This window comes from Stenella coeruleoalba, assembly GCF_951394435.1.
Source record: "Stenella coeruleoalba genome assembly, chromosome: 2".
NCBI classification, from domain to species: Eukaryota; Metazoa; Chordata; class Mammalia; order Artiodactyla; family Delphinidae; genus Stenella; species Stenella coeruleoalba.
In genome coordinates this window covers 58,394,758-58,466,846 of record NC_137147.1, presented here as the reverse complement: position 1 = coordinate 58,466,846, position 72,089 = coordinate 58,394,758, and positions in this window count along the sequence as shown.

Here is a 72,089-nt window from a genome sequence, read left to right as displayed (position 1 = left end):
ATTATTTACCAAACATATGTTAAACACAGGGTAGGACATTAGAGTTTCAGAAGTGATAGACATGATCCAGAATTAAGAAAGCTCACTCTCTAGGGAGTAGATCTGCAAAGAGAGATTTACCTTATAAACATGTAATAAATGTTATGATAGAAATAAGTAGAAAGTATACTGAGAGCTTAAAGTAGTACCTCGTCTAGACAGGGAGTGGCACATAGGGCGATATCCTGGAAAGCTTTTATTTGGTAAGATAACATTAACTGAGTTTTGGAGGCTGAATAAAGATTAACTAGAAGAATAAAAAAAGATCTCTCCTACTGTCTTGCTCTCTATCTTAACTGGAAAGTCATTAACCCTGAATTAGTCTTTTTTGTTGTTTTTTTAAAAAGTATTTTCTAGGCTTACATGCATAATACAGGATAAATTAAAGGTTGAAAAAGCAAGTGGTGTAAAAGATAAAAAGCTTTCAGATTCCTTTTGAATGCCCAACTATGTGTGGATTTTTGTAATTATGGGTTCAATTACTCATGTACATTTCTACCAGTCCCACAAATGACAGTTAAAGGAGAAGAGCATAGTAAACTCAGCCAGAAACTATTTAAAGTGGTTCAGCATTCATTAACTACAAAAACTGTAAATGAAAAAAGCGAGGTACGTTAGGAACTTGGATTCAAGACACAGGGATGGATGTGCAATACCATATCTACTTGGGGTTCTTATACTTTATTGGATCCATAATAATGTACCAAGGAATTATAGAAACTCCAGGATGAAATTTGTATATCTACCTAGAGAATCAATTTTACTGAAAGATTTAGGAAAACACAGTTAGTAGTAAAACACAGAAATACAAAGCAATCCATGATGGGTTGAGATAATAGATGTAAGATATCTGTATATCTCTATATATGTACATGTATCTCCTTTACTTCTTTGGTTTATTTAGGAAAACTGTAAAAGACTAAAAGACAGAGAAAAACAGCAAAACTATCAGGTATTTGATAGTCTTTATTGAACCTCCTTTTTCTTCATTGTTTATAAATATGTTCAAAATGTTATTAGATTCAGAGCACAATCCTGACATAACTCATCCCTCACTACTTGTAAGTGCTGTGCTTTAAAGGTCTTTTAGAAAAGAACATTTCACTTAACTCTCTTTTGGCTGACGTTCGCTTTCACTCTCTCTCTCATCATTTTCAGTCATCACAAAGGCTTATGGAAAAGGTATGAAAAGATAAATACAAAGGAAGACGGTTCAGTTGGTGTCACTCATAGGACTCACTTGTGGCCTAATTTCTTCAGTTTTCAGTGGATTATGGCATGTAGAACTTTGACATGACCCTGAATACATATGGGGAATTTTAAGGAACAGAATAACAAAGTTGTTTTGTCACTCCAGAGTCCCTCAAATTTTAACTGACACTAAAATTCATATAGGAATGTAAGAGGCTCAGAATAGCCAGATAATCTTGAAAAAGAAGAACAGTTGGAGTAAAAAATGTTGGATGATTCAAACTTCCAAATTTTAAAACTTACTATAATGGTCTATAACTCTTAGAAGAAAATGTAAGTAAATTTTCATGACTTTGAGTTAGACTGTGGTGTTTTAGATATGATACCAGAAACATGAGCAATGAAATCAACAGACAAATTGGGTTTTATCAAAATCATATTTATATATTTTTTATTAAAATCATATATATGTATATATGCTTCTAGTGATGCCACCCATAAAGTGAAAATACACACAGAATGGAAGAAAATATCTGGAAATCATTTTCAGAGGTCTAGTATCCAGAACATATAAAGAACTCTTACAACTCAACAGTAAAAACAAGCAAACAAAAAACCCAATTAAAAAATGGGCAAAGAACTTTTATAGATACTACTTTGAAGAAAATATACAAATGACTCACAAGCATTTGAAAAGATGCTCAACATCATTAGTTATTAGGGAAAAACAAATTTAAACTGCAAAGAAATACTATTTCAAACCTACTAGGATTACTAAAACAAAGACTGGTAATGATAAATGTTGACAAGGATGTGGAGAAATTAGAACCCTCATACATTGTTGCTAGGATTGTAAAATGGCTACTGCCACTTTGGAAAAGAGTTTGGAAGTTCCTGAAAATATTAAATGTAGACTTATCATCAATCCAGCAATTCTACTCCTTGGTATATATTCGAGAGTAATAAAACATATCTCCATTCAAAAACTTGAATGAGTGTTCACAGAAGCATTATTCATAATAGCCAAAAAGTAGAAACAACCTAAATGTCCACCGACTGATGAGTGGATTAATAAAATCTGGTACATCCGTACAACGGTATATTATTAGATAATAAAAAGCAATCACATACTGGTGTATGCCACAACATGGATGAACCTTGAAAACATTATACTAAGTGAAAGAAGACAGTCACGAAAGGACACAGATTGTATGATTCCATTGATATGAAATGTCCAGGGAAGGTAATTCATAGAAACTAAAGGTACATTAGTGTTGTCAGGGGCTGGGGGAGGTGAGAATCGGAGTGGCTGTTAATAGGTAAATGGGTTGTTTTGCAGGTGACAAAAATATTCTAAAATTAATTTTAATTATTACAAAACCCTGTGAATCTGCTAAAAACCATTGAATTATACACATCAAAAGTGTGAATTTTGTGTAATAGGAATTATATCTCAATAAATCTGTTGTAAAACATACAACAAAAAACAAAGGTTATCAAACAAAACAGAATAAAATTACATATTATGCCTTTTTTGGAAGAGTTTACAAAATGTATTTATATTTCTTTTTCATTTTGATATTGGTCCTCCTAGTGGGACTATGAGTTAGGGGAGCATGTTTTCTGAAAAAAAAAAAAACAAAAAAACCACGCACAAGATGGTTTACCTATCATAATGCAAAATTTACTTAGTGCTGTAGGCAAAGCCATGTTTTGCAAATCACTAGGCTCCATTTAGAACACAGAATTTCATATTTCATCAATCTCTCCTTTTTGTGATTCTGTCTAATCATAGACTTAAATGTACATTCTGCCTAATTCTAAAAGACTGTAATGGAGCTTAATGATCACTTAATTCAATTTTTAAATTTTATTTATAAGGACACTGAAGCCTAGAAAAGTTAAACTCCAGCATATAAGCACATGAGCAACAAATGGTTATGGATTTAGATGCTGGCTAATGCCTCAAGTCCAGTGATATAGATCCAAATTTGAATCTCAGACTGTCACTTTTTAGCTTCCCCGTTTGTAACTCTGACCTAGACAGTTATGAAAGTGTTTTTGTTAAAATAAGACAAAATGCAGATATTAGTGCCATTGCTGTTAAACAGGGAACTTTTAAATCTTTTTTAAGGAGAAGTGTAACATTAAATTGCCAAAATGATGTACACTACTCATCATACTGGTAAAACAGAGATATCAATTTCTCTTAATTTGTTTGAATCTTGGTACTATCACTTTTTAACTGAATCATCTTTTTTATTCTAAGTAATGACAGTTTGTCATTTCAAACCCTAGTATACTAGCTCTTCATTTTACCATTTTCTTTGAATTGCAGTAATGAGGTCATGTTATAGATAGCCCAAGTCATAGCACATATATCTACCCATAGCAGACAGTGTTATTTTGAATTCAAATATCATTGCACATCATAGATCCAACATACACAAATTCTTAGATCCTCACTGTGGAAAGGGTAATATATTGGCCTAAAGCCATTGACACAGTAACACTTAATCCATCAGTGTGTGCATTGCAAGCTTTATCAGTCTAGGAAGAAAACATGAACATTCATATGACCATGCCACAGATATAAATGGAAGCAAGCAGGTTGGTTTTCTCTGAAAATAAGTCAGGACAAATTTCGTTTGAAGTCTTGACATGGACTTTGCTAATAGAGCTACTTTATGATGAAGATGCATCTACATCCTATCCATAATTTACATACTTCTGAAAGAAGACAAAGTACCCAGTGACTGGAAGTGTTTTAGGTACTAGCATGTTGCTGTGATGACGTAGGAGGTATGAAGGCTAATCACTTTATTCTGTAGAGTTCCTTGGAGGGTTAGGCATGTTAGAGCTGTGGCATTTTCAAGTGATATGCATGTATGTGTGTGTGTGTGTGTGTGTGTGTGTGTGTGTGTGTGTATGTATGTATAATCTCAGCTGTTCAACAACAACAAAAAAATTGTGTATATACATTTCATTAAACATGAAACATGTTAATTAGGTACAGATCTTCCTCAACTTACGATGGGGTTACTTCCCAATAAACCCACTGTAAGTTGAAAATATCATAAGTAGAAAATGCATTTAATACACCTCACCTACTGAATGTCATAGCTTAGCCTAGCCTACCTTATACACGCTCAGAATCATTACATTGGTGTAGAGTGGGCAAAATCATCTAACACAAAGCCTATTTTATAATAAGGTGTTGAATATCTCATGTAATTTATTGAATGCTATACTATACAACAGAATGGTGGTAAGTGTATCAGTTGTTTACCCTTGTGACATGGTGTGGCTGACTGGGAGCCGTGGCTCACGGCTGCTGCCCAGAATCAGGGGACAGTATCCTACCACATATCTCTAGCCCAGGAAAAGATCAAAATTCAAAATTTGAAGTATAATTTCTACTGAATGAGTATTGCTTTCAAACATGTAAAGTCGAAAAATCTTACGTTGAACCGTTATGTCAGGGACTGTCTTATTGAAAATGTTAATATTAAATAATAACATTACACACATGAAAGCACAATAAAGCATCCTAATGAAATTATTATCATATTATAGAAGTATTCTCATACTTATGCATATCTTAGTATTTCATAAGCCTTCATAATTTTCATAAATGAATGATGATAGTGGATGCTTACTGAGCACACCAAAGAGTTCAGACATCAAACACTTTCAGTGTAAGGTTGCAACCTACTGTTCTGACTAATTTAAAGTTTTACAGCTGCCATTGATTTTTGGAATTGACTTCATTGGTCAATTTTCTTTATATTAGTGTTGCTATAAATAAACATTGATAAGCTCAAATATACAGATTTGTTTCCTTTCTTCATTTCTTTATTTTTCTTTAGTTTCAGTTGTTTATTTGTTGCTCTTGCTTTATTTTGCTTTCTTGTCTCATCCCTCTTTGTATTGTCATTCTGGTATTGTTTACAATGGCATTTCCTTTTGAAATATTTCACTAACAAGGTTCCCTAGGGCATATTTATTTCTTCTAGTTTCCTCTTTTTTCAAACATCATCTTGCTTACGTTCAATCAAATCAATATGGTTAGCTGATTCTTGTAATACTCTTCATTGTCATGGAACTAATGTTTCATTCTAGAGATTTTAACTTACACCTTTATTTTGCTTTCCTCTCACAAGCACAGAGATTTATACAGTTCCTTTGAAGCTTGCATGTTGAAGGAGTGTATACTGAAAGGGGGTTTCCTTGGAAACACTAAGTATGGAAAGCCTTTATATTTGCCTGCTCATCAACTAGTGAATTGACAACTGTTTCTCTGTAAAGTTTGTCAGTTTATTTCAGAATACTATGCACATTGTTAATAGGAAAATGTACAAAAAGTCAGAATTGCTTCACTGGGTACAGTACTAAGGGAGAGATAATTTAATGTGCTTCACAGATAGAATAAAACATTTCTTTTAAAGCTTTAAGAATTTTACATGGGAGTATGACCTCTTGGTCTCTTCATAAGGGATTTTCATTCATTTAGATGGAGTTGATCAAATAAAAATTATTTTTCATTTGTTTTTATCTCCTACCATTATTTTAAATTAAATATAAAATAATGTGATTTTTGCTAATGCTTTTTTTTGGTAATGTTTTTTAAAATTGGGTTCTTACTGGAATGAAGTACAATAATAATTCATGCTTATACAAAGATATATTATGCTTCTTAAGTACTTATGAATTTGTTGATAGGTTAAAAATCCGTGAGAAATTATTTTATCTTTTGCTTGTTTCATAGAAAAAATACATACGATATAAGCGACTTTTTAGCGAACTAGATAGACTTCCTTTGTTTGTAAAGTATTTGTATAGAATTCTTCAGGTTAATTCTTTAGATTTATTTGATTCTAGCTTTTCCCACCAACAGTATACAAGGGTTCCCTTCTCTCCACATCCTCACCAACACTTGTTCTTTCTTATCTTTTTGATAATAGCCATACAACAGGTGTTAGCTGATATCTCAGTGTGGTTTTGATTTGCACTTCCCTGAGGATTAGTGATGTTGAGCAGTTTTCATGTACCTGTTGGACATCTGTATGTCTTCTCTGGAAAAATGTCTTCTCAGATCTTCAGCCCATTTTTAAATCAGATTTTTGTTGTTGTTGTTATTGAGTTGTAGGAGTTCTTTATATATTTTGCATATTAACCCTTTATTAGATTTATGATTTGCAAATATTTTCTCCTATTTGGTGTATTGTCTTTTTATTTTGTTGATTAATTCCTTTGCTGTGCAGAATCTTTTTAGTTTGATGTAGTCCCACTTGTTTATTTTTGCTTCCGTTGCCTCTGCTTTGGTGTCAAATCCAAACAATCATCACTAAGACCAATGTAAAGGATCAAGGCACAGGGAGAGCACAAAGATAGCACCTGCCCTCTGAAGTCTGTGGAGAGGATTACAGTCAGCCCTTAGACGTGTGTTTAATTAGAAGCCTGTCCCTCAGGCTGCAGCTATGAAGATAATAGGCCTCTTCCACAGACACTGAGCATTTCAGTCTTCTGCCCTGGGAGGTGGCTGTTAAGAATTCTTTCTGTTTGTTACAGCTCTGTGGGACCTAAGAAATGTAGACCCCACTGGCTGTCAGAGCCAGGTGATCAAGAGGTGTCCCTTGGGTGGCACCTGCAAAAACTGGAGCACCAGAAGTTTGCACAAGCTCCTTTCTGGAAGATACTGGTGATCTGGAACAAGACAGAGGGAGAGTGCAAAGATGGCACCCACCAGCCTCCATCTTTGGAGAGCATTTCCATAGGCCCCTAGATTTGTGTTAAATTAGATGTGCCTGCCCCTCAAGTCCAAGCTTTAAGATAAGCAACTAGGCCTCTTTCACAGAAGACTGAGCCTACCTCTGCACAGGCTCTGGGCATGGAGTGGGGGGAAGGTAGTCAGGTGAGTCCACAAGAGCCCATTAAGAAGTGTTTCTTAGATCACTATCGTCTTATGGATGAAGGCCCTGTTGGCTTTTAGAGCTAGATGTTTTGAGGGTTCATCCCTCAGGTGCAGGCCTTAAAAGTTGGGGTACCAGATGGGGGGTTCAAACCCTTTGCTCTTCAGGGAGAAGCTCAGGGTTGTGAGTCCCTTTTGCATCTTTTCTTGCTGTGCCAGGGGTAGGGCTTATGGCTAGATTGTGTCTCAGCCTCTCCTACCCATTTTGATGTGGGTTTTTTCTTGTTTTCCTGATGTATAGGAGTTGCTCAGCTATTTTGGGGGTTTCTTTGAGAGGAAATTGTTTCTTATGTAGCTATAGTTTCAGTGTGTTTATGGGAAGAGGTGAGTTCAGTATCCTCCTACATTGCCATCTTGAATAGGAACTCACATTAGTTTGAATTACCAATTAGGTCCAACAGGAATGAGATATTACTTGAAACTGTGGCCCAAGGGTGACCCTGGAAGGGAGATTGCCACTGCTGCTGGGAACCCCCATCCGGAACCCTCCAAGAAGAGAAGCCAGAAAGTAAAAAGGATAGGCCTGGCCTCTGGGCTCCCAGGTCCATGGGCATTTGTATAAATCCCACCACAGCTGAAAAATTCTATGAGAAAGACCCAGCTCCAGACCCAGAATCCAGACTCTGGTTCCAAGCCTTAATAACCAGCTTGCTTAGGTTTGGATGTTTCACAATTACACATTCCTAAATTTCCCTCAAGAGGCCCATAACTTAGTAGCATTGGCATGATGGGTCATGGCTTAAGGAAGGGATTTGGCAGAGCTAGCAAATCTTCTGTCATTAAATAACCTGTATCTTTCCAGAAACTTTCCCTCAGGTTCCACAGATCAAGCGACCCTGATCCCACTGGTAGTAGGGTAGCCATATAGCCTGGTGATCTCATCCTTATTTCAGTCCTTTCTTGTTGTACTTACCAATCTGTTGACTCATCCAAGAGCAGGGCCAGATTAAATCATCAGTTTCGTGTTTGAGAAATGGTGACAACAAAATACAGGGCTTGGTTTATGTCACTGTTTGTTTGGCTTACTCTTGTATCTGGAAATAGGCAATGGAGAAAATACTCATAAAGTGTACTTCAGGAGCATAAGGTCTCAATATTTCTCCTTGCTCTTCTTGAAGACTGTACACCAGAGTTTGGTGGTCTCTGAAGCTTGTGAAAAGTGATGCATCTGCCACACCAGCTGAATTTGTTGCCTTTTATTGTATTTTGGGTCAGGGTGGAGTATGTACCACTTGTTTCCACCTGTTACCATCTAAGGGAATTTAAGTATATTGTTCCATGCTGCATTTACTAGTAATCATCCGGCCTACGCCAGGTTTAGTTTGATAGGCTTGACCGTGGCTTGCCACACATGATTATCCTGAACCAGTCTCTGGCAAGTGGGGGGTCAATGGAAATTCTTTGAAATAAATTAGGGCTACCTCTGAAACTGGGTGGGTAAGATTTACTGAGGCACCATACCTGGGCTATGCTAGAGATGAATGGATTCTTGATAAAATCAGGAAAGGAAGAATGCTGGAAGGCAACCAAGTGAGCACTGAGGAGCCCTCAGTGAGGATGAAGGATGCTGATGCATATTTTCAGGCTCAAGGTTTTCATGCAGGTTCTGGATATGATGTTCAGGTGCTGTTCCAAATTCCACTCATGCTTCTGATGCTTTCTTCTCCAGGGGAGGTAGGAAAACAGTGTCCACTCCTTTTAGTTCTATTATTTTAGTGGTTCCTAATGCCTTTAGGGTCACAGAGAAGGGAAGCATATATTCTAATTTTATAAATTCAGAAACTTGGGTCAGGATGGGTTTTTTGACAAGCATAATTTACGTTTTGCTGCCTTGGTTATACTTATAAAGCATCCAGTGCATTACTAATGCCTAATACTTATATTTGCTACATTACATGCCCATGTTCATTGTTATTTTCAACCATATACAATACATGTTTTCTTTCAATGAGCTATTTAAGATTATTTTACATCAACTTATGCTTTGAAGAATAAAATTAAAATATGATACAGATACACACATATACACATGTAACTACACATGCATGCAAGGAGTACCAAGACATAACAAGAATTAAGAAGGCACAGCAATCTTAAAAGCATTTACTATAACATGAAATGTAATATATTTATTTTCTTATAGTCTTGGATTAATGGGATTTTACATTTATGAAAACCTTTATATGTGTTATTTAATCATATATTTTTGTTTTCTTAACAAATGAAATGGTGGCCCTTAGAGGGTGGGAATGACTAGAAAGAAGTGAGCATAATTTAGTAAGAGAGGGGATAGAAAATACAGGCTTTCTTATAGCTGAGAGGATAAAAAGTATAGATAAGAAGTATTTTCAAACAGTTTTTCTCTTTTGTTATTTATCATCTACCTCTTTCTCAGCTATATGTATTTCTGATTTTTTATAATATATTTTTTCCCGTTGGTTGCTGGGATAAAAAATACCTGTTTTTGTAGTGTGGCATTAAAATGGATTATCAAATCCTTTTATTATAGGTGTCTATATGGAAGCAAATTGAAATAAAAGGATTTGATATTTATAAAAACCAAATACCTCAAATTACTAATAAGTTCTACGATTTGCAAACTTGAACTAAAGCTGAAACAAATCTGTTGTGCTTTCCCTCTTTTTTTTTTTTTTTTGGCCCAACAATTCCCTTTTTGTACTTGAAATATTTTGCATTCTGCTTTTATCAACTGGATTATTATAAAAAAATTCTTAATCCCTGAATTGGTACTCTTCCTGTGGTTTTGTGAAATCTCATTTCTCAGGTGCAGTCATACTTTGTGAGCTAGTTCACAGAAGCTAACACTGGAGCCCTGAAGAGAGCACAGAGAGAATGGATTTATTGTTATCATCATCTAAAACTCACTCAGGTTTCTTTGACATTTAACAATATGTAATACTTTCCTGCAGAGTAATTAGACATAAATAGTATATGGTTTAAGAATATGACTTGATTAACATTAGGTTTAAACATCTGAATCAATTTAGAATTCTATTTTTCTATGATCCAGGTCATTTACATCTAAAAACAATGCTATGTTAATTTTTTTTGCCTGGTTCAATGTAATGCTAATCAACTTCTCTTTCCATCTCTGTCTCTATTCTCTGTGTCTCTTTGGTACCATGTTTTTCCACTCTCATGTCTGGTTCTTCTCTCCTTTTGAGACTGTGTTCCTCCCTTACTGGCCTTCCTGTCTCTTCTGTCCTGTGAGGTTCCTGAGTACAGATCTACCTGCTTTCAACTCTAAATCCAATATATCAACTAGGCATAAAATGTGTTCTGTGAGTTGGGGTTAGGACAGTAGAAAAGCCAGCACTGGGGATGGTTGGCTGTGTACTGCCAGCCCAAAGGTGTTAGTACAACTGGTACAGTTTGTGATGGAAGAAGAAAGACTGGGCAAGATGGTAAAACCTGAGTTAGATCTGGAGATAGGACAGCCAAGTAGCAATTGTTCAGGGCACCATCTAGAAGAGAAGCTGAAATATCACTAAAATGAAAGAGCTGTTTAAGCCAAGTTTCCACACATAACTCCTTACATAACTGGAAAAAATGTAAATTGGCCACACTTCTGCCAAAGTAGACAGTGCCCTTGAATGAAAAGGAAGAGAATAAACTAAAGCATTCTCACAGTGCTGATGCATAGGCTAAATGCTTTTTTCCACAGTCAGATGCTATAGTCTGTGTAAAATCTGAGCTGGAATAATGCCTGGGTCTACTGCAGTTTACCTGGAATGAGTGATTTTCATAAAATTTAATTTAATCTAAATTTAATTCCTCTAATATGCTTCTCAGGAAGCAGTCTGGTTCATACCTCTGCAAAGGAAAACTGAAAAGACAGCAAGAGCAACAGGAAAGCTAAGAAACTCTTTGTAGCATTTTTTCATAACATGGATTCTACTTAATCAGGGGATAAGACCTAGGAAGCAAAGTTGTTTTTGTATACTGTTTTCGTCAATGCAAAAATCAGTCTTCTTTCACCCTCTAAAAATTTGAAACATATTTAAGGAATATAATTTTAAATCGATGATATAGTATTAGCTTTTCAAGGTGCCTGCATATATTTATGAAACTGTGGGTAAAAACATCAAATGTTAGTGAGAGCTGGGAGGGGAGTGTAGGCGTTGGTATCCTTGAGATCCAGGCATTCTTTGACATAGGCAGGGAATGAACAAGTGCAGGTGCACAATAGGAAAGGAATTATTTTTCCTTTTTTCTTGATTTCTATAACTTCCAGATGTTGGAAGTGGTGGGTGGTGTAGAGGCAAGGGGTGGGGGGTGGCATGTGGTTATGGCTGGAGCAAGACAAAGAAGTTGTATTTAGAGAAGGAGACCTGAAGGACCGATATCTATGTTCAACTGCCAAGCAAATAAATGACGGAGAAAGAGGGACCAAAAACTGCATAAACATTTTTAAGTGTGATAATATGTAAAGCAAGCATATTATAAATTTACCAACTTATAAACAATATTGGTCCATTATGGTAGATTTTGGGGCTATTGAAATAAAGCAAGCTGTATAAGACTTATGTGAGAAGATGAAAACATGAACGGGAATGAACAAAAGGTTTGGAATTGAGATTGCTTGTGAAAATAAAGATCTGGGGAAATATATATAAAGGCTACAGTTTTGAGATGTGGTTTCAATGATATTTTTGTTATACTTTGCAGAATGACAGATTTTTCCATTTTTGCCAGTCAAAAACTATTTAATGAGTATTTACTAGGTGGCAGGCACTGTTTTAAGCAGTGAATAATTCAGAGTTCCCACATGCAGGAGGTTATTCTGGCTTCGGTTTTCTGGTGTTGATAAGTGACATATAAAATAAGATAGGACAGACAAGGGGAGGGGAGAGCTTTAGCTAGCATGGTGAAGAAAGGTATCTCTGAGAACGTTGACTTGGGTAATGTGGAGTCAGTTGTGCAAAAATTCTGGAGAATAGCATCCATAACAAAAAATAGCAAGATCAAAGGCCTCAGTGATGGGAATGATCTTTGCCTCTTAAAGAAACAGAAATAAGGAGAGTGTGGCTAAAGTGTAGTGAATGTGAAGGGAGATTAGATCAGAGAGGTAGGCAAGGGCCAGATTTTATAGGATCTTAGAAGCTGTGGTAAAGTTTTATTCTGGTTACCATGGGATGCTATTGGTAAGTTTCTAGAAAGGGAGGAAGTAATGATATAAGCCCAGAAAAACACTGGGGAGGATGGATCACTGTGGATTAAGAGTGGGAGACAAGGAAGTCTCTTAGGAAGCTAATGTATTATTCCAGGTGAGAGATGATGATGGTTTGGACTAGGATGTAGCAATTAAAAAAGATGAGAAATGACCCAATTGGGGAGGTATATTTGAAGTAGAGACAGGAAGAATTAGTGATTGATTAGTTGATGAGTGTGAGAAAAAAATAGAGTACTCAAGGATCAAACCAAGTTTTTGCATTTGAGATACCAGATGAATGGTGTGCTATTTATTGAGAAATAGAAGGTCTGAAGCTAAGTGAATTTCCCAGGGTAGAATTTATGTTTTACTTGGGCTTTATTAAGTTGGAATGGTGATGACAAGTAAGTAGTTATTTATGAATTTGGAGCAAAGGTGAATTGACCAGTCTGGAGATGTAACTTAGGGGGTCATCAGCATAAGTGTAATTTATAACCATTTGGTAAAATCACCTAAAGAGAGAGAACACCAAGTAAAGGATCAAGGAGAGTCCTCAGGGAAAGTCCGACATTTGGAAGTTTGACGGGGGAGGAGGAGGCAATAAAGGCAGCTGAGAATGTGTAAGCCGGGAATTGATGGGAAAATCTGTTAAGTGTGATTATCCAGTAGTACATAAAAATTGTCAATAAAGAAACAAGAATCAAACAGGTCAAAAGTTGTTGAGAAGTAGAAGATAAAGATGGAGGACTAACCATTAGTAAAATACCTCTCTTTCTAATGTAATATAATCTTCCCAACTTGGGCCTCTCAACTTCCATCTGTTGGTGGAGCCCTGACTCAGTGTCGAGGAAACAATCCTATTCCTGGGTCAGTAATTCCTATTCTCAGGATCTTATTTAACCTTATTAACTTATTTCCTGATTGTTGATTTGCTCCTCAGTGACTAGGGTGACTATATGTCCCAGTTTGCTCAAGAAAGTCTCAGGTAATGCTTTTTAGTGCTCCATTTTATGACCCAAAATGTATAATAAATTATATGGTCACCCTATCATCAATCTTATGGGTTTGAAACAACAGGGGCAAGGACTCAGTTATAGGGAAGCTGTTCTGCTTATATAAAGTACAAGAGAGTATTTGCTGCTTCTGACTTGTGAAGCAGCTGAGTCCTGTGAAGGCTTTAGAGAGATCTGGTGAAGTTCCAAACATAAGCTGATAGTGACAGGTCTGGTCAGGTACAGTGAGATGGCCTGTTCCAAACTGCATTTCACTGTGTATGGCAGTGAGGGTTAGGAAGGGAAATAAACTTGGACTCATATTGCTGTCTGCAGGCTCAAGAGATACCTCACTAGGTGTTTGTAATTTGGTTCTGGATTGGTTTCAGAGCTTCCCAGCCTTTTTCATACCATTGCACATATTGAACATGATAATATATTTGCTGTTCATTGGAGTAAATGTACCAGGCTATGACTTGCCTGGAGGACACGAGTGCTCAGTAATGGGTAGCCCATTCATGACACAGCAGTGTGTTATGACACAGGGAGAGATGCGTGAAGAAGATACGCTCCTTAGAATGCAGGTGAGAGAGTCCTGAACAATTTTACAAGAGGCAGGGGAAATAGCTCTTGTGATACAGAACTGAAAATGCCTGCCTGGTAAGAGAGTGGACACAATGTTTCCATGTGGGTCCCCCACTTAATTCAGTACCAGAGGGAAATGTACTACTTGAGAAAGAAAGACATTTCAAATTATAATTAGTGAGTGCCACGTATCACCATTATAAATTTTCTGTAGATTGAGAAAAGACAGTAATTTTTCCAATGCAATTCTCTAGGAGAATAAATCATTTGTGTTGGTGGATTTCTACCCCTTCTAAGATAAGGTAAACAGACTAGCATAATTAAAATCTTTATGGGCTAAGTCTTCGTTTGAGTTTATATTCATAACTTTTGGATTCTAACTTTTGGATAAAAACAGTTGTAGGCTGACTTCAACTACATTCTCACTTACTTTTGAGGTTCTAAACCTTGGGCACTATGAACTGTAACCTATGATAATGGTGTTCTATGGGTGGGGAATTGCTTATTTTCTAAATTTGGAGGGTATAGGGCCAGAGCTGTGAAAATCTTGTGTCTTACTAACACTGAATTCTGCAAAGTAAGGCTCAGGAGAAACTTATTATTGAATAATTCAACAAATTAGTTCCTAGAAGACTACACTGATGCCAGTGAAAAGCCAAGGCTTCAGCTGCTAAAAGAAGCCTAACTATAACAGCTGAGACAGAGCAGAATTAGAGGGCTGGGAGGGGGACAATTATCGAATGTTAATTAATTCACAAAAGCAAGATATTTTGAGTTTGGCCTTTGTTCGAGACTTTAAATTTGGATTTTTAACTTGCGAAAAGATTTAATTTTTAGATTTAGTTTTTCACAGAAAATTTTACGGTGGAAGGGATTTTATATTCAAATGTGCGGCCTCTCTTATAATGGTGTTTTGTTTTGTTTTTACTGTTATTTTTCTTTTTTTGTGTGTTTTTAAAATAGATCTTTATTGGAGTATAATTGCTTCACAATACTGTGTTAGTTTCTGTTGCACAACAAAGTGAATCAGCCATATGCATACACATGTCCCCATATCCCCTCCCCCTTGCAGCTCCCTCCCGTCCTCCCTATGCCACCCCTCTAGGCCATCACAAAGCACGGAGCCAATCTCCTTGTGCTATGCTGCTGCTTCCCACCAGCCAACTATTTTACATTTGGTAGTGTATATATGTCGATGCTACTCTCACTTTGCCCCAGTTTCCCCCTCCCACCCCATGTCCTCAAGTCCATTCTCTATGTCTACCTCTTTATTCCTGCCCTGCAACTAGGTTCATCAGTACCATTTTTTTTTCCTTTAGATTCCATATATATGCATTAGCATATGGTATTTGTTTTTCTCTTTCTGACTTACTTCACTCTGTATGACAGACTCTAGGTCCATCCACCTCACTAAAAATAACTCAATTTCATTCCTATATATGTGCCACATCTTCTTTATCCATTCATCTCTCGATGGACACTTAGGTTGCTTCCATGTCCTGGCTATTGTAAATAGTGCTGCAACAAACATTGTGGCATGTGTCTCTTTTTGAATTATGGTTTTCTCAGGGTATATGCCCAGTAGTGGGATTGCTGGGTCATATGGTAGTTCTATTTTTAGTTTTTTAAGGAACCTCCATACTGTTTTCCATAGTTGTATCAATTTACGTTCCCTCTAACAGTGCAGGAGGGTTCCCATTTCACCACACCCTTTCCAGTATTTATTGTTTCTAGATTTTTTGATAATGACCATTCTGACCGGCGTGAGGTGATACCTCATTGTAGTTTTGATTTGCATTTCTCTACAATTAGTGATGTCAAGGATCTTTTCATGTACCTCTTGGCCATCTGTATGTCTTCCTTGGTAAAATGTCTATTTAGGTCTTCCACCCATTTTTTAAACTGGATTGTTTGTTTTTTTGATATTGAGCTCCATGAGCTGTTTGTATATTTTGGAAATTAATCCTTGATCTGTTGTTTCATTTGCAAATATTCTCTCCCATTCTGAAGGTTGTCTTTTTGTCTTGTTCATGGTTTCCTTTGCTGTACAAAAGCTTTTAAGTTTACTTAAGTGCTATTTATTTATTTTTGTTTTTTATTTCCGTTACTCTAGGAGGTGGGTCAAAAAAGGTCTTGCTGTGGTTTATGTCATAGAGTGTTTTTCCTATGTTTTTCTCTAAGAGTTTTACAGTGTCTGGTCTTACATTTAAGTCTTTAATCCATTTGGAGTTTATTTTTGTGTATGGTGTTAGAGAGTGTTCTAATTTCATTCTTTTATGTGTAGCTGTCCAGTTTTCCCAGCACCACTTATTGAAAAGGCTGTCTTTTCTCCATTGTATGCTCTTGCCTCCTTTGTCATAAATTAGATGCCCATGTGGGCATGAGTTTATCTCTGGGCATCTTATCCTATACCATTGATCTATATTTCTGTTTTTGTGCCAGTACCATACTGTCTTGATTACTGTAGCTTTGTGGTATAGTTTGAAGTTATGGAGCCTGTTTCCTCCAACTCTGTTTTTCTTTCTCAAGATTGCTTTGGCTATTCAGGGTCTTTTCTGTTTCCATACCAATTGTAAAATTTTTTGTTCTAATTCTGTGAAGAATGCCACTGGTAGCTTGATAGGGATTGTATTGAATCTGTAGATTGCTTTGGGAAGTATAATCATTTTCACAATGTTGATTCTTCTGATCCAAGGAAATGGTATATTTCTCCATCTGTTTATGTCGTCTTTGATTTCTTACATCAGTTTTTTATAGTTTTCTGAGTACAAGTCTTTCACCTCCTTAGGCAGGTTTATTCCTAGGTATTTTATTCTTTTTGTTGCAATGGTAAATGAGAGTGTTTCCTTAATTTCTCTTTCTGATTTTTGATTGTTGGTGTATAGAAATGCCATAGATTTCTGTGCATTAATTTGTATCCTGCAACCTTAATAATGGTGATATTTTATTATTGGAATCTCTTAATATTGTCATGTGATCTCTCTGCAGAACCCCTACTAGGCTCTATGACACAATGTGGTGGATGTAAAATTAAGGATGGGAAATATCATAGACAGTGAAATTTTAGCCCTTGAGTGTAAAGTGGATATGTTATAGAGGATTTCAGATTACCCTTTGCTCTAACAAAATTCCTTTGGTGAAATAATAACAGTCTTCTGCAGTGCCCATCTGCCTGCAGTCTTCATACTGCCTGTACTTGGACCCCTGCCAGCTGACTAATCTGTTGCTATTTTAAGATACATTCTGATTTTGGTTTCAGTATGAAATTACTGTTAATGGTCTTCCCACCCAAATATATGCAGTTCCTGGTATTCAACTTTCCTGAATGTGTTTATCTCCAAGTATGCAGCCTGGTATTAACCCATGGCTTTAATTATATGATGTAGCATTTTACTTAGTCTAGTTCTGGGCTAAGCTATTCTTTTTCTTTCTTGATATGTCCCATTACCATCCAAAGCCATTGATCACACAGTTGTTCTCCCATGACCTGAGCTTTTCAGTGTGACCCAAGCCATAGCTTAATGTGATGTGTTTATATCCAGTCTGAACTAGAAGAAAGCAGTTTGACCTTGTCTATAAAAAGAATGTTTGTTGTAAGAGTACATGGACTAAAAAGTTGAAAACAAAATACTACTCAGTGATAGGTAGTGAGAAAAAAAATTATGAAATTTAATATTTTTGAGATCAACTCATCTCGTTGCATTGTGGATGTAATAATAAAACATCAAAGCTGTCAAAGATTTCTTTCCTCCTGTTCCTTCCATTTCTCTTTCTGCAAAGCTGGGATGAAGACTCAGATACATCTTAGCTCCAGAGCCAGGGGACCAAACCTCTGTGATTCACTACCTCTCTGTACATTATGCTTTATTCCACATGACCTGACTCCTCCTTCCATACCTCTTATTAATTTATTCCCAAGGGTGGGAGGCTGGTTTCTTTGAACAAAGTGAGAATGATAAATACTGTGCAAGCAGCAAATGCCAGGTGTCATGGAACACAATTCAGAGCTTAACTGTGGAGCCAGGCAAACTGTAGTTATTTAAAATATATGTTTTTTGTTTTTTCCTTAGATCCCATATTAGTTAGACGCAGACTTTATTTTTATTTTTTTGCGGTATGCGGGCCTCTCACTGTTGTGGCCTCTCCCGTTGCGGAGCACAGGCTGTGGACACGCAGGCTCAGCGGCCATGGCTCACGGGCCCAGCTACTCCGCGGCATGTGGGATCTTCCCAGACCGGGGGACAGACCCTCGTCCCCTGCATCGGCAGGTGGACTCTCAACCACTGCGCCACCAGGGAAGCCCTAGAGGCTGACTTTAGAGTTAGCAAGATCTGCTCTAGCTTTCCTTCTCAGATCTAACACTCACTGTGTGACCTGTGGAAAGCTACTTAAACTCTTAGAACTTCAGTCTCTTCATATGTAAAATGAGGAGCTAAGTCTGCTTTCCATTGGGTTTTTGTGAGGATTGAAATGATGCTTAAGCACAAGGCTGGGTGCTGATAAGAGCTCAATAAATGGGAAACATTTATAAGAGTGACACTGCTCTATGTTCTGAGAAAACTCTTGGTATAAAATCCATTTTTAAAGAATTTCCTTCCCTTTCTTCATCCTGGGGTGTTTTTATTTGTAAGGAAAACCCTATCAGGTGGAGAATTTGTTTACTTAGGGGGAGAAGTTTGTGCTGGTGCAAATGCTTACTTCTTACTAAGGTTACTCACCTGCTGGGTTTTGTCAAGGGATTAGCACTGTGAAAGAGAGGCAAAGAAGTCTTCCCTCAGGTTGAGACTCAAACTAAAGTTTTGTAATGTATTTGGGGCAGCAGGTACTCATTTCATGCACTGATATTTTCTTTCTTTCCTTCCTTCCTTCCTTCTTTCCTTTCTTTCTTTCATTTTGAGATATGTTCTACATACAGAAATATCATAGTTTAATAATCCATTTCACTTTTTATTGGCTGTATTCATCAGGATTCTTTTAGGGGAACAGGACAACTATGATTATTATAAAAATAAAATATTTAGTATAGTAATAGACTTCATACAAATTTGAGAGTAGCTGGGAAAGTAAAGTTCTGGAAGGGAGAATTCAGGAGTCAGAGAGAGAGAGAGAGAGAGAGAGTCACTAACCAGGTTCCTCCTGAAAGAGCATCATAATGCAAGTCAAAACTTTCAGGTAGAACCAAAAAGCCAAATACATCCAACTACCAAAGTGGACGGGACCTGTGGAGAGGTATTTTCGTCAGTACAGACCAAGTGATTTGTGGTGGTCCAGGAGCCAACTTTGATCAACAAGGCCAGCAATTAGACAGTTGTTTTTTTTTGTTGTTGTCTATCTACTTGACCATAACAGTCTGAGAATAATGACAGCTGCTTTGTTTACTCCTTCCAAATCTCAGAGAAGTCCTTCTTTTAGCCAACTCTTCTTACATGGAACTATGCTGGGAAGAGAATTCTAGAAAACATAGTTTCCAATTTAACTAAATTGACATAACACAAACTACCACATTAATATGTGGGTTATTTCCAGTTGTGGTAAGCAGAATAATGGTCCCTCAAAGATGTCCCAGAACATGTGACTATGTTACCTTACATGACAGAGTGGATTTGGGGACTTTACAGATGTGATTAAGGTTAAGATCATGAGATGAGATTATCTGCATGGGCTCAACCTAATCTTATTCTTCCTTAAAAGGGAAGAACTTTTCCAGGCTATGGTCAGGCTGAGTGTGACTATGGAAGAATGATCAAAGGTATGCAATGTTGCTAGCTTTGAAGATGGTGGAAGGAGGCCATGAGCCAAGGAAAATGGGTGGCTTCTAGAAGCTGGAAAAAACATACAAAAATTATGATTCACCTCAAAATCGTATCTGTACAGTCTTTATACACATTTGCTCTATTATTTCCATTTACTAGAAGGGCCAAGTAAGGGCTACAGTTTCAGCTATTTGTGCAGATTTGGCTTCTGGGAGAGGGTTAGATTTGAGCAGGACTGAGTAGATTAGATTTATATCCAAGTTAAGAGCCTCTTTGTCTGGTTCCTAAATGCAAGGTCAATCTAGAAGGAAAATGGTGTGTGTTTTTAGTCAAGAGTAAGGTATGAGTAGCCTGAAGAATCATGAGATAAAATAGATATTCTAAAACTAAGTCAGCAGAGGTCCCAGTTAACTTTGCTGCTACCACTGCACATGAATGAGAGGACTAGCTTTTGCTCCCAGGTCAATGAGAGGCTGTGATAAGTAATAGGTTTCTCATATCCATTGTATGTGCACCTCAAACTTGACCTGATCTTCCAGGTTCAATTAGAAAAAAAGATTTGTAGTAATTGGGGAGTCTAAAGAAGGAAGCTTTCTATGTGAGTTATTTAAATTATTAAAGACAGCCTAGTGTCTATCCAAGGAAAAGGCTTATGTGTGTCAGCATTTATCATATCAGAAAAGTTAGGAATTTGATATGCACATAGCCTATGGGACCAAGAAATCCTTTTAGTAATTACCCAGGGAAAGTCATGAATAGTTTCCAGTATTTGAGAAGAAAGAGACTTTCCATTTTGTCTGATGTTATAGCCTAGATAATGCACTTAGGTCTGACAAAATGGGAGGTCATTGGTAGACACTTTATCTTTCTTTTATGATAATGCTATTCTTAAGTGAAGTGAATTAATTCTATAAGACTCTCAGAGAGCATAATAGAAGATAATCAACATATTGTATATGAGTGGATTCCTGGGAACAGAATGTCTCTAAGTTTATGATTAAGTATTAAGCAAGGAGTAAGAGGGTACTTCTGTAAACGCTGGGGCCTAACTATTCAAGTATATTATTGATTTTTCCCAAGTGAATGCAAATACTAGATACCGTAAGTCTGGGTATACGTGTATACTGAAAAATGTTGGGTGTAGATCTAACACCATTAAGTAAATAGCTATGTGAGTGATCAAGGAAAAGATGATATTCAGGTTGGGGAACACAGGGAAGCAGAGAAGCACAATCTTTTAATGACTTTTAAAACTTCTGCAAACCAGTAGCTGCATCTACTTGTCTTTTTGATGGGCAGAACAGGAGTTGTGCAAGGTCTAATACAAGGACTGATGAGTTGTTTCAGAAGGTACACAAATATAATGGGCCACAGCTCTTTTTAGAGCAGTCACTCATTAAGTGGGTCTTTGGCTAATTTCAAGGGCTCAGCCAGATCGATTGAGGCCATTCAGAGTTCAGCCTCATTTATGTGTCCTTCATCTGAAATGTTTCTAGCCTAGAAGCTCTTGGAGACAGATTCAGATCTTGAGGTATTAATAGAAGAGGTTTCAAGTAACAACTATGCTTTCATCAAACTACACACTGAGAATATTTGTCTAGAAAGTGGCTGTCTAATCCAAATATAATAGGGACATCCCATTTCTAAAGTAGGTTTTGTCCCAGCAGATTCACTGGAGTGAAATCCCTAAGCAGAAAAGCACGTTGATTATGTTGCCATGTCTCAGACAGACAGGAATTAGTTGAGACAGGAAGTAGTTGAGATGAAGACAGAAGTGTGAGGGGTATTTGAGATTCTTACCATGAAATATTTTTGTTGCTCCAAGGGAGGAATAATAAAAAGGTCATATGGTCAGCTAGTTTTGGAATATAGAGTTTTTGCCAGTTGCATGGAAATGTCTCCTTTTTGTGGTAAGGGCATTTTGGGGCAGAATAGAGATGCTACATTCTTGTAGGATGTTATTCTGTTAGACAAATTTGTCCTTTGTCTTTTGATATCTTCTGAGTAAAGACAGAGCTAATGTTCTTCCAGTGTCCCTTTTTCTTATAATATGAATATGTTTGTGTAGATTAGACATGAAAGCACCCTTGTTGCTTAATCTGAAGAGGTATTAATTGGGTCTGCATATTTTCTATTTTTATAGTCAAAATATCTTCAAAATATTTTCTGTTTTGCTTTGTTCTTTTTGCCAGCTCTTGTAATTCAGGCAGGAGGCAAATAGTACATCTTATATTTTTTTCTTACTACATCGGCCACCTCAGTTTTAAAATCATGAACAAAGAAGCTACATAGGGTAGATATAATATTCCCTCTGTTGAGATTGGTATAATGTCAAAAGGTAGTAGTGGTATGCCTTTAAAGTCTGGAGTAATTTTGATTTTTCCCTGTTTACAGGACTGAATTTTTGACTGAACAGCTTTCATAGAAAAGACATCAGAGATAGCAGTTAAGAGATCTTGCACTGTTTTATACCCATTTTGAATGCTGATCCATAGGTTTGATATAATTTTATAATCAATCTATTCTATTTAAAAAAAATAAAATCAGATTTTTGTATCTCTGGGTCTCATAAGAAGATATATTAATTGGTAAAGGTCAGGAAGTCTCATACTATATGACCTAAGGGCAATTCTCAGTTCTTCATTAAATTTTTGTTTTTCAGTCTGAGAATTAAGAAAGCTGATTATAGGTCTGAGTTTGAAAAATGTTTGAAGGTGTAATTCTACTGGAGTCTGTGTGTTCTTCCTCACTTACATTAGAAGACACTGTGAGGAGTTATTTTCCAGTGAGAGGACTATGCTTAGGAAGGGGTAGTAGAGGGAAGAGAAAAGGGTTCAGTGGAGGTGCAGCAAGAGGCACTGACCACAAAGGAGAAGATAATCAATGTACAGGGAGCCAGGAGGCAGGACAACCCTGAGATGGGTCAGAAGGAGGGGATACTTCAAGTTTGGATTTTAGATCCTCAATGTTCTTATTAGTCTTTTTAAAGGACTCCCTATGGGAAGAAATTTTAATTTTCCCTATCTTTTAAGATATGCTCCATACCATTTTTTAAAACATCTTTATTGGAGTATAATTGCTTTACAATGTTGTGTTAGTTTCTGCTGTATAACAAAGTGAATCAGCTATACATATACATATATCACCTTATCCCCTCCCTCTTGCATCTCTCTCCCTATCCCACCCCTCTAGGTGGTCACAAAGCACTGAGCTGATCTCCCTGTGCTATGTGGCTGCTTCCCACTAGCTATCTATTTTACATTTCATAGTGTATATATGTCTATGCCACTCTCGAACTTCGTCCCAGCTTACCGTTCCCCCTCCCCATATCCTCAAGTCCATTCTCTATGTATGCGTCTTTATTCCTGTCCTGCCCCTAGGTTCTTCAGAACCTTTTTTTTTTTATATATAAGTTACCATACGGTATTTATTTTTCTCTTTCTGACATACTTCACTCTGTATGACAGACTCTAGGTCCATCCACCTCACTACAAATAATTCAGTTTCATTTCTTTTTATGGCTGAGTAATATTCTATTGTATATATATGCCACATCTTCTATATCCATTCATCTGTCGATGGACACTTAGGTTGCTTCCATGTCCTGGCTATTGTAAATAGTGCTGCAGTGAACATTGTGGTACATGACTCTTTTTGAATTATGGTTTTCTCAGGGAATATGCCCAGTAGTGGGATTGCTGGGTCATATGGTAGTTCTATCTTTAGTTTTTTAAGGAAACCCCATACAGTTCTGCGTAGTGGCTGTATCAATTTACATTCCCACCAACAGTGAAAGAGGGTTCCTTTTTCTCCAAACCCTCTCCATCATTTATTGTTTGTACAATTTTTGATAATGGCCATTCTGACTGGTGTGAGGTGATACCTCATTGTAGTTTTGATTTGCATTTCTCTAATGATTAGTGATGTTGAGCATACTTTGATTTGTGTGTTGGCAATCTGTATATCTTCTTTGGAGAAATGTCTGTTTGGTCTTCTGCCCATTTTTGGATTTGCCCATTTTGATATTGAGCTGCATGAGATGCTTATATATTCTGGAGATTAATCCTTTGTCAGTTGCTTTGTTTGTAAATATTTTCTCAGATTCTGAGGGTTGTCTTTTCATCTTGTTTATGGTTTCCTTTGCTGTGCAAAAGCTTTTAAGTTTCATTAGGTTCCATTTGTTTATTTTTCTTTTTGTTTCCATTTCTCTAAGAGGTGGGTCAAAAAAGATCTTGCTGTGATATATGTCATAGAGTGTTCTGCCTATGTTTTCCTCTAAGAGTTTGATAGTGTCTGGCCTTACATTTAGGTCTTTAATCCATTTTGAGCTTATTTTTGTGTATGGTGTTAGGGAGTGTTCTAATTTCATTCTTTTACATGTAGCTGTCCAGTTTTCCCAGCACCACTTATTGAAGAGGCTGTCTTTTCTCCACTATATGTTCTTACCTTCTTTATCAAAGATAAGTTGACCATATGTGCGTGGGTTTATCTCTGGGCTTTCTATCCTGTTCTGTTGATCTATATTTCTGTTTTTGTGCCAGTACCTTACTGTCTTGATTACTGTAGTTTGGTAGTATAGTCTGAAGCCAGTGACCCTGATTCCTCTCCAGCTCTGTTTTTCTTTCTCAAAAATGCCTTGGCTATTCGGGGTCTTTTTTGTTTCCATACAAATTGTGAAACTGTTTGTTCTAGTTCTGTGAAAAATGCCATTGGTAGTTTGATAGGTATTGCATTGACTCTGTAGATTGCTTTGGGTAGTAGAGTCATTTTCACAATGTTGATTCTTCCAATCCAAGAACATGGTCTATCTCTCCATCTGTTTGTATCATCTTTACTTTCTTTCATCAATGTCTTATAAATTATTTGAATACAGGTCTTTGTCTCCTTAAGTAGCATTATTCCTAGGTATTTTATTCTTTTTGTTGCAATGGTAAATGGGAGTATTTCCTTAATTTCTCTTTCATATTTTTCATTATTAGTGTATAGGAATGCAAGAGATTTCTGTGCATTAATTTTGTATCCTGCTACTTTACCAAATTCATTGATTAGTTTGCTGGTAGATTCTCTATGATTCTCTGTGATTCTCTATGTATAGTATAATGTCATCTGCAAACAGTGACAGTTTTACTTCTTTTTTCCAATTTGGATTTCTTTTCTTTCTTTTTCATCTCTGATTTCTGTGGCTAAAGCTGCCAAAACTATGTTGAATAATAGTGGTGAGAGTGGGCAAACTTTTCTTGTTCATGATCTTAGTGGATATGGTTTCAGATTTTCCCCATTGAGAATGATGGCTGCGGGTTTGTCATATATGGCCTTTACTATGTTCAGGTAAGTTCCTTCTATGCCTGCATTCTGGAGGGTTTTTATCATAAATGGGTGTTGAATTTTGTTGAAAGATTTTTCTGCATCTATTGAGTTTATTATATGGTTTTTATCCTTCAACTTGTTAATATGGTGTATCACATTGATTGATTTGCGTATATTGAAGAATCCTTGCATTCTTGGGAGAAACCCCACTAGATCACGGTGTATGATCCTTTTTACGTGCTGTTGGATTCTGTTTGCTAATATTTTATTAAGGATTTTTGCATCTATGTTCATCATGATATTGGCCTGTAGTTTTCTTTTTTGGTGGCATCCTTGTCTGGTTTTGGTATCAGGGTGATGGTGGCCTTGGAGAATGAGTTTGGGTGTGTTCCTCCCTCTGATGTATTTTGGAAGAGTTTGAGAAGGATATGCATTACCTCTTCTCTAAATGTTTGATAGAATTTGCCTGTGAAGCCATCTGATCCTGGGCTTTTGTTTGTTGGAAGATTTTTAAGCACAGTCTCAATTTCAGTGCTTGTGATTGGTCTGTTTATATTTTCGATTTCTTCCTGGTTGAGCCTTGGAAGGTTGTGCATTTCTAAGAATTAGTCCATTTCTTCCAGGTTGTCCACTGTGTTGGCATATAGTTGCTTCTAGTAATCTCTCATGACCCTTTGTATTTCTGCAGTGTCAGTTACTTCTCCTTTTTCATTTCTAATTCTGTCGATATGAGTCTTCTCTATTTTTTTTGTTGATGAGTCTGGCTAATGGTTTATCAATTTTGTTTATCTTCTCAAAGAACCAGCTTTTATTTTTATTGATCTTTGCTATCATTTCCTTCATTTCTTTTTCATTTATTTCTGATCTGATCTTTATGATTTCTTTCCTTCTGCTAACTTTTGGTTTCTTTTGTTCTTCTTTCTCTTATTGCTTTAGGTTTAAGATTAGGTTCTATATTTGAGATGTTTCTTGTTTCTTGAGGTAGGATTGTATTGTTATAAACGTCCCTCTTAGAACTGCTTTTGCTGCATCCCATAGGTTTTGGGCTGTCGTGTTTTCATTTTTTTATTTCCTCTTTGGTTTCTTTAATGACCTCTTGGTTATTTCATAGCATATTGTTTAGCCTCCTTGTGTTTGTATTTTTTTACAGTTTTTTTCCCTTTAATTGAAATGTACTCTCATTGTGTTGTAGTTGGAAAACATAGGTGATACGATTTGAATTTTCTTAAATTTATCAGGGCTTGATTTGTCACCCAAGATGTGATCTATACTGGAGAATGTTCCATGATCACTTGAGAACAAAGTGTATACTGTTGTTTCTGGATGGAATGCCCTAGAAATATCAATTAAGTCCATCGTGTTTAATGCATCATTTAAAGCTTGTGTTTTCTTATTTATTTTCATTTTGGATGATATGTTCATTGGTGCAAGTGGAGTATTTAAGTCCCCTACTATTATTGTGTTACTGTCAATTTCCCCTTTTATGGCTGTTAGCATTTGCCTTATGTATTGAGGTGTTGGGTGCATAAATATTTATAATTGTTATGTTTTGGTATTGGATTGATCCCAGATCATTATGTAGTGTCTTTCTTTGTCTCTAATAATAGTCTTTGTTTTAAAATCTATTTTGTCTTATATGAGAATTGCTACTCCAGCTTTCTTTTGATTTCCATTTGCATGGAATATCTTTTTCCATCCCCTCACTTTCAGTCTGTATGTGTCCCTAGGTCTGAAATGGGTCTCTTGTAGACAGCACATATACAGGTCCTGTTTTTCTATCCATTCAGCCAGTCTTCGTCTTTTGGTTGGAGCGTTTAAACCATTTACATTTTTTTTTTTTTTTTTTTTTTTTGCGGTACGCGGGCCTCTCACTGTTGTGGCCTCTCCCGTTGCGGAGCACAGGCTCCGGACGCACAGGCTCAGCAGCCATGGCTCACCGGTCCAGCCGCTCCACGGCATGTGGGATCTTCCCGGACCGTGGCACGAACCCTGGTCCCCTGCATTGGCAGGTGGACTCTCAACCATTGCGCCACCAGGGAAGCCCCTAAACCATTTACATTTAAGGTAATTATCGATAGGTATGTTCCTATTACCATTTTCTTAATTGTATTGGGTTTGTTATTTTAGGTCTTTTCCTTCTCTTGTGTTTCCTGCCAGAGAAGTTCCTTGAGCATTTGTTGTAAACCTGGTTTGGTGGTGCTGAATTCTCTTAGCTTTTGCTTGTCTGTAAAGTTTTTAATTTCTCTGTTGAATCTGAATGAGCTCCTTGCTGGGTAGAGCAATCTTGGTTGTAGGTTTTTCCCTTTAATCACTTTAAATATGTCCTGCCACTCCCTTCTGGCTTGCAGAGTTTCTGCTAAAAGATCAGCTGTTAACCTTATGGAGATTCTCTTGCTTGTTATTTGTTGCTTTTCTCTTGCTGCTTTTAATATTTTTTTCTTTGTATTTAATTTTTGGTTGTTTGATTAATATGTGTCTTGGCATGTTTCTCCTTGGATTTATCCTGTATGTGACTTTCTTTGCTTCCTGGAAATGATTGACTATTTCCTTTCCCATATTAGGGAAGTTTTCAACTATAATCTCTTCAAATATTTTCTCAGTCCCTTTCTTTTTCCCTTCTTCTTTTGGGACCCTTATAATTCGAATGTTGATGCCTTTAATTTTGTGTCAGAGGTCTCTGAGACTGTTCTCAGTTCTTTTCATTTTTTTTTCTTTATTCTGGTCTTCAGTAGTTATTTCCAGTGTTTGATCTTCCAGCTCACTTGTCCATTCTTCTGCCCCAGTTATTCTGGTATTGATTCGTTCTAGAGAACTTTAAATTTCATTTATTGTGTTGCTCATCATTGTTGGTTTGCTCTTTAGTTCTTCTAGGTCCTTGTTAAATGTTTCCTATATTTTCTCCATTTTATTTCCAGGATTTGGATCATCATTCCTATCATTCCTCTGAATTCTTTTTCAGGTATACTGCCTATTTCCTCTTCATTGGTTTGGTCTGGTGGGTTTTTACTTAGTTCCTTCATCTGCTGCGTATTTCTCTGTCTTCTCATTTTGCTTAACTTACTGTGTCTGGGGTCTCCTTTTCCCAGGTTGAAAGTTCTTAGTTCCCATTGTTTTTGGTGTCTGCCCCCAGTTGGTGAGGTTGATTCAGTGGTTGTGTAGGCTTTGTGGTGGAGGGGAATGGTGCCTGTGTTCTGGTGGATGAGGCTGGATCTTGTCTTTCTGGTAGACCAGACTGCCTCTGGTTTTGTGTTTGGAGTGTCTGTGACCTTATGATTTTAGGCAGCCTCTCTGCTAATGAGTGGGGCTTTGTTCCTTTCTTGTTAGTTGTTTCTCATAGGATGTCCAGTACTGTAGCTTGCTGGTCATTGAGTGGAGCTTGGTCTTAGCTTTGAAATCGACCTCTGGGAGAGCTATCACTAATTGATATTATGTGGGGCTGAGAGGCCCCTGGTGGTCCAGTGTCCTGAACTTGGCTCTCCCACCTCTGAGGCTCAGGCCTGATACCCCGCTGGAGCACCATGACCCTGTCAGCCACATGGCTCAGAAGAAAGGGAGAAAAAAAAGAAAGTAAGAAAAAATAAAATGAAGTAAAGTTATTTAAATAAAAACATTTTTAAAGTATTAAAATAAAAAGTTTAAAAAATAATAAAAATAAAAAGAGAGCAGCCAAAGCAGTAAACAAATCCACCAATGATAGCAAGCACTAAAAACTATACTAAGATAAACATAAAAATCAGAAACTAGTCAGTCATGTACAGCAAACTCCAAGTCTACAGTTACTCCCAAAGTCCAGTGCCTTAATTTTGCGATGAGTCGTTGTGTATTCCTGTATTCCACAGATGCAAGGTACATCAAATTGATTTTTCAGATTTAATCTGCTGCTCCTGTGGCTGCATGGAGAAATTTCCCGTTCTCTTCCTTTTTTGCACAGCTCCTTGGGCCCAGCTTTGGATTTGGCTCCACCTCTGCATGTAGGTCAACTTCTGGCATGTGTTCTTTGCCCAGAGGGCGTTAAAGGTGCAGCTGATTAGAGGGCTCTGGCTCACTCCACCTGTGGGGAAGGATGGGTACGGAATGCAGAGAGAGCCTGCAGCAGCAGAGGCCAGAGTGATGTTGCAACAGCCTAAGGCATGCCCTGTGTTCTCCTGAGGAAGTTGTCCCTGGAACATGAGACCCTGGCAGTGACAGGCTGAACAGTCTCCCATGAGGGGTGTGGACAGTGACCTTTGCTTGCACACAGGCTTTTTGGTGGCTGCAGCAGCAGCCTTAGCATTTCATGCCTGTCTGTGGTGTCCGTGCTGATACCTGCATCTCGCACCCTCCTCTGAAGCTCGTTTAGGTGGTGTTCTGAATCTCCTCTTCTTGTACACCCCAAAACAATGGTCTCTTGACTCAGGTAGTTCCAGACTTTTTCCTGGACTCCCTCCCAGTTAGCTCTGGTGCACTAGCCCCCTTCAGGCTGTGTTCATGCAGTCAACCCCAGTCCTCTCCCTGGGATCTGAATCCCAAAGAAGCCCGAGCCTCAGCTCCCAGCCCCCACCTGCCCTGGTGGGTGAGGAGACACGCCTCTCAGGCTGGTGAGAGCTGGTTGGCACCAATCCCTGTGCAGGAATCTTTCTGCTTTGCCCTCTGCAACCCTGTTGCTGCGCTCTCCTCTGTGGCTCCAAAGCTTTCCCCCACTGGCCCACCCCTGTCTCCACCAGTGAAGGGGCTTCCTAGTGTGTGGAAACTTTTCCTCCTTCACAGCTCCCTCCCAGAGGTGTCGGTCCCATCCCTATTCTTTGTCTCTGTTTTTTCTTTTTTCTTTTGCCCTACTCAGGTATGTGGGGAGTTTCTTGCCTTTTGGGAAGTCTGAGGTCTTCTGCCAGCATTCAGTATGTGTTCTGTAGAAGTTGCTCCACATGTAGATGTATTTTTGTTGTATTTTTTGGGAGGAAGGTGATCTCCATGTCTTTATCCTCTGCCATTTTGAAGGTCCTCGAAGAGTGATCTTCTACAGCAGACTTTATCAAGCAAAATAAAGAATCTGAGAAGTTGAAACTTGATCTCTTGATACCAGTTAGGATGAGATCTTTATAGTCTTCTTGTGTCCAAGCTCTTCTGCTAGTTTTCAGCCAGTGTTCTTTAGAATTGTTGCATCTGTAGATGTATTCTTGATGCTCTGAGGAGAGAGATGAACTCCACATCCACCTACTCCTTTGCCATCTTGAATATCTCCCATACCAGTTTTTAAAATGCTGATAATGGAATATTTGGAGTCTATGAGCTCTTTGATTCTAAGACACAGCACAGTGGGTTATTGTATGTGTGTATCTTATGTTTTCTAGGGTGTCCACTGGAATTCTAAATTGGTCTTGGGGAAAATCCTACCACAATTTCCAAGTATTTGGTGCTATTTGGTCCCACTGACCTTTGTACACATAGGAAAACTGGACAATGACACACAGGTTTGTTGAATGACTAGAAATTACCCGTTTTCAAATGACAATAGGACAAAACATTCAGGCCCTGAGAATCTCAGGACTATCCCCCAACTCATTCATGAGAATTCTGAGTAGTTAAATCAAATAAAAGGCTTTTCAAAAGGACAATTAAGAGAAAGAATAAAGGCTTAGGTAGTATGTTTGCAAATAGTGAAGTCCTTGTCAGGAGCCAGATGGACACATTTATACAGTCGCTGGGACTCAGAGGAGCAACAAGTGGGGGCAAACATATATGTTCAGTTAGGTTTCTAACTGGAGGTTCATTTATTTTTCTACTGCCTCAGAACTTTCAACCATGGCTGCCCATTAAAACAATCAGAAGAGCTTTAAAAATATCAATGCCAAACATCACCCTAACCCCAAGTGTTTAAGTTAGAATCAATATTTTTTAAAGCTCCCTAAGTAATTCTAATATGCATCAAGAAACTCTGCTGGTCACCAAGGTGCTGAAGAATTCAGATAATTCCTCTTCCAAAAAGGGAAAACCTAGTTGGGTTTTATAAAAAAAATCTTGTCTCATTTTTTCCCCCACTCTTATAATATGTCAGTTTTTGACAAGTGAATTATCTTTGAGTGGTTCACCCAAGGAGTCTGTGAAAACACTGTGAAGATGTCCACCTGAGGGAAAGCTAAGGATATGAGTTTGGCAATGATTTCTCTTTGAACATTTGAGCCATTTAGTGCTAGAGTAACTTAGCAAGATCATGGAGTTACACTTTATGTTATTCTTTACTTCCTTTCCCTACCTGATAAATCTTCATTCAGTATCAGAATCTGTTCAAGTATTTGATTTTCAACCCTAGAGACATTTCAACAGAATGTCTCTAGATATTTATTTTGCTGCTTATTTTGGCTATATAAGGATACTATTGCTAGTTTTTATTTAAAAAACTAGCCTGACAACTGAATACTTAAAAATTTTTATTTTTTAAGAAAAACTTTCAAATATTAACTCTAATTTTAATTCCCATACCTATCATAGATGTGAGAATGCCAGAATAATGGAAATAAATATAAAAGAGATTTTGCTCTGACTTATTTCTCTGTAGAGATGAGATGTGCTCTCTCTTCTTTGTTTACATTTTAAAAATTAGGTGTTGAGTCCCCTAAAGTACAAGGTATTTGATGACATATAGGACAACTGTCATGAAGGTGCTGAAGTAGGTGTTATATAAACCAAGGTATATGTGTTATAGAATAAACTTTCATTACTTTATGTTCATTTTGCTATGTGACAAGGACTTATGATAAAGTATTTTCTTGTAGATTTGCTCCAACAAAGGACTATTGTTCAAGGACCAATAATCCTTGATCTATACAGATGTAAAATCTTCTGCAACAATTAAAGAATACTGCTAAAAAGCATGCTGATTATTATATAAACATTTATTCTAAGTAATTAAATTTAATAATTCCTATGGAAAGTTTAGTAAAAGTTTAACTTTATGAGAAAATAAAGCTGCTTTAATTGATAACCACCATTCTTTTTAAAATTAAAATACTGAGAGACAGTGATTTCTTCCTCCCTCTCTCCTTCCCTTCATCCATCTTTCTACTATCTATCATCTTTCTAGTGACTTTTAACTGAGTTGTGGCCAGCAGGATGTGGTCAGAAGTTATGTGTCCTGCAGTGATGTTTAGTTTTATGTGCCAACTTGGCTAGGCTATAGTATCTAATACTTTAATCAAACACTAATCTAGATGTGTTTGTAAAGGTATTTTGCAGGTGTGGTTAACAACTGTAATCAGTTCGCTTAATTAAAGAGGATTGCCCTCAAACTGTGGGGAGATCTAATCCAATCAGTTGAAGATCTTAGGAACAAAAACTCAGTTTCCCAGAGAAAAAAAATTCTGCCTCAAGACTTTGGAGTCAACTCCTGACTAAGTCCTGCCAGGAGTTATGAATTTTAAACTTGTCAGCCCCCCTACTCTGTGAGCCAATTCTTTAAAGTAAATCTTATTTTATTAAAATTATTTTATTTAAATCACTGCCTGATTTGCAGAGCAGAATTATTCCTCTCTGCAGGGATTTGGGAAAGTTTTAAAATATTACAATATGGAGGTACTTAGTACATACATTTATGTATATTTTAGGAAATAAAGAAAAAAATTGAGTTTTTTGTTTTTTTAGACAGGAAGAATGAATAAGTATTTATTAAAACTTTACATTTAGCATATTGACCAAATAACATGGAAAGATTAAGCATGTCATTTCCTTCTTAAATAAATTCAATGAAGAAGTCAAAGCATGAATAAAGTGTGTAATTTAGTTAATAATAATGTGTAAGTGTTGATTCCTTAGTTGTGACAAACGCAATATAGTAATGTAAGATAGTAACGTAATATATTCGTATGTAAGATGTTAATAATAGTGGAAATTTGGTGAGGGATATATGGGAACTATACCAACTTGGTAACTTTTCTGTTAATCTGAAACTATTCTAAAATTAAAAGCTTATTTAAATTTTTAACATGACAGCAAAGGTGGCTTAATAAAAAGAATATCATTTAATTAAATTTCAAGGATAAATCCAACTAGCAAGTAGACCATAATTCTCTAGAGAGCCAATCATACAATCTCTTCCTATTAAAAAAAAATAGACAACTGTATTATCAGGAATTTTTCTGGTAGACATGTGATTAGAACAAAAATGTAAGATGATATTAAGAAGTGACTCTGAGATAAATTTTCCTGAGACCATCTTTCCTCAGTTGATATTTCAGACATAGCCATAATGTTCGACTTTGCCTTCTTTAGCCAAGGGTCTTTGATAATGGATCTCCTTTCCCTACATTTCCATGGCAGACCATCTGCCTTTTGTTCATAAAGTAAGTCTCTTTCCAGAGGAGTTAAAATAAATTGAGCTTCCTAGTAAAACAGAGTTCTCCCAGTTCTACTTCCCTGAGTTTATATCCAAATCAATGTTTTCAAGTTTGGGTTGTTACCATTTCTTTCTTTTTTCAGCAATGTTTTGAAGATCATCCTTGTATATATAGCTTTATGTACTTTCCAACTAATTGTAACAAGATAATTTCCTAGATTTAGGCCCATAAATATTCATAAAAGGATTTTGGTAATTTTGTTAAATTTCTCTGTAGAACATGTGTATCAGTTTATGTACCCAAAAGGACTAGCTGGGAATGCTCATTTTGTAACATACTTGACAACAATTTGGCTTTACCATTAATTATATTTTTTTAAATGTGCAAATTACCAAGTTGGTTTTAATATTAATCTGTTGATGACTTATGAAGCTAAATATATTATCAGATGTTTGTCATTTTTACTTATATTTTGTGAATTGCTGACTACTGTTCTTTGCTCAGGTGCTCTGATTTTCAAAAATCAATTTCTGTAAACTTGATTAATTTGTATACAGACTCCTCTCTTAGTGCTGAAAAAACCTGCTTTCTGAACCTGAAACCCTGCACAGTGGTGAATTCACCTAGAGAACCACCTTGAGTGCCGACGTCCTCAGGCAACACATTTTTTTCTTAAACCATGTTTGACATTTGAAATTAAAAGAGAAATTGCTGATTCTTACCTTTCTATTGTGCTCTACACCCATGACTTTTCCAACCCTTTGCATTTCATTTTTTTCTTCAGCCAGTTGTAGAAATAGCTTATTCTCCCAATTAGCCACCTGCCATCCATACATATTTTTCCCCAAAGGCCCATCACCACTGTAAATGTGGTCATTTCTTTTAAACTTCAGTCTACATATGCCAAAGCCTCCATCCTCCTCTAACTCTTGTTCAAGAAACATGGTATATTTTGGTTCTAACTCTTGTTCAAGAAACATGGTATATTTTGGTTCTCACTCTAAAATATCCTTTTGAAAGGTTCTAAGAACATAAGTAATGTTAATTCAAGCTGTTTCTTAAGAGCATATGTGCTGCAGTAGGATTTTGTTTTAGTCCTTTAGCAAAAAGACTGAACTAGATTGCTGGATTGGCTGATTCTTCTTTATTGTCCATACAAATAAAAATTTGTGCTCAAAAAGCTTTTCTCAGAGCTAGTTCTTTTAGGTCTTTCATGTTGCATATAAATACCTGCTTCTCTTACCCCATTCCCATATGGATTTTGAAGTCTTATGAAATTCTCCTTAATATTTATTTTTGCCTTCCCTCACCACCCTATGTACTTGACTAGTGAGGAATAATTCATAGAATCTTAAAAGGTCCTCACTCACTGTCTTGAAGCAGAATGCTATTTAAACATATTTTAGAAGAGCTGTTTATAAAATGAAAACAAATATCATACTAGGTCTTATGGATGTTCTATATAAAGACTAGATTTAGCTTTAGAAACTGTAGTATTATTTTCAGATATTGTCTGAGCTGTGGCAAATCTTCTGTATCCACAAGATATTTTGTAAATGTGACACAGCAAGTTAAATCTTCTGGCTTTTGCAACTAACTGCTGAACAATCATCAACAGGAAGACACTGGAACTCACCAAAAAATATACCCCACATCCAAAGACAAAGAAGAAGCCACAGTGAGACGGTAGGCGGGGTGCAATCACGATAAAATCAAATTCCATAACTGCTGGGTGGGTGACTCACAAAATGGAGAACACTTATAACAAAGAAGTCCACCCACTGGAGTGAAGGTTATGAGTCCCACGTCAGGCTTCCCAATCTGGGGGTCTGGCAATGGCAGGAGGAATTCCTAGAGAATCAGACTTTGAAGGATAGTGGGATTTGACTGCAGGACTTTGACAGGACTGGGGAAAACAGAGACTCCACTCTTGGAGCACACACACAAAGTAGTGTGCTCATCGGGACCCAGGGGAAGGAGCAGTGACCCCATAGGAGACTGAACCAGACCTACCTGCTAGTGCTGGAGGGTCTTCTGCAGAGGCAGGGTGTGGATGTGGCTCACTGTGGGGACAAGAACACTGGCAGCAGAAGTTCTGGGAAGTACTCCATGGTGTGAGCCCTGCCAGAGTCTGCCATTAGCCCCACCAAAGAGCCCAGGTAGTCTCCAGTGTTGGGTTGCCTCAGGCCAAACAACCAACAGGGAGGAAACCCAGCCCCACCCATCAGCAGTCAAGTAGATTAAAGTTTTACTGAGCTATGCCACCAAAGCAACAACCAGCTCTACCCAACACCAGACCCTCCCATCAGGAAACTTGGACAGACCTCTTAGATAGCCTCATCCACCAGAGGGCAGACAGCAGAAGCAAGAAGAACTACAGTCCTGCAGCCTGTGGAACAAAAACCACATTCACGAAAGATAGACAACATGAAAAGGCAGAGGGCTATGTACCAGATGAAGGAACAAGATAAAACCCCAGAAAAACAACAAAATGAAGTAGAGATAGGCAACCTTCCAGAAAAAGAATTCAGAATAACGATAGTGAAGATGATCCAGGATCTCGGAAAAAGAATGGAGGCAAAGATCAAGAAGATGCAAGAAATGTTTAACAAAGGTCTAGAAGAATTAAAGAACAAACAAACAGAGATGAGCAACACAATAACTGAAATGAAAACATACACATTCCTTCTAGGAATCAGTAGTAGAATAACTGAGGCAGAATGGATAAGTGACCTGGAAGACAGAATGGAGGAATTCACTGCTGCGGAACAGAATAAAGAAAAAAGAATGAAAAGAAATGAAGATAGTCTAAGAGACCTCTGGGACAATATTAAATGCAAGAACATTCGCATTATAGGGGTCCCAGAAGGAGAAGAGAGAGAGAAAGGACCCGAGAAAATATTTGAAGAGATTATAGCCGAAAACTTCACTAACATGGTAAAGGAAATAGCCACCCAAGTCCAGGAAGCACAGAGAGTCCCATACAGGATAGACCCAAGGAGAAACACACCAAGACACATAGTAATCAAATTGGCAAAAATTAAAGACAAAGAAAAATTACTGAAAGCAGCAAGGGAAAAATGACAAATAACATACAAGGGAACTCCCAAAAGGTTAAGAGCTGATTTCTCAACAGAAACTCTACCAGCCAGAAGGGAGTGGCATGATATACTTAGAGTGATGAAAAAGAAGAACCTACAACCAAGATTACTGTACCCGGCAAGGATCTCATTCAGATTCAATGGAGAAATCAAAGGCTTTATGGGAAGCAAAAGCTAAGAGAATTCAGCACCACCAAACCAGCTCTACAACAAATGTTAAGGGAACTTCTCTAAGTGGGAAACCAAGAGAAGAAAAGGACCTACAAAAACAAACCCAAAACAATTAAGAAAATGGTAATAAGAACATACATATCAATAATTATCTTAAACATGAATGGATGAAATGCTCCAACCAAAAGACACAGGCTTGCTGAATGTATACAAAAACAAGACCCATATATATGCTGTCTACAGGAGACCCACTTCAGACTGTAGTGAGGAGATGGAAAAAGATATTCCATGCAAATGGAAATCAAATGAAAGCTGGAGTAGCAATACTCATATTAGATAAAATAGACTTTAAAATAAAGAATGTTACAAGAGACAAGGAAGGACACTACATAATGATCAAGGGATCAGTCCAAGAAGAAGATATAACAATTATAAATATATATGCACCCAACATAGGAGCACCTCAATACATAAGGCAACTGCTGACAGCTCTAAAAAAGGAAATCAACAGTAACACAATAATAGTGGGGGACTTTAACACCTCACTTACACCAATGGACAGATCATGCCAACAGAAAATTAATAAGGAAACACAAGCTTTAAATGACAAAATAGACCAGGTAGATTTAATTGATATTTATAGGACATTCCATCCAAAGCCCACAGATTACACTTTCTTCTCAAATGCACACAGAACATTCTCCAGGATAGATCACATACTGGGTCACAAATCAAGCCTTGCTAAATTTAAGAAAATTGAAATCATATCAAGCATCTTTTCTGACCACAATGCTATGAGATTAGAAATCAGTTACAGGGGGAAAAATGTAAAAAGCACAAACACATGGAGGCTAAACAATACGTTACTAAATAACCAAGAGATCACTGAGGAAATCAAACAGGAAATCAAAAAATAGCTAGAGACAAGTGACAATGAAAACACAATGATCCACAGCCTATGGGACGCAGAAAAAGCAGTTCTAAGAGGGAAGTTTATAGCAATAAAAGCCTACCTCAAGAAACAAGAAAAATCTCAAATAAACAATGTAAACTTACACCTAAAGGAACTAGAGAAAGAAGAACAAACAAAACCCAAAGTTAGCAGAAGGAAAGAGCAGAAATAAATGAAATAGAAACAAAGAAAACTATAACAAAGATCAATGAAATTAAAAGCTGATTCTTTGAGAAGGTAAACAAAATTGATAAACCATTAGCCAGACTCATCAAGCAAAAGAGGGAGAGGAACCAAATCAATAAATTAGAAATGAAAAAGGAGAAGTTACAACAGACACTGCAGAAACACAAAGCATCTCGAGACTATTACAAGCAGCTCTATGCCAATAAAATGGACAACCTGGAAGAAATGGACAAATACTTAGAAAGGTATAACCTTCCAAGACTGAACCAGGAAGAAATAGAAAATATCAACAGACCAATCACAAGTAATGAAATTGAAACTTCGATTAAAAATCTTCCAAGAAACAAAAGTCCAGGACCAGATGGCTTAACAGGTGAATTCTATCAAACATTTAGAGAAGAGCTAACACCCATCCTTCTCAAAGTCTTCTAAAAATTTCAGAGGAAGGAACACTCCCAAACTCATTCTATGAGGCCACCATCACCCTGACACCAAAACCAGGAAAAGATACTACAGAAAAAGGAAATTACAAGCTAATATCTCTGATTAATATAGAGGGAAAAATCCTCAACAAAATACTAGCAAACAGAAGCCAACAGCACATTAAAAGGATCATACACCATGATCAAGTGGGATTTATCCCAGGTATGCAAGGATTCTTCAATATATGCAAATCAATCAATGTGATACACCATATTAAAAAATTGAAGAATAAAAACCATATGATCATCTCAACAGATGCAGAAAAAGCTTTTGACAAAATTAAACACCCATTTATGATAAAAACTCCCCAGAAAGTGAACACAGAGGGAACCTACCTCAACATAATAAAGGCCATATATGACAAACCCACAGCAAACATCATTCTCAATGGTGAGAAACAGAAAACATTTCCTCTAAGATCAGGAACAAGACAAGGATGTCCACTTGCACCACTATTATTCAACATAGTTTTGGAAGTCCTAGCCACGGCAATCAGAGAAGAAAAAGAAATAAAAGGAATACAAATTGGAAAAGAAGAAGTAAAACTGTCACTGTTTGCAGATGACATGATACTATACATAGAGAATCGTAAAGACGCTACCAGAAAACTACTAGAGCTAATCAATGAATTTGGTAAAGTTGCAGGATACAAAATTAATGCACAGAAATCTCTTGCATTCCTATCACTAATGATGAAAAATCTGAAAGAGAAATTAAGGAAACACTCCCATTTACCACTGCAAAAAAAGAATAATATACCTAGGAATAAACCTACTTAGGGAGACAAAAGACCTGTATGCCGAAAACTATAAGACACTGATGAAAGAAATTAAAGATGATACAAACAGATGGAGAGATATACCATGTTCTTGGATTGGAAGAATCAACATTGTGAAAATGACTATACTACCGAAAGCAATCTACAGATTCAATGCAATCCCTATCAAATTACCAGTGGCATTTTTCACAGAACTAGAACAAAAAAATCTTAAAATTTGTATGGAGACACAAAGACCCCAAATAGCCAAAGCAGTCTTGAGGGAAAAAAACAGAGCTGGAGGAATCTGACTCCCTGACTTCAGACTATACTACACAGCTACAGTAATGAAGACAATATGGTACTGGCACAAAAACAGAAATATAGATCAATGGAATAGGATACAAAGCCCAGATATAAACCCACGCACCTATGGTCAACTACTCTATGACAAAGGAGGCAAGGGTATACAATGGAGAAAAGACAGTCTCTTCAAAAAGTGGTGCTGGGAAAACTGGAGAGCTACATGTAAAAGAATGAAATTAGAACACTCCCTAATACCATACACAAACTCAAAATGGATTAGAGACCTATATGTAAGACCAGACACTATGAAACTCTTAGCGGAAAACATAGGAAGAACACTCTTTGATATAAATCACAGCAAGAACCTTTTTGATCCACTTCCTTGAGTAATGGAAATAAAAACAAAAATAAAGAAATGGGACCTAATGAAACTTAAAAACTTTTACAAAGCAAAGGAAACTACAAACAAGATGAAAAGACAGCCCTCAGAATGGGAGAAAATATTTGCAAACGAATCAATGGACAAAGGATTAATCTCCAAAATATATAAACAGCTCATGTGGCTCAATATTCAAAAAAACAAGCAACCCAGTCATAAAATGGGTAGAAGACCTAAATAGACATTTCTCCAAAGGGGACATACAGATGGCCAAGAAGCACATGAAAAGCTTCCCAACATTACTAATTATTAGAGAAATGCAAATCAAAACTACAATAAGGTATCACCTCACACCAGTTAGAATGGGCATCATCAGAAAATCTACAAACAACAAATGCTGGAGAGGGTGTGGAGAAAAGAGAACCCTCTTGCACTGTTGGTGGGAATGTAAATTGATACAGCTACTATGGATGGAGAACAGTATGGAGGTTCCTTAAAAAACTAAAAATAGAATTACCATATGACCCAGCAATCCCACTACGGGGCATATACCTGGAGAAAACCATAATTCAAAAAGACACATGCACTCCAATGTTCACTGCTGTGCTATTTACAATAGCCAGGTCATGGAAGCCACCTAAATGCCCATCGACAGATGAATGGATAAAGAAGATGTGGTACATATATGCAATGGAATATTACTCAGTCATAAAAAGCACGAAATTGGGTCATTTGTAGAGACGTGGGTGAATCTATAGAGTGTCATACAGAGTGAAGTACGTTAGACAGAGAAAAACAAATATCCTATATTAATGCATATATGTGGAATGAAGAAAAATGGTACAGATGAACCGGTTTGCAGGGCAGAAATAGAGACACAGATGTAGAAAAGAAACATGTGGACACCAAGTGGGGAGAGCAGCGGGGGGTGGGATTGGTGGTATGATGAATTGGGAGATTGGGATTGGCACGTATACACTGATGTGTATGAAATTGATGACTAATAAGAACCTGCTGTATAAACAAATAAATAAAATAAAATTCAAAAAAAATAATTGCTTTAAAAAAAAATAAAAACTTTCCGACTTTTAAAAGACTGAGTCTTGTGCTGAACCAAAAGGGCAAGTTAAAGCAAGACATAGTCATCACTTATATACTGTCTCTCCCTGTCCTTTACCACAGTGTTCTGATCAATCCCTTCCTAAACATTAACCCAAAAATTTTCCAAGGGAGAGTACCTGTTCCAACATGGGGGCAAGTTTCATACAATTTTCTCTGGTCCCTATTTGTCCTCTCTTGATATAGTTAGTTAATTTGTCCATGCTTAATCTTAACACAGGACATGACAATTGTGATTACTTCCTTAATTTTTGTGATTGATGATTTTATTGGCTTAGGGACTTTTAGAACTTCAACTAAGTGTACTTAAAGAGTTGGACTTCTTGGGACCATTGGAATCAGGGAATCTGTGACTTCATGGATTTCTCCTATACTTAAAACAGTTATTTTTCCTGAGTCTTCCCTTCAAATCCTTCCTGTTTTTCGGAGTTTTGGGCATACAATAGAAAATTCTTTACCAAATGGATTTTTCCCCCTTAGCTTTATTAGAAAGTTATATTGGGTCACTTTTCGTGTAATTCTAGAATTTACTACATTTAGCTGTTTTAAGCCTAGGAAATCCTATCACTAGAACATCATGGAGATTATATCAAAGGGGGATGCAAGCTATTATCCAAGACCAATTTTCATCGATTTTCTTTGTTAACATCTTTGTATCTCTCTGTTTCACATTATATTCTTTCAGCTACCTGCTAATACAGATGAGTAAAAGATTAGAGGATAGGAAAGAAGTTGGAAAAAGGACCAAATCTTCTAGAAGCAAGAAAGGATCTAATTAAATACAAATAATTTGAAACTTTGCAGAAATTATTTATTTATGCTTTAAGAATAGACCCAGATGGCATCTTTTGGGATTTGTTTCCTTTAACCCCCTGACTATATGAAGTACCTTTATAAATCTCTGCATATTTTTTACCACAAATATTCTACTCTTTATGATCATTTGCTTTTGTTTCCTTGACTAAGCTATATCTATTGAGTGGAGGGCTATATCATACATTATTTTGTTTCCAGCTTCTAGCATAGCACTGTTCTATAATAAGTATAAAACACGGGTTTTGCAATTAAAAGTAATAGTTTTTGAGGGCTTTTCTCTGTGTCATGTCTAAACTGAGTACTACCTAAATGGAATTCTCATTTAATTCTCTTATAAACCTTAATTGGGAGGTTCTGTAATTGTCCCCATTTTTAAGGTGATGATCTGAAGTGTAGAGGGGAAAGTTAAACATATTATCAAAGGACACAGGGTAAGTAAGTGGTAGAGCTAGGATTTGGACAAATAAATGCTCTCCCCTCTAACCAATCTGCTGTGCTGTTCCTCATGAACAAATGAATGGACAGATGAATGGTGCATCCGGATTAACTTTGACTTGAACCTTAAAATGCCTCAAATAGAATTTTGACCGTTGGCACCAATCTAAAAATAGATCTGCTGTAAGATGAATAAGGCTACAGCAGTACTGAGATGTCTGTCCTTTTTCTTCTCCTTTGTTGAACAAGTTACGTGTAATTAAACATCTCGAAGTTGGGCAACCAGAGAATCAGAAGGAAGAGGTGTTAAAAAAGAAATATGCTTATTTAATAAACCTAATAACCCTAAATACTTAAACTTTTCTGGTCATGTAGTTAATCCTACATTCTTTTAGCATGTATATTGCAGTTTGCATGCTTATAAATTGCACATCTAGGCCCTTTATTATTCTGCTTACCAGTGTAGTGGTGATCATGCTCATCTTGACCTTTTCTTGGGATTTCAGTTTAAGTGCAAACCATATGCAGTGAGGACTTTAAGTGGAAATCATTTGGAATTATAATACCTGCAATGCCTCTGAAATACATTAAAAAGAACAATGGTTATGATAAAGTATTCATAGCTTCTAAAAATGTATTCATTTATGTCTGCTGAGCATCACTGAGCAATAGGTTTATTTAAATTACCTTTATATTTCCTTGCTTCTGTTGATTTCAAAGCAGTAGGATACTGTAGCCAGACTTCCCTTGGGCAACCAAAAAGTGAGAAGCCTCTATAAAACCCAGATATTTAACTGATTGCTTCAAACAATGGCTTTGAAATTGCAATGGTGTTTTTGATGAAATGCGTTCTTAGAGGAATAACTTTTTCAATTGTTCATCTAATTGAAGGATATCAATATATTCAGAAAATCCTCAAATGAATTTATTATGCAGTCTGAAAGCACAAACATCATATTACAAATATTACAACAAATAGGGTTAAAAAGGAAGTTAGCCACACGCCATGAGTTTTGTCTAAGTTCCTAACTACACGCCATGAGTTTTGTCTAAGTTCCTAACTAACTCTTTCATTGCATTGTGTTCTTTGTGATTGTGCATAAGATGGCAGCAGACTTCATGACATGCAGCATGGAGATAGTTTTTAAGCTCTTTTGTATACTTCTCTAGGCTGCTGCTTCTTTAAATTGGGCTGCCAGCTGGCATCTGGGAAGTCAGCTCTGCAATATTTTAAGACTGACAGACTGGAGAAATGGGTGATTAGAGCTCAACATTTAAGGTACTTCATTTGCAGGGGCACTTTGCAGAATATTTTTCTTTATCAGTAGTGAATATAGGGAAAGTCATTCTTCAATTATTTGAAAAATAACCAAATCATCCATTACTTCTTTGCTGTTAACTCTAATTTTAAATATTCCACTCCAGTGTGTCTAAATTCAATTGTGGTGAGGATTGCAATAACAATCCAATTGGAAAACTGGGTGAACTATCTTTAAAGTGGATATGCAAGTCTCATTATTTGATTAAACAATATATCTTTGGAATTTTATGCTATGTTGAGATTGAGGGAAAAGTCTTTTTGGCGTATGTCTAGAAAATTGCTGAAACTTGCCAGTCATTCTAATGAAATCTTATCATCTAGTATAAACATCCCTAGGGACAACTTTTGACTTTGTTTCTTATCCTATGTACTTCAGAAGGTTTAATATCTAGGTCAGGATATTTACTAACCCGGAAAGTAAATTTTCCCTATTTTATATCCAAAAATGAAATGACATTTTTTAGGTTATTGGAAAAGACAAGTGAATATACACCTTCATTAGAATTCTGCAGTCATAATGAAATTTGAGGGAGATTAATGAAAACTGTCAAATATGATGTATCTTTAATCTGGGAGAGAAGATAATATATAAAAAATGACTAATGTAAACATCAAATATACATAAAATTGCTAAAGAAAAGGGTAATTTTCTGTCTGCCTCCAAAGATTGGGGCTTTCTTCCAAACTGTAAACACCTTTAGCTCATGTTAAAATAGATATGGACATTATTTATATTCAAGAATGGGTAATAAATCTTGGAGCATCATCTTGACTGACTAAAGATGTTTCAACACTAGTTTGAAAATCATTGAAAATTAATAACATACTATTATGATATTTAGAAGTCTCATATAACAAAATAAAACAAAAATTGTTTGTGATACATCATATAAAAATAAAACATAAAAATGTATTGCTTCATATTTTAAGTTAGCACTTTAGATTATTTATCTTTTATTAGTCAGGCTGACACTTAAGCCAATGTTAATTGGGGTTATGAGTCTGCCCGCTATTAATTCTACTGTAAGTATAGCTGGTCAGAGGGTATTTGTTTTGCACTGAATCAAGTGTGGATAGAGGGTAATCCAGGAGAGGAGAGTGGGTTGACTATGACCAATTGGAAGGATGTGATCTCAAAACGGATCCCTGCATTTCCATCTCCCTTTCCTCATCACTGGCTATTGTGGCTACGAAGTCCTCACTGCACAGTTGACAGTGCAGATTATTAGACAAAGACATTACTAAGTTGTTTGCTCTCAGTTTGCTCTATTCCAGACATATGTAGGTCCTATACTTCTCATTCCTAAATAAACAAACAAGGCATAAGTCATCTTACTTCTACATGGCAGTCATCGGTCATGAGAGTAAGCCTTGTAGTGGACCTAGCTGTCTTTCATGTAAATAAAACCTCAGTGATATTTGTCTACTTATTACCAGAAAATTTTGAGAATGAATGAAAATTATGAAGAATATATATATACAGTAATTTTTCAATAGCATGGGATTAGGAGTTATTTAAGGCATTAGAGAGCTAGCTGTATAGCTTTGGGCTGATTATATAACTTTTTAAGATTATTTTACCATCTGTCAAGTAAGGATACTCATAGCACATGACAGGATTGTTGTGAGGTTGAAATAAGACAATGTTATAAATTCCTTAGCACAATGCCTAAAATAATAAGTGCTCAACAAATTGTTATTTAAAATGTATGTAATGTAATAATTGAAGTCAAGCAAAATGAGACTAAAAATAGAATCTCAGACATTACAGACAAAATGTAATTTCTTAAGCCATCACCATATGGCTATGTAGTTACTCCCACAGAATCCCGTTGAGTGAAACAACAAATATTTTTAAATCTTTAAATGCTGTTTTCCTCACAAAACTGATGTAAGAGAAGATCTACAGAGTTTTCCAGACCAAAAAAAATCATCCTTTAACTGTTTTCCTTAAGATATACAATTTCAACTACAAATGCAGAATATTGTAGAAGGCACTCTTCATTTTATCATGGTTTTTCCAAACACATTGTCTATTCCTTCTGGGGACTTTGTACGTTAGTAATGAAGTATTTACTAGTAATCATATACATATATACACATGTGTATATATACACATATATATATATAACACACACACGTATGTATATGTGTGTGCGTGGGTGGGTAGGTGAGGTTTTCAACAAGGCCTCGATGTAAGAAGAAATTTTCTGAAGTAATTGTGAATTAGTTTGCTTTTCCTAAAATAATGTTTTTATTCCATAGTTGTAAAGAATTTAGGCTGTAACTAGTCAGCAATATATGATTGATGTCTATTTTCATATCTTTGTGTTCTTAGGCAAAACATTTCCTATTTAAATCACATTAGCATTTTCTAATGTGACAGGATTTAACTTAATTGGCTGGGCATATGGTGGCTTAATTCACCTATTCATCTCCTGCCCCATTTTCAGACATGTCCTAATAACAATCATTGTTTCCCCATCTTACAAACTGAGCATCCTGAGTCTACATTTCTGCTTTTTTCTAAAAACAAAAACCCACTGTGATATAATATCCAAGCTGCTACTGGAAAGGATTAGAATACTGTAAACAGAATGAGGACACACCTTTTAATATAATCTTTGAAATTTAAACAGCTATTGCTATCTTTGAAATTTAAACAGCTATTGCTAGTGAAAAGAATAATTTCCTTCTGCTTGTCTACAAAGATTAGTACTGTATTTCAAACAGCAAATAAGAAAGACTCTTACCTTGCTACTTTTGATTAGGAAAAGCAATCATGAGCAGATGAAAGATCAGAAAAACCTGTACAGGTATTCTTTCTTCACAGTAATGGAACTTGGAAGATTTGAACCAATTAAAGATGTTTTTCATTGTAAGTCTCTACTTCTTGGGTGTTGAATATCAATTCAAAACTGGGTTGAAAATCAGAAATGTGCACAAATCTCATACTGGCTCAAGCAGGTCCAAAATATTCCAGCCACTCATCGAGGCATTGAGAGCCATGTTTTTATCTCCATCTGAGATTCTTAAGCTGCCAAGAAACTAGAAGGGGATTTTATCCCAAGATGTCATTCATAACATAGATGCCAGAGTCAACTGCTGACATCCCTGGCTAGTCCTATGGAACTCCAGTTAACAGCTGGCTGCTTGGGCTGCCAAAACAATACACAATATTTTGAGCTCCTGCCTTTCTTCTGGCTTCCAGCCTTTGCAGAGAGAAAAGAAGCACATAGTCATTCCATTTTTACTGTTGTAAAGAAAACCTTAAGATGGCAGTTACGGTTGATTTGCGGGTTGAAGAAAGGAAGATAAACTTTCAAAGATATAACCAAGGACACCATTAGCCTGCAGATTACCGGAGAGCAAATAAAAGGAGTCCCTTTCTTGGAAGTTATAGGCTCTTAGGAGCAAGGCTGGGCCATCAGATATCATTTTTGTATGAAACAATATGTGCCTCATCCTGCAGGTGGAGAGACATAGCCTTGCACACTCCACTCACCCTTGTAACTATTGTATGTGCTGACCCTGGATCGCAGGGACCTGTAGGGCTCAGATGAATTTCTTTCATAGGAAAGATAGAGGTGACAATTATATTTTTTGTGTCTTAACTTATTTATCCAGATTTATTCTCATCATAATTACTCAGACATCCACCTTTAAATATCAGAAGAATAAGCCCATCAGTGTATGTGGTTCCCCTCCAAACAATGTAGATCCAAAACATCAGGTGTATATAAGAAATAGAATTCTATCTAGAAAACAACAACAAAACTCATAGCAAAAAAAAAGCCAAACTTATGATTACCAGAGCCAGGGGTTTGGGGGAGGGGGAATTGGAGGAAGGTGATCAAAAGTTACAAACTTCCCATTACAGGACAAGTACTAGAGATGTAGTGTACAGCATGATGACTCGAGCTAACACTGCTGCATGATATGTAGGAAAGTTAAGAGAGTAGACCCTAAAAAGGATCACAAGGAAAATTTTTTTCCTTATTCTTCTTCCTTTTCTTTTTATTGTATCTGTATGAGATGATTGTTCTTAGCTGAACCTACAGTGATAATCATTTCACAAAATGTGTAAATCAAACCATCATGCTGTATGCCCTAGGCTTTTACATGATCTGTCAATTATTTCTCAATAAAACTGGGCCTTCCCTGGTGGCGCAGTGGTTGAGAATCTGTCTGCTAATGCAGGGGACACGGGTTCGAGCCCTGGCCTGGGAAGATCCCACATGCTGCGGAGCAACTAGGCCCGTGAGCCACAACTACTGAGCCTGCGCGTCTGGAGCCTGTGCTCCGCAACAAGAGAGGCCGCGATAGTGAGAGGCCCGCGCACCGCCATGAAGAGTGGCCCCCGCTTGCCACAAATAGAGAAAGTCCTTGCACAGAAACGAAGACCCAACACAGCAAAAATAAATAAATTAATAAACTCCTACCCCCAACATCTTCTTAAAAAAAAAAATGAAAAAAATTGAATCAGAAACCCTGCTGGACCAAAAAGATGACAGAGACTGAAAGGAAATGGCAGCCAACTCAGAATGACTGGCAGAGACAGAGATTACTGGGAAAAAATAAAGAACAGCCCACAACTTAAAAAAAAAAGTAGTAGGATTCCAACATGATCTGATTGGGATTTTAATCTCTTATGATACATTTAGCTTTAGTTTAAGCTAATGGGTTTATAAGAAATTACAAAGCATTCCAAAATTATACCCTAACACTTAAAAATATGTCAACATATTTCAATAGCTTGTAAGGCCAGTGAGGGTGCTTGTCTTAATTCCAGCCATAACATCAGTATCTACTGTGTTATTGGTACAAAATAAGTGTTCAGTAAATATTTATTGGCAGGAAGAAGGAAGGAGAGGATGAAAAGAAGGAGGGAGGCAGAGAGGAAAAGAGAAGGGGGAAAGATTTTAGAAGCTTTTAAAAATGTGATAACATTTAGAAACTAAAGCTAACTAGATTTTTGGAATGTGTAACATAGCTCTTTTACCTGCAGAAGATTTAAATGTAATTTTAATACAAAAGATAAAGATCACAATTTTGATCCACCTGTTTCTGTTAAAATAATTATTTTACTGAGGGAAAAAACAAATGCACCACAAACAAAGTAAAGTGTCATCTGGGAGTATTGAGTGAGGCCCATAATATACAATGATAACTAAAAATTCAAAGGCCATATGGCTTATAACAAGAAAGATAAAATAGTTGTTATAGGGATTAGATGAAAATCAACACACCATTATAGCCAAAAGCCACAGAATTGATAGCAGCAATACATAGAGGGGAAAAATATTTTTTTAAATGTTGAAAGTTTAGGATACCAAAAATAGTCTACAATTTATTCAGTTTCCGAATAATCTATTTTATTCAAATTTTTACTTAAAGTAAATTATTGATTACCTTTGAACACATCAAGAACCGTATTTTTTTAAGTGGTAACTACAAATATATGAGGGAAATTGACTAGAACTCAGAAGTATTAGGGTAAGAATATAAATTGACCACTTTGATACAGAGAGAACAAGAATCCAAGTGGCAGCCAGTGTTGTGGAATGTCCTGGGATATGACTTAATGCATAAAGGAAATTTACTTTGGAGAGACAATGAAAAACTAGTTTCAAGAGGGATTTTATCTATAATTGCATTTTATGTACTTGAATTACAAGACAAAGGCAAGGGCATTGACTAAGTGTCGAGTGAGCTAAGGGCAAAATCTGCCTATGACCAGAGTGGCATTAGGAAACCAGATCTCACCAAAACCACACAGTATAGGTAGCTGCAACTTTAATAGAATTTATTAATGATGTAGTTGTGAGTGTTCAACATAATTTCAATAAGACAGTTGAACCGTAAGAATATGAGGTGCCATATAAGGAAATAATAAATGTGATAATGATGACCGTTACTGTACTTGAATTAGGCAATTTCTTTATATTGGTAAACTGTGCAGATAAAAAGAGGGGTAATGGCAGGAGTGGGTGTGAAAGAGTGTGCATGTAGAAAATTATTGTGTAGTCAGGCTAACTGGTGACAAATTTCAACTGAACGGTTTAGACCCAGTAAAAAATTGTTTTCTACAGGGGGAAAAGTTTTTCAATGCCAGACCCTTGACTTTCAACATGCCAGAGTTTCCCATATATTGTTATATTAACTTCATTCCTTTGTGATTGACATCCTAACACAATAATATATTGAGTAGACATTCAAAAACACTGTAAAAATAAAATACATCGCAGAATCCTTACAGACAAGATGAACTTGTACAAGACATCTAGCTTTTATACAAAGTCTCTCAAAATAGAAATTATTGGGGATGTTCTATCATGGGAGATGATTTGTTTTACTTTCTGCTAGAGCTGTCTGCTTACATTTTGTCAGCCTATGTTGTGTAGGTGTGTGCACGTCTCTGTGGAAAGGAATGAAAATATTTTAATCTGTTAAAGAAAAATTCTGAACCCATTTATGATTTATCTTAAATGTGCATTCCTGATATGAAATTTAAAATGTAAATAATTTTTTAACTGATTTTTTTCCCTCTGTGGCATTGAGGGGCTCTGGCCACCACAAAACAGGAGGCATTAGAGACCATGGCAATAGCGAAATGCCACATACTTTAGATTTATGCTATCGAGTAGTTTGTATGCCATTAGCATATTTGAGTGAACACTGCATGCTGGCATGGTATTAGATTCTGTTAGGACATCAAAGAGATATGAGATATTATTCGTGTCCCCCAGGCCTGAGCAGTTTTGCTGCACTTTTCTCAAATGAAAATACAGTGAAACCCCTGAATTGTTAACTTTCAAGGAAGAGTAGCTTGTTTTTCTTCTCTAAGGATCTCATAAAAGATCTCAGCTCAGACAGTCCCACCAGATAGAAAGATTGAATGGACATTCATATGGATTTAGTGGAATGGGGGAGAAAGCCACTTTGAGAAAGATTGGGGGTATCTCAGCACTTCATTGAGTAGAGTAACGTGATTCCAGATAAGATGTTGAAAGTCCGTAAAACTATGACAAAGGCAAGAGCACATTTATTTTTGATTTCTAGTCTGCAGTTCTGTGGCATAGATTCCTGATACATTTTTATAGATTTTATTGGCTGCCTTTAAACTGTTGATTTGAGAATTCATAGTTGTCCCTTTTCATTCTTTGATAACTTGTTGAAATTATCTAAGGCAGAGGGTAAGCTTGGGATGGGGGGGTCTACACTTCTTTTAAACTCTGTGAGCCAAGTTAAATGTAGATTTTTAGAGTAGCCATGGATGTATGTCAGGATTTCGCATAATGGGTTTCGCATAATGGGAAAGAAGATAAACTATCTGCATATTAGCACAGAATGAAATATGAAATCCATAGACAGGGAATACCCTGTGGATATAAATATTAACAATATGGGTATATTAAAGCACTGGAAAGAGTGTAAAGTAGGGGCAGAACATAGGCATTTATTCCCTAAGTTATTCTCAGTATTCAACAAGGAGAAAAAAACAAGATGAGTCTGGAAGTATGGATGGGAAAAACTGAGGGAATTTCCTAAGTTTTAGTAAATTATTATCATAAGGGGTCAGGAGCAATGAGGAAAGTTAGCCACCAAGTAGGTATAGACTCTTTAGGGAGGCAAAATTGTAGTCTGTAAGGGAGTATGTAAATATAGTGTAAGTATAGAGTATTTGCACTTATGGCGTTTTCTGATTTTCAAAATTCAGCTTTGGCACCTGAATATAATCTAGGGTTTTATTTTTATTTCTTTCATCTCTCACATTTTGATTTTAAAAGCTGTAGTGATTGAAGCACAACTCGATAAAATATTTTCCAAGGTCTCACAGTCAGAAGTTGAAGCCACAATCTCCTGTATCTCCAATAATTTTGCTCTAAGTACTTGGGAACATGAGCTCTTCATTTGAATTAAGGATGGAGATGTTTCTGGGAATAAAGAGCCAATTGTAATTGGTCTCCTGACAAAAATCAAACCAAATGGACTATGAAATGATTGTGTTCATAAAAAGGCATGTAATAAAGACCAGCGTGAGTATAATAGAAATTTTCACTATCTATGGAACCAGTAGAAAACTGTTACGTAAATGGGTCTGGTATACTAGATTGTTTTTTAACTCTGTATGTGCCTTAAATGACCATGTTATTGAAGCTTTAGATGTTAAGATGCACAAGGAGCTCTGCAATAATGTTTTTTTTTTTTTTTTTTTTTTTACCTAACATCTTTATTGGAGTATAATTGCTTTACAATGCTGTGTTAGTTTCTGCTTTAAAACAAAGTGATTCAGTTGTACATATACATGTATTCCCATATCTCTTCCCTCTTGCGTCTCCCTCCCTCCCACCCTCCCTATCCCACCTCTCTAGGTGGTCACAGAGCACCGAGCTGATCTCCCTGTGCTATGTGGCTGCTTCCCACTAGCTATCTATTTCACATTTGGTAGTGTATATATGTCCATACCACTCTCTCACTTTGTCACAGCTTACCCTTCCCCCTCCTCATATCCTCAAGTCCATTCTCTAGTAGGTCTGTGTCTTTATTCTTTTTTTTTCTCTTAGATTCCATATATATGTGTTACCATACGGTATTTGTCTTTCTCTTTCTGACTTACTTCACTCTGTATGACAGACTCTAGGTCCATCCACCTCACTACAAATAATTCAATTTCATTTCTTTTTATGGCTGAGTAATATTCCATTGTATATATGTGCCACATCTTCTTTATCAGTTCATCTGAAGATGGACACTTAGGTTGCTTCCGTCTCCTGGCTATTGTAAATAGAGCTGCAATGAACATGACTCTTATTTTTTTTTTTAACATCTTTATTGGAGTATAATTGCTTTACAATGGTGTGTTAGTTTCTACTTTATAAAAAAGTGAATCAGTTATACATATGTTCCCATATGTCTTCCCTCTTGCGTCTCCCTCCCTCCCACCCGCCCTATCCCACCCTCCCTATCCCACCCCTCCAGGCTGTCACAAAGCACTGAGCCAATATTCCTGTGCCATGCAGCTGCTTCCCACTAGCTATCTACCTTACTACGTTTGTTAGTATGTATATGTCCATGACTCTCTCTCGCCCTGTCACAGCTCACCCTTCCCCCTCCCCATAACCTCAAGTCCATTCTCTAGTAGGTCTGCATCTTTATTCCTGCCTTACCCCTAGGTTCTTCATGACATTTTTTTTTTCTTAAATTCCATATATATGTGTTAGCATACGGTATTTCTCTTTTTCTTTCTGACTTACTTCACTCTGTATGACAGACTCTAGGTCTATCCACCTCATTACAAATAGCTCAATTTTGTTTCTTTTTATGGCTGAGTAATATTCCATTGTATATATGTGCCACATCTTCTTTATCCATTCATCCGATGATGGGCACTTAGGTTGTTTCCATCTCCGGGCTATTGTAAATAGAGCTGCAATGAACATTTTGATATATGACTCTTTTTGAATTATGGTTTTCTCAGGGTATATGCCCAGTAGTGGGATTGCTGGGTCGTATGGTAGTTCTATTTTTAGTTTTTAAAGGAACCTCCATACTGTTCTCTATAGTGGCTGTATCAATTTACATTCCCACACAGTGAAAGAGTGTTCCCTTTTCTCCACACCCTCTCCAGCATTTATTGTTTCTAGATTTTTTGATTAGGGCCATTCTGACGAGTGTGAGATGATATCTCATTGTAGTTCTGATTTGCATTTCTCTAATGATTAATGATGTTGAGCATTCTTTCATGTGTTTGTTGACAATCTGTATATCTTCTTTGGAGAAATGTCTATTTAGGACTTCTACCCATGTTTGGATTGGGTTGTTTGTTTTTTTGTTATTGAGCTGCATGAGCTGCTTGTAAATTTTGGAGATTAATCCTTTGTCAGTTGCTTCATTTACAAATATTTTCTCCCATTCTGAGGGTTGTCTTTTGGTCTTGTTAATGGTTTCCTTTGCTGTGGAAAAAATTTTAAGTTTCATTGGTCCCATCTGTTTATTTTTGTTTTTATTTCCCTTTCTCTAGGAGATGGGTCAAAAAGGATCTTGCTGTGATTTATATCATAGAGTGCTCTGCCTCTGTTTTCCTCTAAGACTTTGATAGTGTCTGGCCTTACATTTAGGTCTTTAATCCATTTTGAGCTTATTTTTGTGTATGGTGTTAGGGAGTTTTCTAATCTCATACTTTTACATGTACCTGTCCAGTTTTCCCAGCACCACTTACTGAAGAGGCTGTCCTTTCTCCACTGTATATTCCTGCCTCCTTTATCAAAGATAAGTTGACAAAATGTGCGTGTGTTTATCTTGGGCTTTCTATCCTGTTCCATGGATCTATATTTCTGGTTTTGTGCCAGTACCATACTGTCTTGATTACTGTAGCTTTGTAGTATAGTCTGAAGTCAGGGAGCCTGATTCCTCCAGCTCCATTTTTCGTTCTCAAGATTGCTTTGGCTATTCGGGGTCTTTTTTATTTCCATACAGATTGTGAAATTTTTTGTTCTAGTTCTGTGAAAAATGCCAGTGGTACTTTGATAGGGATTGCATTGAATCTGTAGATTGCTTTGGGTAGTAGAGTCATTTTCACAATGTTGATTCTTCCAATCCAAGAATACGGTATATCTCTCCATCTATTTGTATCATCTTTAATTTCTTTCATCAGTGTCTTATAATTTTCTGCATACACGTCTTTTGTTTTCTTAGGTAGGTTTATCCCTAGATATTTTATTCTTTTTGTTGCAATGGTAAATGGGAGTGTTTTCTTGATTTCACTTTCAGATTTTTCATCATTAGTATATACGAATGCCAGAGATTTGTGTGCATTAATTTTGTATCCTGCTACTTTACCAAATTCATTGATTAGCTCTAGTAGTTTTCTGGAACAGTCTTTAGGATTCTCTATGTATAGTATCATGTCATCTGCAAACAGTGACAGCTTTACTTCTTCTTTTCTGATTTGTATTCCTTTTATTTCTTTTGCTTCTCTGATAGCTGTGGCTAAAACTTCCAAAACTATGTTGAATAATAGTGGTGAGAGTGGGCAACCTTGTCTTTTTCCTGATCTTACTGGAAATGATTTCAGTTTTTCACCATTGAGAATGATGTTTGCTGTGGGCTTGTCATATATGGCCTTTATTATGTTGAGGAAAGTTCCTCTATGCCTACTTTCTGCAGGCTTTTTATCATAAATGGGTGTTGAATTTTATCGAAAGCTTTCTCTGCATGTATTGAGATGATCATATGGTTTTTCTCCTTCAATTTGTTAATATGGTGTATCATGTTGTTTGATTGGTGTATATTGAAGAATCCTTGCATTCCTGGAATAAACCCCACTTGATCATGGTGTATGATCCTTTTAATGTGCTGTTGGATTCTGTTTGCTAGTATGTTGTTGAGGATTTTTGCATCTATGTTCATCAGTGATATTGGCCTGTATTTTTCTTTCTTTGTGACATCTTTGCCTGGTTTTGGTATCAGGGTGATGGTGGCCTCGTAGAATGTGTTTGGGAGTGTTCCTCCCTCTGCTCTATTTTGGAAGAGTTTGAGAAGGATAGGTGTTAGCTCTTCTCTAGATGTTTGATAGAATTCACCTCTGAAGCCATCTGGTCCTTGTCTTTTGTTTGTTGGAAGACTTTTAATCATAGTTTCAATTTCAATGCTTGTGATGGGTCTGTTTATATTTTCTATTTCTTCGTGATTCATACTCAGCAGGTTGTGTATTTCTAAGAATTTGTCCATTTCTTCCAGGTTGTGCATTTTATTGGCATAGAATTGCTTTTTGTAATCTCTTATGATCTTTTGTATTTCTGCAGTGTCAGTTGTTACTTCTTTTTCATTTCTAATTCTATTGATTTGAGTCTTCTCCTTATTTTTTCTTGATGAGTCTGGCTAATGGTTTATGAATATTGTTTATCTCCTCAAGGAACCAGGTTTTAGTTTTATAGACCTTTGCTGTCATTTCCTTCATTTCTTTTTCATTTTTTCTGATCTGATCTTTATGAGTTCTTTCCTTCTGCTAACTTTGGGGATTTTTTGTTCTTCTTTCTCTAATTGCTTTAGATGCAAGGGTAGGTTGTTTATTCAAGATGTTTCCTGTTTCTTAAGGTAGGATTGTATTGCTATAAACTTCCCTCTTTCAACTGCTTTTGCTGCATCCCATAGGTTTTGGGTCATTGTGTCTCCATTGTCCTTTTTTTCTAGGTATTTTTTGATTCCCTGTTTGATTTCTTTAGTGATCACTTTGATATTAAGTAGCGTATTGTTTAGCCTCCATGTGTTTGTATTTTTTACAGATCTTTTCCTGTAATTGATATCTAGTCTCATAGCATTGTGGTTGGAAAAGATACGTGATACAATTTCAATTTTCTTAAATTTAGCAAGGCTTGATTTGTGACCCAAGATATGATCTATCCTGGAGAATGTTCCATGAGCACTTGAGAGAAATGTGTATTCTGTTGTTTTTGGCTGGAATGTCCTATAATATCAATTAAGTCCATCTTGTTTAATGTATCATTTAAAGATTGTATTTCCTTATTTATTTTCATTTTGGATGATCTGTCCATTGGTGAGAGTGGGGTATTAAAGTCCCCTACTATGAATGTGTTACTGTCGATTTCCCCTTTTATGGCTGTTAGTATCTGCCTTATGTATTGAGGTGCTTCTATGTTGGGTGAATAAATATTTACAATTGTTATATCTTCTTCTTGGATCGATCCCTTGATCATTATGTAGTGTCCTTCTTTGTCTCTTCTAATAGTCTTTATTTTAAATTCTATTTTGTATGATATGAGAATTGCTACTCCAGCTTTCTTTTGATTTCCATTTGCATGGATTATCTTTTTCCATCCCCTCACTTTCAGTCTGTATGTGTCCCTAGGTCTGAAATGGGTCTCTTGTAGACCGCATATATATGGTTCCTGTTTTTGTATCCATTCAGCCAATCTGTGTCGTTTGATGGGAGCATTTTATCCATTTACATTTAAGGTAATTATCGATATGTATGTTCGTATTCCCATTTTCTTAATTGTTTTGGGTTCATTTTTGTAGGTCTTTTCCTTCTCTTGTGTTTCTTGCCTAGAGAAGTTTCTTTAGCATTTGTTGTAAAACTGGTTTGGTGATGCTGAACTCTCTCAGCTTTTGCTTGTCTGTAAAGGTTTTAATTTGTCCATCAAATGTGAATGAGATCCTTGCTGGGTAGAGTAATCTTGGTTGTAGGTTTTTCTCCTTCATCACTTTAAATGTCCTGCCAGACCATTCTGGCTTGCAGAGTTTCTGCTAAAAGATCAACTGTTAACCTTATGGGGATTCCCTTGTGTGTTATTGTTTTTCCCTTGCTGCTTTTAATATGTTTTCTTTGTATTTAATTTTTGATAGTTTGATGAATATGTGTCTTGGTGTGTTTCTCCTTGGATTTATCCTGTATGGGACTCTCTGTGCTTCCTGGACTTGATTAACTATTTCCTTTCCCATATTAGGGAAGTTTTCAACTATAATCACTTCAAATATTTTCTCAATCCCTTTCTTTTTCTCTTCTTCTTCTGGGACCCCTATAATTCGAATGTTGGTGCATTTAATGTTGTCCCAGAGGTCTCTGAGGCTGTCCTCAGTTCTTTTCATTCTTTTTTCTTTATTCTGCTCTGCCGTAGTTATTTCCACTATTTTATCTTCGAAGACACTTATCCGTTCTTCTGCCTCAGTTACTCTGCTATTGATCCCTTCTAGAGTATTTTAAATTTCATTTATTGTGTTGTTCATCATTGCTTGTTCCCTCTTTAGTTCTTCTAGGTCCTTGTTAAATGTTTCTTGCATTTTGTCTATTCTATTTCCAAGATTTTGGATCATCTTTACTATCATTGTTCTGAATTCTTTTTCAGGTGACTGCCTATTTCCTCCTCATTTGTTAGGTCTGTTGGGGTTTTACCTTGCTCGTTCATCTGCTGTGTGTTTTTCTGTCTTCTCATTTTGCTTGTCTTACTGTGTTTGGGGTCTCCTTTTTGCAGGCTGCAGGTTCGTAGTTCCCGTTGTTTTTGGTGTCTGTCCCCAGTGGCTAAAGTTGGTTCAGTGTGTTCTGTAGGCTTCCTGGTGGAGGGAAGTAGTGCCTGTGTTCTGGTGGATAAGGCTTGATCTTGTCTTTCTGGTGAGCAGGTCCACGTCTGATGGTGTGTTTTGGGGTGTTTGTGGACTTATTATGATTTTAGGCAGCCTCTCTGCTAATGGATGGGGCTGTATTCCTGTCTTGCTAGTTGTTTGGCATAGGGTGTCCAGCACTGTAGCTTGCTGGTCGTTGAGTGAAGCTGGGTCTTGGCATTGAGATGGAGATCTTTGGGAGATTTTCGCCATTTGATATTACATGGAGCTGGGAGGTCTCTTGTGGTCCAGTGTGCTGAAGTTGGCTCTCCCACATCAGAGTCACAGCACTGACTCCTGGCTGGAGCACCAAGAGCCTTTCATCCACACAGCTCAGAATAAAAGGGGGAAAAAGTAGAAAGAAAGAAAGAGGGTAAAATAAAATAAAATAAAGTAAGATAAAAAATAATGTTATTAAAATAAAAAATAAGTATTAAGAAAAACAAATTTTTTTAAAGAAAACAAAAAACGGAGGGACAGAACCCTAGGACGAATGGTGAAAGCAAAGCTATACAGACAAAATCTCACACAGAGCATACACATACACACTCACAAAAAGAGGAAAAAATAATCTGTCTTGTTCTCAAAGTCCACCTCCTCAATTTGGGATGATTCGTTGTCTATTCAGGTGTTCCACAGATGCAGGATACATCAAATTGATCATGGAGCTTTAATCCGCTGCTCTTGAGGCTGCTGGGAGAAATTTCCCTTTCTCTTCTTTGCTCGCACAGCTCCCGGGGTTCAGCTTTGGATTTGGCCCTGCCTCTGTGTGTAGGTCTCCTTAGGGCACCTGTTCTTCGCTCAGACAGGATGGGGTTAAAGGAGCCGCTGATTCGGGTGTCTGGCTCACTCAGGCCAGGGGGAGGGAGGGGTACGGATGCGGGGCGAGTCTGCAGCGGCAGAGTCCAGCATGACATTGCACCAGCCTGAGGCGCACCGTGCGTTCTCCTGGGGAAGTTGTCCCTGGATCCTGGGACCCTGGCAGTGGCGGACTGCACAGGCTCCCGGGAGGAGAGGTGTGGACAGTTACCTGTGCTTGCACACAGGCTTCTTGGTGGCTGCAGCAGCAGCCTTAGCGTCTCATGCCAGTCTCTGGGGTCCACCCTGTTATCCACAGCTCACTTCTGTCTCTGGAGCTCCTTTAAGCAGCACTTTTAATCCCCTCTCCTCGAGCACCGGGAAACAAAGAGGGAAGAAAATGTCTCTAGCCTTTTCTGCAGGTCCAGACTTTTTCCCGGACTCCCTCCCAGCTAGCCGTGGTGCACTAACCCCTTCAGTCTGTTTTCATGCCGCCAACCCCAGTCCTCTCCCGGCATTCAACCGAAGCCTGAGCCTCAGCTCCCAGCCCCTGCCCACCCCGGCGGGTGAGCAGACAAGACTCTCGGGCTCTTGAGTGCTGGTTGGCACCAATCCTCTGTGAGGGAATCTCTCCACTTTGCCCTCCGCACACCTGTGGCTACAGTTTCCTCTATGGCTTCAAAGCTTACCCGCTCCGCCACCCACCTTCTGTGCCCGCAAAGGTGCTTCCTAGTGTGTGGAAACGTTTCCTCCTTCACGGCTCCCTCCCACTGGTGCAGGTCCCGTCCCTATTTTTTGTCTCTGTTTATTCTTTTTTCTTTTGCCCTACCCAGGTACATGGGGAGTTTCTTGCCTTTTGGGAGGTCTGAGGTCTTCTTCCAGCGTTCAGTAGGTGTTCTGTAGGAGTTGTTCCACGTGTAGATGTATTTCTGGTGTATCTGTGGGGAGGAAAGTGATCTCCGCGTCTTACTCTTCTGCCATCTTCCACCGAGCTTCTGCAATAATGTTTTATTCCTGAAAATAAAATGAAACCTCTCCCTCTTTTTCTGTAAAAATGCTTTAAGCTTATATGTATTAATTAGATTTTGTAATATTTTATTGTTTCCTGTCCAGAGCTTTTATTCAGGAAAATGTAATATTATAAGCTTAAGATGTTCATTTATTGGGTGATTTAGTTGAGGACAATTTATACTTACAGTATTTAAAACAGAAAATTATTCTCAGCCCTCTTGCTCACTTCGTTAGACTAGAGAGAAAAAGAGAACTATAAATTATCCAGGTTTCACAGACACATTTTTAAAATTTTCATACAAGAGATTCTTTATAACATTAGAAATTGTGTTCCAAGTGAGGGCTATTGGAATGGATTTTTCAGTGTCTTAAGGCCTAGAGCATACACTTTAATACTGTCACAATTCATAGTGGAGTGAGCTAATAAATGCTTTGATGATCTCAGGTTCACATAAATTGAGCAGTTTTTGCCTCTACCCAATTTACAGTGTAAGAAGGTAAACAGGCTTGCTTTAGGGTAAACTCTGAAGAAATGACTAGGTCTGAACCATTGTAACTTTTTGAGTATTGGAATCACCAGGCTGGATTCATTTATCTTCTCTATTAGCTGCATTTCTTTTCATCAATACCACTCCTTCACCCTGGCCCTGCTCCCATCTGATGGCCTTATACAAATTTTTAATTGGGCATTACATTGAATTATCTCATTGCATTATATTCCATTATCTTCTGGAGAATTTTCATGTGCATAAAGTTGATAAATAGAATTAGAAGTTCTGATTCCTATTCATAAAACTATGCATTTTATTCATAGGTGGATTTATTGTGAAGTTAATAAAAAGCTTAAGCTTCAGATTCCTTTTCTTCCCCTGGGAGAAGTCCTAGTAATATATTCACATGGTTGAACAATTTTATAAATTTTTAGAAGTAAAGTATTTTGTTTTATTGTTTTCAATAACCATATTTTAAAATTGAAGTATAGTTAATTTACAATGTTATGTTAGCTTCAGGTGTACTTTGAGCAAGTTGATTCAATTTTATATATATATATATATATATATATATATATATATATATATATATATATGTTCTTTAAAAGTAAAGTATTTTAAGTACAATTAGTTAGGACCCACCATCTTTTATCACACTTACTTCCTGCTTATTATACTTTTTCTTTACTTAGGTGGTATTGGAGTGGGATGTTTGGGTTGCAGCCAAGCAGAAGATGAGCTTAGTGGGATATATTTATGGTTTATGATCATTTTGTGGTTTATGATCATTTTCATTTACAGTTCACTTATTGCTTGCTATCCTGGTGAAGGAATGGTGTCCAGAATCACCCTTCACACCCACTGTGCTGATTTGCCTGACTTGTGAGCCTGAAGTTTAGGGCCAGAAATCTCATTGCAATATGAATATGTTCTATAGCCCTGGACAATGAAAGTATATGAACAGTGGAAGAGAAAGCATGTTTGAGCTATATGGCGGCAAATTTAATTTGTATAACCATTTCCAATTATTGGCACACTGGCTAATAAGTGTTTTCAATTGAAAGAATATTTAAGATTGGCCACTGTACAATAAAACTTGAAATACTGTAAAATTGTACAATTTATATATGAAAGAAAGTTGAGAGAGGGTTTCTCAAATTTGACAACAATCATAAATATTTAAATATTATTATCATTAATAAACTATGAAGTGGAAACATTTCTAAGTTGTCAACATTAAAAATTAAATTAAAAACTAAATATTACAAAAATAAATTTTGATCCCAACCATGCTGGAGGAAAGAGTTTCACATCTCAAAGGTTGAGTTTACATTTGATTTTATGTAATATAGAAAAATGAGAGATTGTTATAATAATTACAATAAAAGGTAATAGTGGAAAGAAAAGTTGTCTGGAAGTCCATAGTAAATGGTTTCTAATAGGAAGGTGTCTTGTGTGTTCAGAGAGAGAAAAGTCTCCATTTTCCTATGTTACTTAGAAGTGATTCTTTTCTAGGAAACATCAGATCAAAAAGATCAACTTACCCATTTTCATCTCTAGAAGAAGCTGGCATTGATCCTAGTAGATTATGAAAGAATATTTAAAAGTGAAAACGAGAATGAAGGAACGACAAATTCTGTAGTCAAAACAAAGTCATAGAAGCAACACTTAGGAGGAATAGGAGTAAAATTGAATAAAGATTCAGGGAAGTAATTGAAAATACACATATTTCTTACTCTAGGAACAAGCCAAGTTGAAGTGAGACAGAAAGCAAGGTAGACAAGAAAAGAAGGAAAAGCGATAGCAGCATTTTGAGCAAGTTTGGAGATTAATGCAGAAGCCAGAAAAATCAGAAAGCCAACACTTAAAACTATAGGATCTTTAAGGACTACAGTGTCTCAGTCACTGTGAGGTGTGTCAAAAACAATTTATTAATAAACACACACACCTATGATCAATTAGTCTACGACAAAGGAGGCAGGAATATACAATGGATTAAAAATGGTCTCTCTAGCAAGTGGTGTTGGGAAAGCTGGACAGCTACCTGTAAATCAATTAAATTAGAACACTCCTTCACACCATATACAAAAATAAACTAAAAAATGGATTAAAGACCTAAATTTAAGACATGATAGCATAAGACTCCTACAAGAGAACATAGGCAAAATATTCTTGGACATAAATCATAGCAATATTTTCTTAGGTCTCTCTCCCGAGGCCAAAAAAACAAACAAAGGCAAAAATAAACAGATGGAACCTAATCAAACTTAGAAGTTTTTGCACAGCAAAGGAAACCATCAACAAAATGAAAAGACAACCTATAGAATGCAAGAAAATATTTGCAAACAATGGTACCAACAAGGAGTTAATATCCAAAATATACAAATAGCTCATACAACTCAATATCAAAAAAGCAAATCACCCAATTGAAAAATGGGCAGAAGACCTAAACAGACATGTCTCCAAAGAAGACAGATGGCCCACAGGCACGTGAAAAGATGCTCAACATCACTAATTATTAGAGAAATGCAAATCAAAACCATAATGAGGTATCACCTCACACCTGTCAGAATGGCCATCATCAAAAAGTCTATAAACAATAAATTTGAAGCGGATATGGAGAAAAGGGAACCCTCCTACACTGGGTGGGAATGTAAATTGGTACAACCACTATGGAGAAGAGTATGGAGGTTCCTAAAAAACTAAAAATAGAGCTACCATATGATCCAGCAATCCCACTCCTGGGCATATATCGGGACAAAACTATAATTCAAAAAGACACACGTGGACTTCCCCGGTGGCGCAGTGGTTAAGAATCCGCCTGCCAATGCAGGGGACATGGGTTCGAGCCCTGGTCCAGGAAGATCCTACATGCCACAGAGCAACTAACCCTGTGCACCACAACTACTGAGCCTGCGCTCTAGAGCCAGCGCTCCACAACAAGGGAGGCCACCGCAATGAGAAGCCACTGCACCGCAGCAAAGAGTAGCCCCCACTCGCCTCAACTAGAGAAAAGCCCGGGCGCAGCAGCAGAGACCCAGTGCAGCCAGAAAAATAAATAAATAAAATAAAATCAATTTAAAAAAAAAAGAAGGACACACGCACCCCTAATTTCATAGTAGCACTATTTATAATAGCCAAGACATGGAAACAACCTAAACGTCCATCAACAGATGATTGGTTTAAGAATATGTAGTATCCATATCTATTTATCTACCTATCATCTACCTATCTACATTCATGCAATGGACTATTACCCAGCCAGAAAAAAGAACAAAATGCCATTTGCAGCAACATGGATGAACACAAAGATTATCATAGTAAGTGAAGTAAGTTAGCAAAATACAAATATTACATGTTATCACTTATATGTGGAATCCAAAAAAATACAGATAAATTTATTTACAAAGCAGAAACAGGAATCCAAAAAGAGGGGATATATGTGTACATATAGTTGACTCACTTTGCCGTGCAGTAGAAACTAACACAACATTGCTCCAATAAAAATAAAAAAACAAAAACAGAAAAAACAGAAATAGGCTCACAGACATAGAAAACAATCTTATGGTTACCAAAGGAGAAAGAGGGGGAGGGATAAGTTAGGAGTATGGGATTGACAGGTACAAACTACTATACATAAAATAGATGGGCAATAAGGATTTACTGTATAGTACAAGGAACAGTATTCAGTATCTTGTAATAACCTATAATAGAAAATAATCTGAAAAAAATAAATATACATATAGCTGAATCACTTTGCTGTATACCTGAAACTAACACAATTTTGTAAATCAACTATACTTCAATAAAAAATAAACAACTTGTTAATAGCATTAAAGAACATGTTGACTAGACCTATGCGAAAGTATATCTTTTGTCATTTTGTATCTTCTCATTTGGGGAAGAATCTTAGAAATGCAAATGCTGGAAAAGGGTAAATATATATGTACTTCTAGATATTGATAAATTGCTGTCAATATGGGTTGCACAATTTTACATTCTTACCGGCAGTCTTTGAGAGTGTCTGTTTCTCCTCAGCCACACCAGTAGAGCATGTTGTCAAATTTCTGGATGTTTGAATGTGTAAGTAGGAATTTATATCTCACGGTAGGTTTGTACATTTCTCTGATAGAGAGAAAAGTTGATCATCCTTTAATATGTTTAAAGGCTATCTACATTTCATTTTATTGAGAACTGTATGTTTACACCTCTTGCACAGTTTTATACCAGGTTATTGATTTTTTTCTTTCCTATTTTTAATTTTTTTTATGTAATAGAAACACTAATCTTTCTTCTTTTTACCTAAAGTGGCTATAGTTGGTCTCCATTTAATATAACCAAGAATCCCATTAGATGAAAAGCTTTGCATAATCTGGCCCCATCCTTCTTGGTAGCTTCATCACCTTACTAGCCAATCTTAACTAAATACTCTGTGCTACAGCCACACTGAATTTCATGCTATTTTATAAATAGCAAGCTTATAGTTTTCAATAACATCTGTATTAATTTTCTGTCATTGCCATAACAAATTATGAAAAACTTAATGGCTTAATCAACATAAAATTTTTATATTACAATTCTATAGGTTACAAGTCTGCTCCAGGTAACACTGCACTTAAATAAAAATGTCAGTAGGGCTCTTCTCCTTTCTGTCATCTCTGAGGCAATGATATATTTACTTGCTCATTTGAGTTGTTGGGAGAATTTAGTCCCTTGTAATTTCAGGACTGAGGTCCCTGTTTTCTTACTGGTTATAAACTAAGAGTCATTCTCAGCTTCTACAGGCCACAGAATACTTTGGTTAATGTTCCCCTTCATTCCTCTTCAAAGCCAGCAATGGCAGGTCAAGTCCTTGTCATATGTCATCTTTCTGAGTCCTCTTCCATCATCCCGTCTTTCTTTGACCACAGCCAGGAAAGATTCCTCACTTTTAAAGACTCATATGATTATATATACATATAATATAGGATAATTTCTCAGAGTCCATATTCTTGATCACGTTTGTAAAGTCTCTATTGCCATATAGAGTAACATATACACAAGCTCCAGGCATTAGAACATGGACATCTTGAGGGACTGTTATTCTATTGTACTTACTACAGTCCACCCTCTGGCTGCAAAAGATCCACATTTCCCACATATAAAATACATACAATACATCCCAATATCCCACAAAGTTTTAACCCATTACAGCATCAACTCAAAGTCCAAAGTCTCATCTAAATCTCATAAGGTGAAAAATCCCAAATATCATCATTTGTATCATCTAAATTAGGTATATTTGAGATTCTCTGTTAATCTATTCTTGGCATATTTCCTCTCCATCTATGGACATGTGAAACTAAAGAACAAATTATCTGCACCCATAATACATATGGGACAGGCATAGGATAATATTTACAGACATACAATTCAGAAATGGATAAAATGAAAGGAAAAGAGTAGTCACCAGTCCCAAGAACTTTTGAAACTCAGTCTGGCAAACTCCATTAGATTTCAAGACTTGGGGATAATCCTCTATGGTTAATGGTTCTACCCTCTAGGCTCTAGCATCTCCCATCCGAGTCATCCTTTTCTCATGAAAAGTATCAAGTGTTTGCAGCTGAGTAGTTTTATATCCGCCTGTTTCCTGCCATTAGTATTTGGAGCACAGGAGGGTGCACAGCTACAGACTTCTTTCATTTTGTACTCTTTGTCCTTTTCAGTCCAAGCTGGTGTTGTTTCTGCTGTATAAAGGACTTAAAACCTTGTGAATCTCCTATGTATGTCACAGAGATTCCTGTCAATAGGAAGAGACTTGTCGATAGATCTTTCCTGGATAATCCCATCCCCACTTGTGCTTTGCTCACATGGCTGGGGGACAATGCCCTTAAGCTTCCTAGATCCTTTTAGGTTTAACTGATATCTGTGATCCATACTCCTTAGTCTCTTTAAAGAGCCTTTTATGTGACATAATGTCTGAATACTCTGACCTTCTGATCTTTCTGAGGCATAGGCAAAAATTACACAACCATGCTCTGGGTTTTCCATCTAAAGCATACTTTCTCTTAATTTTAGCAACTTTTGCAATCTGGATAACTTGAAAATTTCTCAAATCCTCAAGTCCTGGTTCTTGTTCATTTAACAATTTTCCCCTAAATTTATCTCTTTCTTCTCAAATTTTGTTATAAACATCAAGAAGTTCATTTAACACTTTCCCCAAATAAATATGCAAGTTTTTCTATATTTTTGACATTTTGCTTGGAAAATCTCCTCACCTAAATATTCAAGTTCATCACTTACAAATTCTGATTTCCACATAACTGCAGGACACACTTCCACTAAGCTTACTGCCACTAACAAAGGATCAGCTTTCCTCCAGTTTCCGCTAACATTTCTCATTTCATTCTGAGCTCTCATTGGCAGTATCTTTCACATCCATATTGCTAACAGTTTATTCATGACGATTCATATATTTTCTGAGGCAATTTAGATTTTCTTTACCAAGCTCCTCACTTTATTCTGAGTCTTCAGTAACAGAGTCATTAACATCCATATTTCTTCCAATAGTCTATTCAAAGCAATCCAGGCATTTTCTGTCATGCTTCTCATGACAAATAGATGAGAAAATAAATATTAATAAATTATAAATTTTATAAACTTATGAATACTTTAAGCTTTTCAAATCCAGAAAATTAGCATACTATTTTTATTAATAAACTGCCTGAAAACCTCTATAATCCTTTCCCTCCTCTATTCTTTGATTACCTCATCATGTTCCAATAATTTTATAATATCAATTTTATTAGAGAGAAGAAAAAGATAATTCGGTTATTCCTCTAACATAAATGATTTTTTTTCTTATTTGGATATGCTAGAAATGTTCTTTTTGCTTCACAACCTGTTATTGGAAATGCCATGTAAAATTTTAGAATTATTGTAAAATTTGGTTAAAATCCTTTTCAAGTATTTTCTTATCAAATTGTAAGATTTCAAGGAACACACAGTTTTCTTGAGTATTCTCCAATCTTAAATACTATTTGAACTGTTCACGGACATTAATCAGTTTGTCACTGATCTTTATAACAGTTCTATATTATGAGGATTTGTTGTTGTTAATGTCACTATTTTGTGTCAACTGAGAAGTAAAGTTAAATATATTTCCCTTATGTTAATATGATTTCACTTCTCTTCATGAATTGGATAATCAAAAATACAAGAGCCTAGTCAATACAACAACCACTAATTTAGTGATGAATATATATAGGAGCTTTGTCATTGGAGCACATATTTTTCAGGTTCAGTTTCAAGGTGGCACTTTTGTGAACCATTTGAAGGAACCGCCAAGCTTCATGAAAACAACATGAAACAGATATATTGAGATATGATATGGTACATTAGAATGCATAAAATGTGTGACCTCACACGTAGATACACTCTGTCTTTATAGTAGTACTTCTTCAGATACAGAAATTCTGATAAATTCTATTTTGTATGATTCTCATAAAATATTCTCCTGTGGTCATAATTGTATAAACTGCATCACTGAGTATAATCAGAATAGAAGGGAACTTCTCTTTTGACTAGGTGGCAATAAGTATGGAATCTTCTGCCTACAGTCTTATATACATGATTACTAGAAATATTTTCCACAGACTAAATCTTGTTCAATACATTTCAACCCTTGTTTCTCCTCTGTTACCTATAGTTTTATTCCTGTATGCCATAGACTATGTTCATTTGCAAATTCTGGCCTTATACCTTTATGTCACAAAGCCAGATGAATCATCACATCAGTAGTGGGAGTATAGGAGAATGGCTAGCAATAACAACTATACACAGAAGTGATACATATATTCCATTAAATTCAATCTAATAATATCCTCAAATTATCTTAATTTAGACCCCAAAAGTACCTGCGGCCATTCCAGCACCACCAGATAGGAGGAGGATTATGATAAAGAGGAATACAAAGTAAAGAAAAATCGCAGTGGGCTAAAATATCTTACTTTGGCAAATATTACAGAAAGATATGATTGATGTAGCATATTTTCAGGCCCTCTCCCAGGGCTTGGAAGGGGCCCATGCAAATAAGGGGCCATAAAACTTCAAGGAAAATTTTCTCCTATAAGAAATCTGATTCATCCTGGGTCTTCTATAACTCAGTTGATGGCAACTCCATTAAGAAATGTGGAGTGGTTTTGACTTAATTTTTTTATTCAGGCTCTATATACACTAGTAAATCCTTCAAAATATACTCAGACTCCAAACACTTCTTCCCATCCCACTCTGTTATTGTGACCTGAGCTTCCATCAATTTTCATTTATATTATTTTAATAACGTCCTAGTGTATTTCTCTTATTTTGCTTTTACTTTCCTTTTATCTACTCTCAACATGCCAATATGAGTGCTATATTTAACATTCAGTTATATGTAACTTGGATCATGGTGCTTCTCTGCTCAGCACCCATGGCTCGTCATCTTACTTAAGTAAAAAGCAGAGTCATTACTGCAGCCCACAAGGCCTTCTTGACCTGTACCCCTTAGTTCTTGACCTTATCTCCTTTTACTCTCTCCTTCTCCTTTGCTGCAGCCACACTGGCCTCTTCACTTCCTCGCACATGCCAGGCATTTGCACAGCTTGTAGTTTTAGCCCTCACAACTCCCACTACCTGGATAACTGTGTCCAGATGTTCCCTGGGCTTGTCCTTTCACTTCTTTCAGGTCTTTACTAAAAAGTCACCTCAGTGAGGATTTCCCTGGCCATCTTATCTATAATTTCACCCTTGTCTGCTGCCACAGATTCTTCAGGTTACTTTTCTTTCCTTGCCTTATTTTCTAGTAATTATCCTTTTCTAAATGAATATGTGCTTTATTTATTTTTGTTTATATATTGATTTTCTCATGAATAATTTATATCTACCACTAGAAAATAAGCTCTGTGAGGCAGATGTGTTTGTCCCTTTTGTTCGTTGTGCGCCCCTAATGCGTAGAAGGGTGTATGGCACAAAATAGGTGCTCAGTAAATATTTTAAATAAATATTAATTAAAAACAAATGAATTTTTGACCTGGGGAATGCACAGTCATCTTTTGTTTATCAACCTCTTGGATTGTTCCCAAGTCCTTCAAAGCAGAGCTAATAACGTCTATGTGTTGTAGTATTTTGCAATGACGTACAAAGTATCAGAATGCTGACGTGCTTGGTTGTTTAACTTTCTTCTTTACATTCTGAATTCTTCTGGGTCAAGGTCTGTGACATGATCATCTTTATATTCTCCAGTGTATAGTATGTCTACTGTAACATAGTAATCATTTGAATAATATACATTAAAATAACCCTGACACTAAGTGATCACATTGCCTAAATACTAATAATAAATTTTATTTGGAGACACAGAAGTAAGAGTTGTTCTCTCCTCCAGGTAAAAAAGAGTTGGCAGGCCAAATCTTTAATTGTAAAACCCAAGTCAGAGAATCTTTGGAGTTCTGTGTTCAGCAAGAAAGTAGCACTTCAGTAGCTATAGAAGTTACAATCAGAGCAGAGCCCATAATAGATTACTTGATTAAACGAGTTGTTTGCAAATTCTGAAGCATATAATAAAGGCACTCTTGGGCCTTTCAGTATTTTTCTTGTCAGTGGAAAGGGGAGAATCACTTGAAATGTTTAAGGAATCCTCTTAAACATTTGTGGATTACATTCCAGAGAAGTGTCTCCCAAAGTGTATAAAGAAGATTATGTTCATGAGATATCGACAAGGTTAAGTGAAAAGAAACAAGAAGGACCTACTAGGTGAAATAAAGTTAAAATGATTTCTTTACTGCAGGGTTTCTCCCAGGCTTTAATGTGTGTTGTGATTCACCAAGGAATGGATACAGAAGCCTGTATTCTCCAAAATACTTTGTTTACAGAACCTTTTATTTTTGTTTATTTGTTTTTCTTTGGCACCTTTACTTTGAGAAACATTTTAGAGGTATCTCCATGAACAGCAAATCCTGATGTGACTTATCGTTCCCAGAAAACGGTGTCAACGACAGTGACCCTGGCTTTAGGTAATGGTCTTCATGGGTTGACACCATGTACAGTGACAATGTACCAGCCAAGACCATCTTCATTTCATACAGTGCCTTAACAGTCATTCATACCTTCTACTGAGACACATATTTCATTCAATGTTTTTTTTCCTTTAGAAATACATATCAGCTGATAGTTCACAGGATCTTCTAATGCTACCTTAAAGTGAGTTATTCTGAGAAACTATTTATACCAGAGTACTTTCCCTATGGATTCTAATGGTCTGAAACTACTGTAATATTTTTGCCAACCACTGTAGGTATTTTCAGGCACCGTGGTGTGATCAAAATACTTTGCAAATGTGAAACTTTTTCTGCTAACACTGTTTGGGACTATCTGAATTCTCATTACATCATTTGGCTTTTTCCAACAGAATATTCTCTGTGTCTGAAATATTGCACAAGACGGTAAGGCAGCTGTGCGAAAAGCTGGTTGATTTCAAAGTGAGCTCCAGCTTTGTGATTGTCCAAGTTTCAAAATAGAATGAGTGTGATTACAGCCTACATAAAAGGTTACAGGCTACAGAAAGGCTGGTTCCAAATGAAATGCCAAATAATGCCACCATGTATTGTACTTTAGACTTGTCAAAAGCTGAACATTTAGAAAACACTTGATTTGACTCAACAAATATTTATTGAGCACTTATTGAATGCAAAATCATTTGTTTCATGCTAATAATCCCTGGAGCAAAAATAACAGTCTCGAAGTTTAATCAGCATAGCATTTATGGCACACCCAGCAGGATGTTTTTTTTCAATACCACTGTAATTCTGTGTAGTGAACATTCATCCAAGCCATAACAAGCAATGAGTGAAGATAATTAAATGAGTGTAATTGGGAGAGGATCAGTAATGCTGACAGCCTAGTCACTCTAATTCCACATCAATTCCCCTTTTGACGAATAAGGCAAGTCAGACATGTGGTTTTGACAGGGTCGGATCCTGACAGAGGAGTTACGCCAATAATTTCACCAGTTATAGATTAATTCCCAATGAATTAGAAACCAAGAGATCAAAACCAAACAGAAAATCGTTTATCTAAGCCAAGATCATCATTTCCAAAACCCAGGAGAGAACTTAAAAGATAAATCCAGTGTCAGCGAGGTGAGTGCTTATGTGAGTCCAGGTGTGGAGGGAACTAGAATGGGGTCACGTGTCATGATGCAGATAAGGAGAGGGTCCAGTGAATGAAAACTAAATCAAACCATACTTGATATTTGATAAATATAAACAAGTGAATAAAGACATGAACCCAAGTTAGGACTGGGAAACCAAATCAGAAAATCCAGATAAACATTAGAGACAAGAACAACATCAGCAAAAGTTAATGTGGTGGTTTGAATGATAGAGGAGGGACCTGGAGTGGGAGAAAACATTAGCGTTTACTCTTTTGTTTTCATTTAGAAATTAATGCAAAGAAGTGTCAGGCTTCAGGGATTCCTCAGGAAGTTTAGATTCAAGACTGATACATATGATGTTTTTCCTTTCTGAAAATGGGCCTCTGAGAAAAGCAATCTCTAGGTTTGTACCCATTCCATCATCTAAGCATTAAAGAACTGGGGTTTGTCCCATCTGCTCCAGTTCATTTGGGGGTGTGGATAAAGATCCTTCTAGAGAATGCAGGGCAGAAATTCCCACCCACCAGCCCTTCTCCACCTATGTTTTGGTGCTTGTCCTCACTTGGGCTCTTGACCAGTTTTTCTTACCTTTATGTACGAAAGTGGAGAGGGGCAGTGGCTCTGTGGTGAGATAGACAGATGCTTATGGAAGAATAATAAGGATTATCTCAGGTTTAATTTCAACTGTGTGCTCTAGAGTCAAAAATTGCAACAAGATCTATTTTTGGCAGCCAAGATTGTATTGTTGCCAAAATACAAAGACTGTATTGCTAGCATGTATGATATTGTAAGTGTTCTTAGTAGCCAAGATTTCATATGGTCTCTGCAATCAGATAAAGCTGAGGGGTAAAAACTTTATTGAATTACCTTAGGATATTATTAAGAGAGATTAATGCAATTCAACAAATATTAGTCGATAGCCCTAGAAAACAAGGCGGACATTTCCCTCCATCGTGGAGCTAACAGTTTAGCATAAATACATATAATTAGTAACAAGTGCCTTAAGGGTTACAAAAGAAGGTTTATGGAGAAATTCAGTAGTCTCTTTTAAGGTGCTTAACCTAGTGTACTGAGTTAAGGAAATCTTTCCTGAATAACTAATAGTTAAACTGAATCTTAAAAACCTGATAATCTGATGAATAAACAATAAATCAT